The sequence below is a fragment of the Ascaphus truei genome, chromosome 16, assembly GCF_040206685.1.
Source record: "Ascaphus truei isolate aAscTru1 chromosome 16, aAscTru1.hap1, whole genome shotgun sequence".
Taxonomy (NCBI): Eukaryota; Metazoa; Chordata; class Amphibia; order Anura; family Ascaphidae; genus Ascaphus; species Ascaphus truei.
Window position 1 is genome coordinate 37,673,520 of NC_134498.1, and position 72,089 is coordinate 37,745,608.

Sequence of the window (72,089 nt, forward strand, 5' to 3'; positions counted from 1 at the left end):
CTCCCTGAAAACCTGTCGCGCACCGCTGGGGAAAGGTGCGCGACAAGGTAGGGACTGGGACCGGCCGGACTGGGGGGCGGGGCTTGATTGCACAGTTCACGCCGAGGCGTGCGCTGTAGTAGTTACTGGGACCGCAGCCTTAGGCCTCGGCCATGGTCAGCGCTTACGCGCTGAGCCGTGCTGAGGCGCGTTTGCACTTACCTGTGAGCCCCTACAGCCGCAATGAGAGCGGCTTTAGTAGGGGCTCGCCTACGCAAGCGCGCGGAAGCGTAGGTCTTAGGTCATTTTTAAATTCAAGCGCTTGCAGAAGCGCAGGGCCGGTCACGTGAGCAGTTCGCCCAATGAGGGCGAACCAGCTCCGTGACGTCACTGGCCCCCCCCTGACGGCGCGCAGGGAAAGCACCCGCAAGGCCAGGGAAAGCACCCGCTTTCCCTGAGCCTCAGCGCGCCTCAGCACGGCAGCAGGAAGCTTGGCCGAGGCCTTAGGCTACGCTTATAGTGCCAGTGACGCGACTAAGCCGTTGCACCATTGCGTCGCGCTTACTATAAGCGCATGCGACAGTGGCAATGCATTTGTTTTGATGCGACGTCGCGTCGCTGGCACTATAAGCGCAGCCTTATAGGGCTGCGTCATATGAGGGGAAAAAAAAGATATTGAAAAAACTGATTATGCAAAAAAAACCCAGTGTTACACTTCTTTCATTTCGTTGACATTTTCTGCATGTTACATGTATGTATTTGTGTGGGTGCAGGGACTGAACTTTACACGGCTGAGTCATGTTAATAGAAACCACGCCCCTTTCACCTCGAACTGCGCGCGTGCTGGTTGGCGCCTCGCAGGTCGCGCGCCGCCCTCAGGCACTGACGTTGTGGGTAGGCGGGGTGCGCGCACGGACTTCGTCACCCGCTGCGTGGAACGCGCGAGTCTCTAGAAGCGGAGCCTGCGCATGCGCCTGGTTCTGAGAGTGTCCCGGGGTAATGATGGCGGCCCCCCTGGGAGTGAGGGAGCGTTTGTTCGCTCTGGTGACGCTGCTCTGCGCGGCTCGGTGCGGCGGGTTTTATCTCCCGGGTCTGGCTCCTGTCAGTTTCTGTGAAGAGGGCAAAGAAACGGAGACCTGCAAGGTGAGAATGCGTGTGTGTCACTGTGTGTCACTGTGTGTCACTGTGTGTCACTGTGTGTCACTGTGTGTCACTGTGTGTCACTGTGTATATGTATATATGTATGTATATGTATGTATATATATATGTATGTATGTACAGTATAATATATGTCTCATACATTAGGTCGAAATTCTCAGTAGAGGGGCAAGTGGTACCTTCTGTAGATATAGATATTCATAAATGCAGAAGACAAACATTTTAGACATAACTTAACCCCTCCAGTGCCCTGTAGACGTACAGTCCTTTGACCGTGATTATACTGCCAGCTTGCGCTTGACCACGTGATGTCACGCGCCTGTTCCGCGCATGCAAAACCTGCGCTGGAGGCGTGGCCGTGATGTTACGTGAGCGGTTCGTCCTCATTGGCTGAACCGCTCACATGACGTGGCCGGCGCGCGGCAAGAACAATTTCAAATGTCTCTTCAAAAATCACGTGTTTGGTTGTGTGTACCTTGTGCTCGCTCATTGCACAACATTAATTTGTTTTGGTGGTGCACAGCGTCGCACGCGCGCCACCACTATAATCCCGGCTTTAGGGTGGACGCTGGACGTGATCGTGCTTTTGTCTGTTTTCTAAGGGGCGTTTTCAGTCTGACTGCGAACTAAGGCCCCTAATATAGTGGGTGCGCGCGTGCCTGTGCGAACGCTCGTGCACGTGATGCACACTTTTTGTGTGTATGGTCTGTGCTGCTGTGAGCGACCAGGCTTGGAAGGTTGTGTGTGTGTGTGTGTGTGTGTGTGTGTGTGTGTATTAAAAATAAAAAAAAATACATGCTGTGAGAATAAATTATTTATTAATATTGTACATGCACACACATACATTGCGGTAGCGGCGCGAATACGTTTCGGAGTCTTCCCTGTTATCGCCCGGCTCCACGCTCACTGCACGCGCACACTATATTAGGCTGCGGCCCCGCTGCATGCGCGCCTGCGGGGCTGGTGGCGCGTGCAGCCGAATTCCCCGGTCTGCAGAGAGCTGCATGGGGAAAGACGGGGGGCGTGACGGGGCGCGTCTGTGACGTCACCCGGCAGGTTTGTCCTCATTGGCTGAACTGGGGGGCGTGGCCTAGCGCTTCATCGCGAGTTCTGATCTCAATTCTCTTGAGCAGGAGTTTCTGTCGGCTCAGCGCCGTGGCCCTGGCCCCATTGAGGGGCAGCTCTTGTCCCTGCAGCATCCGCTGCTGCAGTAGCCAGTGGGGACCTGGCCTTAACTGGAGAGAGGGACCCCCCCACTTTTGGACGCAAGCAGGAAGTGATGTTGGAGCGATCACGTGATCTGAGGGGCCGTAGCCACAGGGGTGGCCGGATAGGGTACACAGTGCTGCTCCATATTTTGTTTTTTAAAGGTTACCTCGTAGGGTGGGGAAAGCTGCTCTGTGGTCCCCAGTCTCTAGGATTCTGCGGTCTGGTACTTGGCAACCCCCTATCACCCTCCATTGCGGCTGGTCACAGTGCAACACTACCTTGCTTTGATGTCGCGCCAGCAAAGTATGATGGGGAGCTCTGTTGCCGGTCGCAGTGGTGACTGACCGGTCAATCAGTACTGTAACACAACATAAACGCCAGGACTGAAATTTGAGGTGCCCAGGATTTGTATATATACAGTACTGCTGCTTTGAAGCTAAAACAAGGTCCTCTTTATGGATTCTGCAAAATATGTCTAATTTTAGCAGAATTCTGTTTATTCAAGGCTGAGGTTGTTGCTAGATTTGTGTACCCATCTGTGATCATGCTTGTCTAATTCTGTCAGTTCATTGTTCAGATTTCTATGGAAAAATTTAACTTAAATTCCAATTAACGGTTCTGAAAATAGCGGACTAAAAGTTACTGATGTTGCGGTCAATACTGTAATACGATTACCCTTTACAGTGCTCTAATGAAGTGTGTGCTATGCCATGTGTCTTGGCACGCCAGGGACCCTTATGATATACCCGGTGCAGCATGGTCACTTGTTTTCTTAGGGCAGATTAGACTAACCCCTACAAACAGAAGTGCAGCCCCCCCCCCATTGCTCCCGTTTACTGCCAGGGAGCGTCATATCCTCATTCTTGGAGCAATCACATGACACAAGTATCAAAGGCCTTTAAAATAGATTAACAATCCGGAGCATTGTGCGGCTTTAACTCTTTCAGAGCTTTTGGAGCTCTGGTGCCACTAGACCCATGGCACTGAAAAGGTTGGATGCAAAAAAAATATTATAAATCCTGATTTATGTTTGGGTAACGCATGCTATTTCGTAGAAGCTCTGTATGGTATATTATAATTTTATAGGAAGAAGGCAGTTTGCTGTTTTTGACAGTTGTCTGGGAGGGTAATGTTCATGGGGTGACAGAAAGATAGGGGGGTAACAGGCTTGTTATGAAGAGATGAATAGAGGGTATTGGTAAGTTTTATGGGGCAAAGTTTAAGGATGTATTCTTGGTGTGTGTGGGGGGGGGGGGTCGATTCATAGGGTAGCTGTGGATTAAGTTGATGCTATATTGGTGGGTAAAGTTTTTATTGGGTGCATTGGCGTATGTGGTAATGTGTAGATGGAGTTCATACTACTGATATAGAGGTTTAATTGAAGGATGAAGGTCAAGTTTACAGGGTGTCGTTAGAAAGATGGAGGCGGGCGCTGTGATTGAGAAGGGTTAGTAGAGTGTAGCTATAGAATGGGTGCTCTTGTGAAGAGGGTAGTGAATAGGAGTGGTCCAAAAGGTGCCATTTACAAGGTGTTACAAGAGAGGTGTGGTGAGCATGTAAGTGATGTATTGATGCTGATATGGATAGAGGGTGTTGACAAGGTTTATTAAGTGCTATGACCGATGCACATGGTGGACAGGTAACAGTTGTTTGCCTGCTATAATGGAGAGGGTGTTAGTACTGTTTATGGGGTAATTGGAGACATGAGATGGGCTGGGGTGGGTGCTGTTATGGTGAGGGGTGAATATACTGTGACATTAAGGTTTATAAATGGCTTTTTAAAAGAGAAGGTCTGCTCTTCTGATGGCAAAAGGGTTAGTTACCATGCAAGCACCAATGTGTTCACCCCCCACACTGCAACATACAGTACCTTATTGCTGCAATAATGTGAAAACACTAGGGGGGTTATTCATTACTCTGAAGTAAATGCCCGATTCCATGCGATAATTCCCTGATTGCTACTATCAAAGTTTGTGCGTTCATTCCCCGATCTGCACTATTGTGGTTGAATGAATAAATAACCCCTTTAATCACATCTCCCCATACCTGACATTTTAACAGTTCATAACTCAAGATGTGTTTTGTTAACTGCGTGGGACAGCATTTTTAGAGGGGGATAGTAGGTAGCTGTGTTTGGGAATATGAATATGGTGAGATTAATAGATAGACAGGATTTGACAGACGTGAGCGTTGGGACCTGGGTAATGAGACTGGATAGGGTGAAGACATGCAGGGTTTGGTGCGTTGTACCTGGTTGGGATTTTCATGCAGTTTCCTATTGCATGGCACGAAGGCTAAACTGACTGCCAGAGCTTAAACCGGAACACAATGTACCTATTAAACTTACCAATGTAATGTGTTCCCATTTGAAACTCTGTTCTTTTAAATGTCACACTTTGCCCTATTTATATGAAACATACGTTTTACTCTTCAGCGGGGGACCCTGCTGGCCTTCGGTACCTCTCTTATGATCAGGATTGTGCCCGTGCCTCTGCGTATGGGGCCACACTGGGAAATACTGTAGAAGTGTGCCACACTCCCAAGTATGTGCGCTCTGCAAACAATGCAACACCTTTTAACATTTAAACTACTGCCATTTTGTTAAAGGCATTGCTCGTTTTAGAGTTGTAAACATAAAGTGCAGTTTGTACACATTCTTGTGCTCTGGCCCCATGCACCACCAATGCCCTATGCACCAACCACAGTTCTCGCCCTATTCCCTTTTTTTCATGTTAAACTTTTTGCTTTCAGACCAAAATTGAACTGTTTGTAAACCGACTGGATTCTGTTGAATCGGTTCTGCCATACGAGTATGATACGTAAGTACAACGTCTTCAATCGGAAGGACTAGGGTTTTAAATCATTTGTTTTGTATCTCATAGCAAAATTGATTCTTTACAATAGAACAGTTAATTCAGTTTTAATTATACTGTTGCTTGCATGATCATGATAATGTCTAATTGTTATAGATTAGGGCTGGACATGACGGTGGATTGTCAAATTCATATCTGTCTCATTGTGCAATTTATCAGTACAGACATTTTGTTCCACTAACTCTGGGGGGGGGGGGGGGCAACTCCCAGCCCTCAAGGGCCACCAACAGGTCAAGTTTTCAGGATATCCCTGCCTCAGCACAGGTAGAGCGCACTGTGCTGAAGCAGAGATCCTGAAGGTAGCCCATGAGGACTGGAGTTGGCCACCCCTGCAATAACCGATCACCTTCAGTTGATGACATTTATTCATTAAAGCAGTGGTACACACCAGTAGATTTAACCTGATTCTTTTCTTGCATGTTTAAACATTTAAAAAAAATCTACTCACCACCTAGTACCAAACGTGTGCTGCTTGGGCCAATATTTACTCGCCCGGGGGTTAAATCCACTCGCCCGGGGCGAGCAAATGTATAGGTTTGTCGAACACTGTGTGTATATATATATATATATAATTATATAATTATATATTGTGTAATTATTTGATAGAGCTGCCTGTCTGTGCAAGTTATCATTTTGTGTAAAATAACTAATGTTCGAAATTATAACTGGGTGAAACACAAGTATGTAACATGTTCTAAAGTGTATTCAAGATTCTATGGCTAAATATTTCTATAGTAAAACATAACAATGTCCAAAAAATGGATTAATGGGAAGTGCTAACGCCAGATCTGGTTACTATCAATTTTTCTTCCTTTAAAATTGTATAATTGTTATCTTGGTTAAAAAACAAACACATTTTTCTTATTTCTGTGACATTTGGAAATCCAGTTGATGTACGTTGATTAAACACATGACCAGTCATAGAGAAACTGGCGCTTAAATCTCTCTTTGCACGGAGAAAATGCATAATGAATAGGGATTGTTTATTTGGCCTTTAATTCATTCAACCATTGTAAAGCTGTCACAAGCAATGTAATCAAATAAAAAATGAAAGCGAATGAATTGCTGTTTAACTAATCTTGTGATGCATGCTTTCTTCTGTAGCTTTGACTTTTGTAAGGATAAGAATGAGAAGCGACCTTCGGAAAATCTTGGACAAGTACTATTTGGAGAAAGAATCGCATCATCACCATACAAGGTTATTCAAATCTGGGCTGTAATTTTAAATATTCATACTATCTGGAAAGCAGTCATTGATGAGTAATATTAAATGATTTAAAGCTGCATTTCAGGCAATATCCTGCATGTGTGTTTTTTTTTAATAAATCAGTTCTGTAGTAAGAAAAAATACTTTTAGCATTTTCTGTTTTAAAAAAAACAACTTTGAAAGACCAATTTTCTTGTATTCTATTTTAACAACCATTTGCTAAGGCACTGCCCCTTCATGTCCTGTCACAAGCCCTGGCACACCCCTTTGTCAGCCCTGCCCTCCCTCTATCACGTCAGTGCAGGAGTGCTCATGAATATTCATGACCTTCCACTGACTGACAGAAGCAGAAGAAAAACATATGCCAGCTCTAATGATGTCACCAAATTTCGCCGATCAATACATGGAGAACGAATTGATCTGCAGCTATACAGTTCTTTAGGTAAGTAGAGATTGCCCACAAAACTATTGAAATAAAAAAATAAATTAAAAAAAAAAAAAGACTGAACTGCAGCTTTAAAAGCATGCTAGATCTAATATTTTAAATGTTACTAAAGTTATTGGTGATAATCAGTTATACATTTTAAATGACTAATTGTTGGCTATCAACGTTATGCTTTCTAATACTACCTTATCCAAAGATATCTAGGCATTGATATCTCCAAACAAGCTAAGGGGGGCGCTCAAGAGCAGGCAGAGGGGGGCGCAGCTCCAAAAGTTTGCGCTCCCCTCAGTTAGAGCAGGGCTAACCAACTCCAGCCTTCAAGGGCCACTAACAGGGCAGGTTTTCAGTATAACCCTGCTTCAGCATGGGGAGCCTCAATCAGTGTCCCTGTCTTTGACTGAGCCACCTCTGCTGAATATGGATATCCTTAAAAACCTGACCTGATGCTGACCCTTGAGGATTGGCGTTGTCCATCCCTGAGTTAGAGGGTTACACCACGCTCCAGGTGTTTGATAAAATGCCCGATTTTGAAATACAGAAATGATACAGATGGGTAAAGTGTATAGCAACAGTTTCCGATACGAATGCTAAATCAGGCTACTGATCCCAGTTTCCCAAGAAATACTTTTTGCTTGGAAATCTCGCAATATTCACAGAGAAGCCGTGCGAAAAAAGTGTTCTGCGTCTTTTTTCCATTTTCTTTCTTTTCATCACTTACAGTTTATTTTCAACAAGCCCGAGACCTGCAAGATGGTTTGTTCCAAACACTACAAGCCCAAACAGGAGGGAAATGGCCTTACATTCATAAAGAAAGGAATACAACTGGACTATCAGCATCACTGGTGAGATTATAAGCTGTCAGACTCAATAAAGAGCGTGTTGGGCTTTTTTAGTGCATTCAATGTAGACCATGAGCGGGCAACTCCAGTCCTCAAGGACCACCAACAGGTCAGATTTTCAGGAGATCCCTGCTTCAGCACAGGTGGCTCAAACTGTGCGCCCTCCCCCCTCACCCACCCCCTCTCTGCTCAAGTTTATTTATCTATTTTCACCACTCCCTTATCCTATATATTTTTTTTTTAAATATCTTTCTTTTCATATGTATCATGATTCACCGGGTCCCACTAACTGAAATGTTAACACTGTTCTGCTCCGGAGACCCCCAGCATGGATTGCTCCTATAATATAGAGTATATAAAATTGCAATATGCAAACCACAATTAAATAAAAACTTTGCATTGTCCACAGCTATTGATATTTGTAATGTATTCATACCAAGTCCAATGTTAATTAACAGGAGTTCCAGGAAAATGGGGGGGGGAGGGAGAACTGTCTGTGGCCCCACACAAAATGCACTAAGGGATAAAGTGTCTGTAATTCCCAAATAAAGTAGAGCTCTACTTAAAAAAAATATTTGTCAAAGCTTGGATATATTTATTACAGGAACAGTGAAGACCGCGGGATACATTTCGGCCTACATGGACATGTCATCACGTCAAAGGTCCATGTAGGACCTGAAATGAATCCCGCGGTCTTCACTGTTCCTGTAATATATCCAAAGTTTGACACAGGTTTTTGTAAGTAGAGCGCTACTTTATTTGGGGATCACCGCCACTTTATCCCTTTTTAATAGAGGAGGCGATTTTCTCTGTATTTTGCCACGATGCCCCTTAAAGCTGCAGACCAAGCAATATCATACATGGTGTTTTTTTTATATACATATATATTCGTTCTGTACTAAAAGCAAATACTTGTAGCATAAAAACAAAAAAAACTCTGAATTACATGTTTAATGTATTATAACAAGCATTTCTTGTTTCTCTAGCAACCATTTACAAGGTGACATCCCCTTCCTCATCTGAAACAGGCTCTGGCACACCCCTTTTTTTTAAGCCCTGCCCTCTCTAGCAGTGCATCAATTGTATCTAGTGACTGCCTGGTCACATGATCTTCCCCACAGAACTTTGCATCTTTAGTCCTCTTATGCTGCACTGACAACCATTTTTTCTGAACCCCCGAGCCGAATCTCCACCAGTCGATCACAGGAGAAAGGATCGATCTGCAACTTTAGCTAATTACTTTTTGTGTCGATTTTGTATTAATGCATATATTAAAGGGGAAAAAATAAAATATTAAAAAAAAAAAAAAACACGGCAGCTTGGACTGCTGCTTTAATGTTATTCCTCTGAACGTCTGGTGATTTTTGCAGGATTGTAGACAATATGCCAGTGACTTGGTGTTATGATGTAGAGGATGGACACAAATACTGCAGCCCTGGATTCCCTGTAGGTTGCATTGTCACTCCAGACGGGAGAGGAAAAGATGCATGCTATACCTATGTAAGTGGGGGTCATTCTTATAGGTGCACTGTGAGGTTTCACTTAAATTTTGCCTTTAACCTCTGGGTAGGGCATATTATTGCATTCAGTTACTTGATAAACTTGCATAAAGTTTACAAACTATCAGTCTGAGGGATCTATTTTATAAAACGAGAAATCCATTATTAAATGTAACTTCTATTATTGGGATCGTACTTTTTAGTGGATTGAACTCCACGGGATTTGAGTCAAAAGTTTTTATGGGCATACTAGACTCATGGATTTTTTTTTTGGTATGTCCTACTTGCTTGCCTGGAAAATGGATTCTAAGTGATTAATTTGTATATGCATACTTTAATTATATAGATGTATCAGCACATGGGCTGAATCTATAAACTTGGAGGCTTCAGAGTTTATAGAAAATGCCCCACTGTCTTAATTCAGGTCATTTTGCAACCTTTAATGATGCATTCTTTTCAAATGAAAAAAATAAATTAAACTTATTCTCCCCCCTCCCTCACTCCTTTTTTTTTTTCTTCTCTTTCTCCCCAGCCTGAATTTATCAAAAAGAATACTTTCTACCTCTTTAATCATGTTGACATAACCATCACCTACCACAGTGGAAACGGAGAAAATTGGGACGGTGCACGGTTGATTTCTGCAAAACTTGAACCAAAAAGGTAATTTTTACAGTGTTGTCTTACCATGAGATTTAGGAATACTATTAAAATAATTGAAGTTGTGACTTAAACAATCTAGTTATGGCCCCAAAGAACAGTGTTCACCTTTTAGGACTTTAATTATCAAACTAGGCTACATGACTTTAGAGAATTTTCTCTTGTGTTGGATCATGCAAACGTCCATCAATTTTTATTTACCTTTATAGAAAAGTGACAGATTATTCTAATGACATCCACCTTGTGTTTGTCCTGCATGTAGGACATGTGATTTAAATAGTAAATAGTTTACTGTTTTTAGGAATGACCCCAAATATCAACGTTGCTGGATAATGCGACCAGAAGAGATTTGGGCAACTGATCTTATTCATCTTCATTCTTTTCAGTATATAGACCAGGAGTGGCCAACTCCAGTCCTCATGAGCTGCGAACAGCTTAGATTTTCAGGATATCCCTGCTTCAGCACAGGGGGCTCAATCCTGAAAACCTGAGCTGTTGGTAGCTGTTGAGGACTGGAGTTGGTTATTCCTGATAGAGAAGTAGGGGTTGCAGTAAGAACTGGGGGGAGATGCATATGGGTTAATTTAACCCCAAAGTTACCAATTTCCTGCAAAGACTCACACACGGCCGTGTGAGTACAGATATATTTATATATTTATTTCTTATCCCTCTATACCACCATTACCTGTTGTTGGGAGTGACTGGAATTGCTTAAAGAAACCACACCATCGTGTTTACTTGCACATGGCCGTGTAAGTGTATTTAATATTTTCACCAACCCCCAGCAATATTGTTATAACCACAATAATTTTATTGTATTTTATTGTTTTAATTCTTAAATGTTTTTCTAATCCCACGCTCCCCCATTGCTTGTATGTTGCAGTAAGAATGCATGTTGTTGACGAGGTTATACAGTGTATTTCAGGTTATATTCTCAGTTCCGTATTCAATCAAAGTCACATATGGAGTATTGGAGCTTTTGCTTTCCTTCATAAGCGTGCATGTTATGTAAATGTATCTCAATTGTGGTATAAGAGGTTCCCACTCGAAAGGCTTAAAAAAACAACCCATATTATTAACTAAATCAGTTTGTAAATGTTAAAGCAGCAATCCTCCCCCTATAAAAACCTATATAAGTTTAGCTCCTTTATGGGAAGTATTTTACACATGTCCTGCTCAGAATATATTTTGTTTAAGTGTTAAATCTCTATTTTCTTAATCTCTAGCTTCTGAGGAAACCTTTAGACTGCACTGGACTCTGGGGAAAGCTTAATTTTATGCTCCCGGTCACTTTGTATGTGAAATGCTTCTATAACCTGAGCAGAGGATCATATTTTACAAATAAAAATAGTAATAAAAAAAAAAACCTTCACTACAACATGTTGCAATCCCCCTAACACAGGAGGGTAACACATGGTTTTATCAGATTTGCACAAGTTCCTGTATTTTAATCAATTTTGTTTTTCAATTATTTTGCATTAGCTACAAACATACAGATGAAGAACATTTAGTTTGTGATGGCCTTCCCATGGAAATTCCTCAGGAACTTGTTAGTAATCTGGATGTGATCTACACGTATTCTGTGAAATTTCAGGTAAGCCATTCATTTAAAAGGAGTATTACTTTTATATTGTAGTGTTCTTTATAGAGGCGGTGTGACATGTTGTGTCGGGGTTGCTATAAAAAGTCACCAAACCTTCCTTAGTTTGTTCCCACATCTATTTAAGCAGAAAGCATAATTCTGCATGTAATCGCAAATGTGAGGGTATCCACAGGAGATTGTTGGACTGATTGTTGCCATTTAAAGTTACCCAACACATATAACTTTGCTATTTATTTAGATAATAGCGGATGCAGTCTAGACAATGCTATGAGGCAGTTGTTCAAAACAGTGTTTTTGGGGGTGAGAAAGTGAGACTGCTGCTTTAATCAAACCCCCTAACATTAAATATGATATTTGACAATCCATTAGGAAGCTCATGTGAGTCATTGTACATTTAGCTTGCTGTTAGAGGCAGAAATGGCCCATCATTTATTTAAACACATTCAATACATGTTCTTACCATGATGCACTGGAGCAGAGCTGTCTTGGCATTTTGTTGGCTGCATGTGTACAAATAATTTCAAGATTACTTTTCAATAAAACACATCAAAAGGCCTAGGATAGTAGTGATCACAATTTAGATAATTTCTAACAAGAAAATGCCAGTTTGTTACGCTGCAGGTCATCAAAATGTTACTGGTTACTTTAGTATTGAAGGAGCTTGCGTAAAGTATCTTTGCATTAACTGCAGAATAGCAATGTATTCAAGAGTTTGTCTTGAGGTATAAAAATACCACGTGTGAGCACATTCACATGTCTCAGACAGGTCTGCAGCCCTGCCTTTGCCCATTATCTCTTAGCATACAGTGCTTCCACTGCAGCCAGGGATTCTGGGTAATGACATGCAAATGAGCACACTGTCAACTTGAAGGAAAAAACTATTTGTTTAGGCAGTTTGGTAATCTGATCAAGATGTAATCTATTTTGTCTTTCTCTACTTGGTTTCTTTTTTATCTCTTGGTCAAATGATTTTTTTTTTTTTTTTTAATGTTACCATTTGCTTTGCATTAGCAAACATTTAGTCTTCTAATTATTGCTATTTATCTCTAGTACCTCCATTTAGTTGTAAGAAACAGGCGGGACCAGTCACGTGTGGGCAGGGCCGGCTTGGAATTTGTCGGGGCTCGATGCCCGGACAGAGCACGGAGCCTCTTGCCTTCTCCGACTTCTCCTCCTGCTCCTCATCTCTGATACGCCGTGACGTCGCCTTGTCATGGCAACATGATGTCGCGGCGTTCACGTGGTGATGACGTGTCGCCATTTAACGTCAATGCTGCGACACGCAGGGCCGGACCGAGACTTTTCCGTGCCCCGGGCAGACACACAATTTGGCACCCCTCTTCCTGCAGCGTTGATGCCGCGATGTCACGGAGCGACGTGTTGCCATGACAACCTGACACCACATGCAGTCCCGTTGTCATGGAAATGCGTTGGGACGCTGATAGACATCACGGCAGCATAAAGGTAAGTGCAACATTAACCGCTTGACACTTGGCGCAACGGTCAGAGTGCATGGGTATCTTTTAAATGTCAGTCTTGCACACCCTCGTCAATTTCGAGGGACAGGGCCTGCACCGCTTCAGTCAGTGTCCCGTGTGGCCGAGCGTCCTCGTCAGTCCCTTGCTTTTGCTGCCGCTCCAAGTCCCGCACGCGCCTGCTGCTTTGACGTGCCATCTTTAAATGTCCCCAGACATTGACGAGGGTGCGCTGGACTCGGACATTTAAAGATGGCTGGTCAGAGCACACGCAACAAAGTCGAGCGGCAAGGTGCAGTGCCCCTTTTTCGGTTGGTGCCCCTTTTCGGTTGGCGCTCTGGGTAAGTGCCCAGTAAGCTTGTCCCTTAATCCGGCATTGGTGATGCGTCGTCACAATCAGAAGATGTCGGAGCGAAGGTCAGAGAGTTGGAGGCCTGTGCCCTCCCCCGGCAACCAGTTTTATTGTTGTGGAGAAGAGCGCAGGGCTCAGTGTGATTGCACTGATAAGAAAGCCGCCCTGTTGGGCCTCAGTGCAAGTAAAAAAAATAAAAAATAAAAAAAAACATCCCTGGCCCCTACCTGTAGAGCGGGTCCTTACACAGCGACGGAGGGAGCCTGCTCAGGTGTGATTGCAGAAGTTGGACCAAACTTCCATGTTAGGACCACTAGGGTGGACTCTCTCCGCTGCTGGGTAATGCTCCGATCCACGGGTAGGGCCCAAGGAGGCGGTGTGCAGAGAAGGGGACCTTTTTCGAAATGCCGGAAAGTCATGCCGGATCAGGGTTCTCTCACATGGAGGACGAACCCCCAAACCTGATGGTGGTTCAGCTGCACATATGGCAGTTCCACCACAGATAAATGTATTTTTTAAAAGGAGCACACTGCTCTGCTTTTTGTGCTTTTCTTTCCTTTAAACTGCTGGAAAATGAAATAGAAATTGAAATGACAGAGGAAGCCTTATTTTCCTGTTCACCATGGCAGTGGGCACCGTAAGTCTATCCCCAGCTGAGTAGGACAGGAAATTGAATTCTTGTAGCTAGGCCATAAAAGGCCCCTCCCACTACTTGCAGATAGTCTTTTTCCTGTTCATCAGCTAGGAGCAGGTTTTGTTAAAGGACTCACCGGACTGTAGCCATTTGTCACGCCAGGAGCTTCTCGGCCTCTCTCCTCCTAAAGCTCCATCGACGCACCGTTGGTGGTCCGCAAGACAGAGGCCTGTGCGCCCGGGCAGAACCGCGAATGCGTCATTGAACGCGGCGGGCAGACCGCAGAGGCGTCTTAGATTGCAGCGGAGTGGGGGAGACAGACCGGCAATGCGTCTCATGTGAGGGCATAGCACGCACACGTTCGAAACGCGTGCGCTACCATCCCACAGGCGGGCGTGTGCGCGAGAGCCAAGCGCTCCAATTGGGCAGATTGACGCTGACGACAGAGCGACGGCACACAGAGCTGTGTGAAAGTGTCCTGGATAAGCAGCCACACCATGGAACGCTCGGCAGACAGGAGAAATCGGCTGAAAGAAATCTGGAAGCCAGCATGGAAGCTGGGGGAAGTAAAGGGTTGCTTACAAAAACGAGGCAAGTCCCTAGTTTAGGGAAAAAAATGAAAGAGTTGTTAATATGGAACTGAAAGACATATTTCTTCACCGTAGAGCTATGGTTATACAACCAGAAGAAGGAGCTTCTCAGGGGCGGTAGAGTCCCTGCATCAAAAGAAGAAAGCTGCGGAAAAAAACTAAAAGGTGTGCAGCATGTGAAAAGCCAGCGTTGGAAGCCAAGAAGCTTTGTGCAGACTGCCTTAAAGCAGCCGCAGGAGAGTCAAATGAACAGATGAATACTTTCCTATCATGGATGAAAGATACAGTAAAGCAGTGTGTGGAGTCTGCGGTACAACAAGCAGCGAAGCCAGCGCAAAAGAGAACAAGATCTCAGACCAGCCTGGAGTGAGAGACTCCTCATCAGACAAATCAGAGATGATGTATCACCAAGCGTCGGAAGGGGAGTGTGATTTGTCAAAGCAAGAAATGCAGGCAGAAGAATCAGAATTTAATTTAGAAATAGTGGATCCTCTTATAAAGGCAATGAGAGAAACATTTGGAATTGGAGGACGCAGAATATTTCTAAGAAATCGGATACATTATTTGGAACAAGGCAGAAGAAAAACAGATGTTTTCCAATTCATCAAGTAATCAAAGATATGATACAAATGGAATTGTCACAACCAGATAGAAAACTGAATATTCCCAGAACATTTAACAGGATGTATCCTTTTGTACAAAAGGAGGTAAAATGCTGGGAAGTCGATCCAAAAATATATGCAGCAATCTCCAGAGTTTCAAGAAAAAAAACAAACCATACCAGTCGAAGATGCTGCATCACTCAAAGAGGTAATGAATAGGAAAATGGATAGTGTTTTGAAGAAAGCATATGTAACAGCATGCAAACCGGCGATGGCAACGACATCGGTATCAAGAGCAGTGCGGATATGGATTGCTAATATAGAAGCATTGGAAAAAAGGAGTTGAGAACTTTTATATTAAAAAGGCATTGTCAAAAATCAAATGGGCAGCTGACTACGTAGCTGAAGCATCACAGTCTGTAATAAAATAAAGTGGCATACTGTAATAAAATAAGTGGTTGAAACTGATTATTGGTATTATTTTTTTTCTCCCTAAATATACTGCCGGAGTATGTCCCTACAGTGCCCACTGCCAGGGTGAACAGGAAAAGAGAAAATGTAACCAACTTACCGTCATTTTATTTTCTTGGAACCATGGCAGTAGGCACAGTTACACTCCCTATATATTATATGTATATATGTAATTCAATTTCCTGTCCTACTAAGCTGGGGACAGACTTAACCCTACGGTGCCCACTGCCATGGTTCCAGGAAACTAAAATTACGGTAATTTGGTAAAATTTTCTCTCGTTTCTCATTTAAGAACATGAGGGAATGTCATGATTTAAAAATTCTATGTGGCAGATTTTATGCTTTACACTCGGAAAAAGAACACAAGTTTTGTGTTGGGAACAAATTTTCCCGAAGTCTATGCTCACCATCTTTTCAATAATGAACAATTGAAGAAAGATTTGCAGAGGTTAGAGACGCAATTAAAACGGATCGATATTTCCTTGTTGAACTGCAGCTTTTATTTAACTTTCACTCCTTTGTGTATAATATAGCTACTAAATATAGCTAGCTATAGCTGTATATTAACAGTGGCCAACTACAGTCCTCTAGGACTACCAACAGGTCAGGTTTTAAGGATATCCCTGCTTCAGCACAGGTGGCTAAGTCATTCTGACAGCGACTGAGCCACCTGTGCTGAAGCATAAATATCCATAAACGCTGGCCTGTTGGTGGCCCTTGAGGACTGGAGTTGGCCACTCGTGCTGTAGTATGATGCAGGGGTGCGCAAACGTTTGTTGCTGCGCTCCCCCTGCCTTGTCTTTCCCGGTGCTCGCGCGCCCCCTCTTACCTTAGTGCGGCATCAAATGACGCAGCTGGGTCGTGTGGCGTCACATGACCCTGCGGTGTCATTTGACTCTGTGTGTTCCCATGGAGACGCGTCCAGAAGCCGATTGAATCTCGGAAAGTTGAGGTTGCAGAGGCCTTGCGCGGTCCCCCGGCATTTAATTTTAATGCCTCGGAATAGCGTGGGGCCTCTGCTACCGCCGCACCCTTGATATAATGGATAAGGTTAGAAAGGTTCATTTAGTACAAGTTACCAGCAGATGGCACTGTGCTTGCATTTCATTACATGAAGTCTATTTGAAAGTCTTCATCGAAACTTCAAAGCTGCGTTTTGTTCATGGGGAGAAAAGACTGACCCACTATCAAAATACTTCTAGTATACTTCCAGCTTTAAGCAGCAAAACATGTGAAATGTTATGGTTTTGTTTTTTTTTTAATTATTTTTGACAAATTGCATCTAGTTTATCTTGCCTATTACTAAATCCTTTTCTATTTTAGAGAAATATTTATGTATGAACATCTTTCACAGGAGTCCTAAAAATAACAACCATAATGTTTTACCAAAAACTATATAATTTGGCTTGTGCAGCTGCATATCACCCTTTGTTAGGGGATAATAAGTGCACACCTAACAAGCAGGGTGTGTGTATTGTGTATATTGTGCAAATTGCATGTTTAGCAGCTAAGATATCAGTCCAAAACATATGTGAATGTAACATAACATTCATAATTTAAAATAAAATAATCTTGTCGTTTATTCCTACTGCCCATGCAAAAGACCCTGTATTGGAATATTAAAATAATTTGCCATGTCAATCATTTTATAAAACCATTTTTGTGTGTTTTAAAAAATAAAAAAATAAAATAAAAATTGTTTTATTTATTTTATCCAGGAAAATAATGCAACTAAATGGGCTTCCAGGTGGGATTATATTTTGGAATCCCTGCCCCACACAAATATTCAATGGTTCAGGTAAGATCGTGACACAAGCACAAATGGAATAATGAGAGTTTGGATCCCGGTTGCTTTGAGTTGATGGGAGAGAGGGAGAGAGGGAGAGAGGGAGAGAGGGAGAGAGGGAGAGAGGGAGAGAGGGAGAGAGGGAGAGAGGGAGAGAGGGAGAGAGGGAGAGAGGGGGCTCTTTGTGTACTCTTGACAAATCGCCTGCTTTGACCCCAGTTAATAAAACGTAACATTGCTTTTCCTTTGCAGTATAATGAATTCCCTGGTGATTGTGCTCTTCCTGTCTGGCATGGTGGCCATGATCATGTTAAGAACTCTTCATAAAGATATTGCAAGATACAACCAAATTGATTCGTCTGTGAGTACACCCAATTATGATGTTTTTTGTTCTCTTCAGTGAGGCACATTTCCATCATTCTCCCTCTGCAAATTCTTTTTTTAGAATGTAAAACGAGCAGTAATAATGTTTTAGTTAAGAAACAAGTTACACTACAAGGGTGTTGCTAATTAAACCTGGCACTATATCCTCCTCCTTTTTTTGGTTCTAGGATTGACACAGGGGGTATCCGGAGCTGAACCCCATTAATTTCAGCTCCGAGGACCACCTGCTTTCAGAGATACCAGCACCCCTTATTGGTGGTATCTGTGGAGTTTAAATATCCAGTTAACACATGACAATAGGAACGCGCAAGGGATGACTCACAACTTCCTATTGGCCCGCGGGACATTTAAACGCCACCGTTTCGTTGAGATACGGCATCCCCTACGGAGGTATTTCTGGAAGCAGGGTGTCACCGGAGCTGAATGAAATAATTTTTTTTTTTAATTGGTTCCTGGTTGCTCCACTATATATGGAATTCTATTTACTTGTATATTGTTAATCAATTATCTCACAACGAAAGCCTTCTTAGTATGGGGCTGCCATGGGATCTATCAAGTCAATGACTTTCATGATTTCTCTCTCTGAGGTTGAGACAATTGGTTTGAGTGTCTCTAGTAACGATATTTAACATCTACCTCGTTACAGTTAAGTGATCTACATTAGAACGTTCTCTAAACATGTCTTGAAATTCTATTAATAGGTTTGGCTAATAAAAATGCCACGTGAGCGCATTCACATCTCAGACAGGTCTACCACCCTGCCTTTCCCCATTATCTCTTGGCATACAGTGCTTCCCCTGCAGCCAGGGATTCTAGGTACTGACATACAAATGAGCACACAAGGTCACCTTTTGCTTCTTATCCATTTTAACATGGAGCCCTATAAGCGTATGCCTGCCGTATTACACAGCGTTTCAGCACAGCCTGGGTTAAAGAAGTGCATAGCCAGTAAACCCACTCACAGATGGCTACGTTTTTGGGCACCATCAGTGAGAGACTGGCTGTGCAATGTTGTGCTGGCAGGAAATAATTATTCACTGACAAGAGAATACTTATGCAAAATGCTTGTTCGGATTGCCACGAGTACACACATGGACACGCCCACATCAATTATTGGTAAAATATTGTTTATTGTAATACTTGGCTGCGGACGGTGTTGGCAGTCAGGGTACCACATGCAGACAGCCATGGGACACCCAACATCTCGAAATATATGCCTGGTATATTCCTGTGATCACGTTGTCCCGTGTGCAAGGCCAAACAAGCTTTCTAGTCATGTCACAGGTGATGGTCTGCCAATATTGTGCGCAGGACAAATCTATATAGTCTAAATGCAGGAAACAGGCTTCAGGAAACAAAGCTGAGAATTAAAGGGGGGCGGGGGTTGGCCACCTATGCTTTTGAAACTAACAGCATATTAGTTTATGGAAATTAACTACTTGTTCGAGACATTATTGCAGCTGCAGCAGGCATTTCAACAGTGGCTGACTTGATTTCAGCAATTGTAGACATTTTTACGGAGAAACCAAAATTAACCCATTACACACCCAAAGTTAACCCCTTACATGCCTAGGTCATCAGAAACAAAACAAACTTTCATTCTCCCTCCAAATGTGAAGCTGGGATAGGTTTCAACCACACATTAAATAAGTTATGGTGGGTAAAAAAAACAAACCTCCACCGTACAGTGTACAGCAAATAAAAATACCGCTTGTGAGCACATTCACATGTCTGCAACCCTGCCTTTCCCCATTAGCTCTTAGCATACAGTGCTTCCACTGCAGCCAGGGATTCTGGGTAATGACATAAATAAGAGCACAGCAGCACTTTTTTTTTTTAACCATTTTAATAGTTCCTAACCTAAAGTTTTGTCATTGTTATGTACAGGAAGATGCCCAGGAAGAATTTGGCTGGAAGTTGGTCCATGGGGATATTTTTAGGCCACCGAAAAAAGGGATGTTGCTGTCTGTCTTCCTGGGTCAAGGGACACAAATTTTCATTATGACATTTATTACTTTGTGTAAGTAGCTGTCTGTCTATTTGCAAAATCGTTTGTATAAATTTTATAATGTACGTTAAATAAGGTATTTCCTTTGGAACTATTTCTTGTGCATTGACCTTATTTAACCTTTTCGTATTACTGAAAGTTGATTAGAGCCAAAGCATTTTATCATGAACAACATGTTTTTTCCATATGTGAAATGTTACCATGTAAAAATAAGTTGGTAAAATGATTTTTAAGGTGTGTAAGAAGATGCGTGGCTTACTTTAGTGGTGTAAACCGCCGAATAGCGAATGTCAAATTAGCCAAAACATACGTTTTTGTGGCCTATTCTCGCAGCACCGAAATGTGACCGACCCACTTCTAAATTACCCTTTGGAAGCGGATTGCCATGTTTTGCTATTCTGTAAGCCCTTGTCGCATGTCCAAACCTCATCTAAACTTTATTTTAGAAGCAGTTTCACTCTGGCTCTGCCAATCCGATCGGTTTGTCAAAAAAGCCTTAGACTCGCATTTTTTTTTGCCCCCAACTGTTATTCTCATAGCTCAGTTATGCAAACTGCTTCTAAAAACACTTATTTTTTAAAAAAATTTAACACCACCTAAAGATTTGCGGGATTGTTAATGCGAGTTACATCCAGTGCCTGAAATATGGGTTTGACTGAGAGCATAACCCATAAATCAGACCGGGGATGGAGTTGGCACCACCTCGCTCATTCCGCTTCTAAGGCCTTGGCCATGTTTGGCGCTTGCTGGCGGAAGCGTGCTGACGCGCGCTCCCGCTCAGCACTGAGCCCCTACAGCCGCAATTAGAGCGGCTTTAGTAGGGGCTCACCGGAAGCGCAGGTCTTGGGGGAATTTAAAATTCCCCCGCTTGCCGGCGAGACAGGCCGGTCACGTGAGCGGTTCGCCCAATGAGGGCGAACCAGCTCCGTGACGTCACTGGCCCGCGCCCGCCCCCGGACCGCCACCTGACGGCTGCTGAGAGCGCTTACGGTAAGCAACCGCAAGGCCAGGGAAAGCACCCGCTTTCCCTGAGCCTCAGCGCGCCTCGGCAAGCCAGCGGTAAGTGTGTCCGAGGCCTAAAGCAAGAACAATCCGGGTGGATTGGCTGTTAAACCGCACGGCTTGTCACTTTTTTTATTTTATTTTTTTGAAGATGTGATTTGCAATAGTGTGTGTATTTTTTTCTCTCACACTTTATTCCACTTCTTGGCAATGGCTACTTCGGAGCTACAAGAATAAGCCCCTTTTTATCTTTGCTTCACGGAATTTTGATCTGGGGAACAAATGTCTTGCAACCTCTAAAATTCTCTGGAAAGCTGTAAAAAAAAAAAAATATTTATTTTTCTTCTCCTATTTAAGTTTTAGCGTGCCTTGGGTTTCTGTCACCAGCTAACCGCGGTGCTTTGATGACCTGTTCTGTCGTATTGTGGGTGTTACTGGGGACTCCTGCTGGCTATGTGTCTGCTAGACTGTACAAGAGTAAGTAACATGTTTGGTAATAACTGTCCTTTGGGTATGAGGTGGTGTGTAAACATTATATTAACTTTCAGAACTAAAGTGAGATGTGGTTTCACCGCCGGGACGGAATCACTGAGATTTGTTAATTACAGTAAAGCTAATTTCTGTAGATAAACTCTAAAACAAATATGCTGCATATGACTCAAACTCTTTTAGATACTTTTAAATCAGGGGAGGCCAATTCCAGTCCTCAAGGGCCACTACAGGCCAGGTTATAAGGATATCCCTGCTCCCTACTCGGTCTTTGCCTGAGCCACTTGTGCTGAAGCAGGGATATCCCTAATACCTGACCTGTTGGTGGCCATTGAGGACTGGAGTTGGCCACCCCTGCTCATATTAATCTGCATGACGGTCAGTACTGTGTTGGGAAAGCAGTGAGCGAGCACGTTTGTCCACCACTAACCCAAGATTTATCCTTCTGCAGCATTTGGTGGGGAGAAATGGAAGACAAATGTATTATTGACAGCACTTTTGTGTCCTGGGTAAGTGTTTAGTTTCTCCTTTTCAGCATTTTTCTTTTAGTGTCTTGCATGCAGGTCATTTATAGTGCGAATTGCTTGGTATCTGACTGGAGTGCTATAAAAAAAAAAATTTATTTGCAGAATAATTTTTGCTGACTTCTTTATCATGAATGTTATTTTGTGGGCGAAAGGATCTTCGGCTGCCATTCCATTTGGGACGCTGGTGGCCATCTTGGCAATGTGGATTGGGATTTCGGTACCCTTAACATTTGTTGGGGCATACTTTGGATTCAAGGATAGGGTAAGTACTACAAGCTAGTTAACGGGATACGCCTGAATATTTTTGCAAAAAATACCCAAGGAGGGTCCAAAAGATCCTTCAATATGCACTCGCTGTGGATTTACCAATAATGACCATATGAGTCCTAGAGATATATAATATCTCGATCACTAATAGTGATAGAATTAACTCATGCACCCCCTATGCAGTTCATGTAAGGATCGCGACGAAAAATAATCGTTTTATTAAACCATCATATTAAAAATGCATGTTTATTATATGCAGTGAATGATTAAAAAATCCTCCATGATGGATGGTGACGGCCAGCTAGAGCTAAGTATGATGGTAACCTGATAAGCATACAAATCAACACTTGTAGGTAATGGTCACAAGATGGGTATGTGGGATAAACTGCAGACTCTGCTGATGAAAGGATAGGAATATCCAGACCCTAACAGAATCCCAGACCCCATTTGTCTAACATCACAACACCTGTGACCAGTAGATGACCAAATTGTGTGTTTGCAAATCAGCGTTATTGCTGCTTCAAATGGCATGTAGCCAGTATATATACACGAGAGCGGGTGTATCCTGTTTGCACATACTGTGCACACAGGGAGTTAACAGCAATTGGTATAGAGACCCATTGTATCAGTTGGTAACAATCAGAGGGTAGATACAGTAACTCACTCCAATCCTTCTAGCTACAATAAATAGGTAGGACAACCTGGATAAATATAGTGTGTGTTAGTGTAGCCAATTGTGAGCATGTATAATAGACGTGTGTGTGTGTGTGTTACAACTCGCAATCAAATGGGTATACTACATAACACCGTCATATAAATTAAACAGTGTCTACTATGGTACCCCCGCTCCTGTGTGACACGGAGCTGCACTGAGACATAAAATGACCATGTAGCATGGGGCTCAGAATGCCGAGCAACCGCTATACTTGCCGCATGGAGGAAAGCTCAGGTCGCCACTCCCTTGGACGTCACCGTCGTGACGTCAAACGAATACCCACAGCGAGTGCATATTGTAGGATCTTTTTTGACCCTCCTGGGTCTTTTTGTAAAAAAGCTCAATGTTGTCCTACTTGCACCCTGAACTAAGTATCTTTGCAATTATATGATTGATTGTACTAGGTTGAGCGGCATAGGTTATCGCTTTGGTATGCTCCTGAATATTGACTATTTTTCCAGGAGTCGCATAATAAATACGTTTTTATAAAGGTTTAACATTTAGTATTTACATTCTGTTTCGACCCAATTTTAAAGCAGCAGTACATTGTTTCATGTATTTATTTATTACAGGATTGAAGCAAGGGGTCTTCGGAGCTTAACTGTGTTAATTTCCGCTCCGGGGGCCCCCTACTTCCCGAAATACTTGCCTCCAAAGGGGGTGCCAGTATCTCGTTAATTTTTTTTGTTAAATATCTGTCACGCAGGTCAATAGGAAGTCGCACCGGATGACATCACAGCTTCCTATTGGCCGAAGTGACGTGGGACATTTCAACGCCGCCATTATGTTAGGCACACAGTTTATCTGACTGCAGATATACCAACCCTGCCCCCCCCCCCACACACATAGAGGTAAGTGTCTCTGGAAGCCGGGGGCCCCTGAGCTGAAATGAACACAGTTCAGCTCCGGAGACCCCCTGCTTCACTCCTGTAATGAAAATTAAAAAAAAAAGTGGAACACACATTGCTGCTTTAAAGTAGCAATCCAAGACGTTCACTTCTTCTTTCTCCCCTTTTCCCCATATAGCATTGAAATAGGGGGTCTCTGGAGCTGAAGCCCATTAATTTCAGCTCTGGGAAACCCCTTCTGGAGATACTTACCTCTGTAGTAGATGCCGGCAGCTGCTCCGGCTGGGGTTTAAAGTTTAAAGCTCACCCGTCATATGGGCCAATAGAAGCTGCACCAATGACATCACGGCTTCCTATTAGCCTGCAGGGCCTGAGATCTTTAAACGGCGAACATATTGTGAACCCTGGTAGCAGAGAAGAGCTGCTACTGGCACCTAATTCGGAGCGAAGTATCTCTGTAAGCAGGCGGTCCCCGGAGCTGAAATGAATGGGGTTCAGCTCTGGAGACCCCGTTCTTCAATCCTATATAAGAAAAAATTAAACATTTAAAAAAAAATAAAAGTACAGTCTTGGATTGCCTCGTTTTATCCACATCTTTTCTAGTCACTGTAATGTAACATTAGCACTTGTCTGCCACTTACTATGTACTAACGTTGCATTATTGCTTGTTTTAGCTACGTTGATATAAGTGGTAGTGTAGTTTATGTGCTTTTGCAGCTTTCAAGTATTGTGTACTAATTGGCTTTTAGGGAGCCCCGTAGCATCTTGTACAACTTTACGAGCTTCCCTAGATGTGGCGGATTATTTTCTAATGGTCGTGTTACTTACATTTGCTGAGAGCAGCCATCATTCCACCACTTGGAGCTATCGTTTGTATTAAAAACCGCTACTCTTACGCAGAACATACATTTTAAAAGCGGCCGTTAGCGATGATCGCCGCCTTCTTTACGAGAGCTCCTCTCGCTCGTTCCAAAGCCGTTTATTTATTTTTTAAATCTGAAGTTCCATTCAGGAGATATAGGCATTTGACATATTAAGTGCTGGGAGGTTAATATGAATATGAATATTTTTTGATTATTATTATTATTATTAAAAGAGCAGGACATGTTCATGGGATAAGATACTACCACTTTATAAACTCTAATAGGATGCTGGTGGGGTGGGGGAGAGAATTGCTGCTTTTACCATTTATTTTATTTTAAGATGCTGCCCAAGCAGCATTTAAAATATTTTTTTATTTAATATATGCAGCCTTTGATTACCTTTATTGAAAACTAATTACCTAAGCTGCCACTCGATTTTGTTCTCCTGTAATCCGCAAAGATCCTGCTTGCCAGGGTTTACTAAATGGCTGCCTTTCAGTTTCACTCGTTCCTTCAGTCCGTGTAACTCACCAGCTGCAATGTAACCTTATAATACTAAGATATCTATTGTTACAGTTTGCAGCTCAAACTGCTGGGAATATTTCTAACACTTTACCGTTTGTGATGATTTGTTGCCAAGATCTTGCTCTGTTTGGGAGGTCGATTTAAAACCTGCTATGGAAATCAAGGGATGCTCAGTATATTACATCTCAGAAATGGTATTAAGAGTTGAATCATAAAAAATAAAAAACAATGCAGAAAGTATTATCTAATACTCCAGAATTGACTTATTAAAAAAATTACACACGTAGGATATTCCATTGATTGCCTATTACAATAAACTGCAATGCTTTACTTTTGAGTATTTTACTTGCTGCAGAGTATTGTATCTATATAGAAACCATTACAAACAACTCTCTGGTTCTAATAACATTGCGGTTATGTTTTCCCTTCATTTAAAGCCGGTGGAACACCCCGTTCGTACAAACCAGATTCCTCGTCAAATCCCAGAGCAATCCTTCTTCACCAAACCTTTCCCTGGCATCATCATGGGTGGGATTCTGCCTTTTGGGTGTATTTTCATTCAACTGTTTTTCATTCTCAACAGTATTTGGTAAGTTGTGTTTTTTCCCCCCGTTAATTTCTTGTTAATTTCTTGTTAATTTCTTGTTAATTTCTTGTTAATTTCTTGTTAATTTCTTGTTAATTTCTTGTTAATTTGTCAGTTGTGAGAGATTGGTGTCAGGGTATTTAAGGCATTGTGGAAATTGAGGTATTGTGTATTAGATATTGGAGGGGAAAAAATTCCATTTGCTAATTCTCTAATGTTTTAATCTAAATGGATTATTTAATGCGGAGCTCAAAGTAATGTGTTGGACATTGGCCTTTCTTTAGAAATGTGTCCATAGTGTCTTCTTATAGAATAGGTATGTTCCTGTATTCCTAAAATGAATATTATTTACATCAGGGGTGGGCAACTCAAGTCCTCAAGGGCCATCAACAAGTTAGGTTTTCTGGATATACCTGCTTCAGCACAGGTGACTGTCACAATGACTGAACCACTGGTGGAGCCACCTGTGCTGATGCAGGGATATTCTGAAAACCAGACCTGTTGGTGTCCCGTGAGGACTGGAGTTGACCACTCCTGATATAGATGGACCTTTATTCAACAATTGAACAGCACCTTCTTATCCACCCGTGCATATTGGCGTTAATTAACAGCGTAAGCAAAAGATATCGAACAGCCTTCTTGAATTTGACAGCTCAGTGCTGCTATTGACAAAGGTCAAATTTCACAGGAGAAGCAATGCTTGAACTACTCGCTGTTGAGGTGAGTGTTGGCTTGATGATACGATGACAAGAAAACACGTCATACATGCAGACCTGCCAAGTTTCCCACAGAGTTGGACAGCACGTGTTTTAATCGCAGTACAATGTTTTTTTTATTTATTTTTTTAAAAACCACCCTGGCGTAGTTTCATGAAGATATACAGCCTTTGCCATGCCTGCCAAGTATAAATGTACATGAGTATGGATTATTAATGAGCTGCTAAGTTGTGATCGTGCTAAATCGCCCAACTCCAATTACTTAAGTGGGAGAACATAATCGCATATCATTGTGGTTTGAGTTTAAATTAATAATTGATCGCCTTAAATTCATTTTCTCTGACAATGCTAATCTGTTTTATCTCTCTAGGAAATGCTTGCATGGTCTGTATATTATAACCGTACTCATAACTGGTTGCCTAGGTCTTTAAAAAAACATATATAAAAAAATGTTCAATGTTGGCTCTTTGTTTAAAATTGTACTTGCTATGTGAAAATCTGAGGCTAAATGTACATTTTCTTTTTCCCTTCAAGAACAGAAAATGCCACTTTTTAAATCTAAAGCTAGATAACGTTTTTTGACGTAACACTTTCAGGTTACACGAAGTGACATGGTTGAATAATTTCAGCTATTTACATGTAAACCTCTGGGTACCTTGCTGCTTGCACAGGGCTTTGGAGAATACACTGTATTTGCAGACTCCGCTGAACCCCGGAAGCCAACCAGCGAATAAATATTCTGCAAACTGCTATCCTCTCTCTGCTTTCATTCCTCCTTCATTCCTGAAGGTCGTCTGAATGCACGTTGGAGTATCCTTCTAGTTCCTTGTCAGAGGTTTCCTGAAAAGTTCATCCAAGTGCTTTTGGTGCTAGACAATGTTCTCTCACCCAAATATTTATCTATGTAAGTTGCTTTTATGATTCACCTGTGCTTTGATTTGTTCTGCACAGTGCCCCACAGAGCTTGCAATCTGCCATCTTTTTAATTATTAGTAATTGTTGAATGTGTCCCTGCAGTGGAGCAGAATATTTGTGACATACTGAAATGCCATACATACTTTTCACATCATATGGGAGGGGTGGGCAACTCCAGTCCTTAAGGGCTGGGTTTAAGGATAACCCGGCTTCAGCACAGGTGGTGCTGTCTTCGACTGAGCCACTGATTGAGCCACCTGTGCTGAAGCAGGGATATCCTGAAAATCTGACCTGTTGGTGGCCCTTGAGGACTGGCGTTGCCCACCCTTGCATTGCAATATAGGCTTCTGCAACATTTCTAACGTGAACATTTCTGTTTTTAAGGTCCCATCAAATGTACTATATGTTCGGTTTCCTGTTTCTAGTATTTCTAATACTTCTGATTACGTGTTCGGAGGCGACAGTCCTGCTTTGCTACTTCCATCTATGTGCCGAGGTAATTATGTATTTATTACACAGTGTGTCTTAATAAAACATTTTTGAAAGGGTGTGTGCTTTTCAGGGATAAAGAGACTCTAGGTTTCCTGAGGCTGCAGTCTAGCCTTAATGCAGGGGCAGCCAACTCCAGTACTCAAGGGCCACCTTTGCTGAAGCAGGGATATCCTAAAAACCTGGCCTGTAGGTGGCCGTTGAGTACTGGAGTTGGTCACACTTGCTTAATGTTAAAAAAGTTAAATATTTTTATTTTTTACACCTGTAAGAAGACAGGGGGTCTGCAGAGCTGATATCTGGTTAATTTCAGCTCCAGAGACCCTCCTGCTTCCCGAGCAACTTACCGGGGCATGTGCAGCCGATAGTTCATGGAGGTTTAAATCCCTAGCATCACATGGGTCCATAGGATGCCGCAACGGTTGATTTCGTGTGTTAATATTGGCCAGCGTTGTGTGGGAGACTTAAACCTCCATTTTGTTTCCCCTGAAGAGACTTGCTGGTGCACCTTGCACCGGTAAGTATCTCTAGAACCAAGTATCCCCGTAGCTGAAATGAACGCTGTTCAGCTCCAGAGCCCCCGGCTTTCCTATACGTGTACAAAAACGGGGCTGGGGGCAGAGGTAACTGCTCTTTTAAATATCATGATTTTCTTAATCTCGAATGTCTCAGGTTTACCCTGATAATCTTCAGACTACTCTGGAGAGAGCTCCATTTTAACCTCCCGGACACTTACTATTTGAAACGCTTCTATCTTGAACGCAGCCTCACATTTAAAAAAAAATAAAAGCAGCGTTGGAAAGGACACCAAGATCTCTTAACACTTTCAGTGCCCGGAGGGTCGTGCCACCTCCTTGAACACAGACCCTTCTGCATCACGTCACCGCTCTACGGTTTCTGTTTCCAGCCGAACTTCCAGCAACTTGCGTACAGACCCTAAAGAATGAGTACGGGGCAATGGCATACGGTGTACATCATTAGGGCACCCGAGGTGGCACTTTTTTCACATTCACCATACATCATTGGGGCACTGAAAGGGTTAATGCAAAAAAAAAAAAAGAAAATGGCGACCAGTGCGGGCTGCTGGTTTTTAGATGCGCTACAAGCGCATGCCAAGGCAGATAGGACACCCGCCGCATAATAAATGTAGTCGTTATTTGTATCTGGAAGATGATCATGTCGGTGATTGTTCATGTGTAAGAATAGCTATGTTTTAATGGAAGTGTTGTGAGCTGCAGTGCAAACACTTGGCAGACTTGGTGTGTGTTTGCTAAATGTCATTGGGACACTGGGTTTCCATGCCAGCCGCCTCCACTCGTATCCCTCGTTGTTTTGTTACAGGATATACTTTTATTTTTCTTACACATGGCTTTCTTAGGAATAGCAATAAACAGTTGTTATATCATTTTTATTCCTCCTGTATAAAATAATTTTCTAATAGCAGGTTGTAAAATTAGAAACGCACAATGGAAAGCGCTTGGTTTTAACAGCGGTAACTACTCATTTCCATTATACACATTTATTTGATTCAGCTTTTGAGCCCTTGCTGCTGGGAAAGTTTCCAGTGCGTTGCTTTATATCAGGGGTGGGCAATTCCAGTCCTTAAGGGCTGGTAACTGGCCAGGTTTTCAGGGTATCTCCGCTTCAGCACAGGTGGCTCAGATTGAGCCACCTGTGCTGAAGCAGGGATATCCTGAAACTTGACCAGTTGGTGACCCCTGATTTATACGACTGGCAGTAAAAAGGTTACACAAAGGGAAAAAAAAAAACTCTGCTTCTCAGCAGTGGGAATTCATTTTGCCAGTAGGTGAACTAAAAATAGATTTTGCCCTATTTAGCCTGTTAGTTTTTTTTTATTTATTTGTGATGAAGAAACAGTTTTTGATTGTGTTTGTTTTATTTTTGCTGAGCATAAGTAAAGGGTGACTTGGGATATTGCAATACTGCAGGCATATGGCTTCAGGTGCGCAATAATATATATTGTTTCATTCAGTATTGTGCTGTCCCATTAAATGCATGTGATTTTACACGTACTGCTCATTTAGGTTACATGTGTGTGCTTTATTGCAGGACTATCATTGGTGGTGGAGATCATTTCTAACGAGCAGCTTTACTGCAGTTTATCTTTTTATATACGCAGTTCATTATTTTTTCTCTAAGCTGCAAATCACAGGAACTGCGAGCACCATCTTGTATTTTGGATACACTATGATCATGGTCCTAATTTTTTTCCTGTTTACTGGTAAGTAGCAATTGGAGAGAATGTGTGTCCTCCTCTTACATGTGCCCGGTCCCTGAACGGTTCCAATTACCTTCTTTAAAAATATACTGCGCACATACGAAATCATTTGAAAACAAGCGAGATTCATTTAATTAATTAGTTTGCTTGGAAAACACAATAAAAATGGCTTGTTAAAAGAAAAATATGCCAGCGGCACTTCACCTTTTGTAGATGGAATATGAAGAGAGCGGTTTCCAAGGCTTATGTTGTTTGCATCAATGTGCAATTCCGGCTCTAAAGAGCCCTTCAGTTAAAACAATAGGAAGGATGCTCTTTTCATTTTTCCAATCGGTGTTCTGTATTCTCCAGTGTGTTTATTTAGAAGGGTGTTTATCTAAAAGTAAGCAGGGTAGTTAAATTGCTGTGACGACTGCATCTTTTTTTAGAACCACTGTAAATATTGGCATGTTCTTTCCGCAGCCCGGTAAACACAGCGCCGTCATCGGATCTGATTTTTGTCTTTGCAATGGGCTATAAAATTGCCAGAGCTCCTCCCTACTAGAGGGAAGATCACTCACTGCACGAGAAATATGTAAATGGAATGAATTTCGTTCTGCTATTTAAAATGCAGCACGGCGGTTGTTTGCAAGCGTCTGTTTTTACTTGGTAATGGATGTTTAGACAGATTCCGCTTTAGACGTTTGTAAGCTCCTCCAATTCAGTGCCGTCTGCCAACATTTCAAAATAGTTGGAGACCTTTCCAGTATTTCCTTCAATACTGGGAATGTGAAATGATTTTACTGCATTTTGCAGGTTTATTCAGCATTCAAGCGTAACAAGAATGACTTGCTCTGTTTCAGGGTACCTTCTTTCTGAGCATCATATGTTGGAGTTGCAGTACTGTAACGTAAGCTTGCCCATGTGCTGTTGCCAGTTTCCTGCCATTTCTAACATTTATATCGTGGATGGCCAACTCCAGTCCTCAAGTGCCACCAAAAGGTCAGGTTTTCAGGCTGTCCCTGCTTCAGCACAGGTGGCTCAAATAGTAGCTCAGTTGAAGACTGAGCCACCTTTGCTGAAGCAGGGATATCCTGAAAAGCTGTCCCTGCTGGTGGCACTTGAGGACTGGAGTTGGCTACCCATGATTTATATCTTAAATGAGGCGTACCTTTTCACATTTAGGTCGGGAAACCCAAGGCTTTGAAAAGTATGACCAGGTTTTTAGGGATGCAAATCTAACTCAGTGATTTGCCGTTTTATTGATTAGGATTGTTCTGTCACAGCACTTGCGTAAATTGGGGGTTTCGATTTTTCATTTTTTTTTTTTTATCGATTGACAACTGTTCCCAAACCGCAAATGACCGGATGATTTCGTATTGTGGTAGATGATAGATAGAAAAATGTCGTCATAATACATGAATAACATGTTTAAATTATTTTGTGACAAAGTTGGTGCATTTTTATATTGATATTGGGTGTCTTAATCATGAAAATATATTTTGGTTATTGTATTTATAATGCGCTATCTTTAAGTTCCTAAAATCACATCAACTTTCCATGGGGGAACCGTTGAGGTTCCTGAGACACTCTTAGAGAATATGGTGCTCTGGTTTTGATTGGTAGTAAGTTATTGCATGTTCAGCCCTGGTTCTATTATATACTGTAACATATCAGAGAGGAAAATATGGCAGTATATGACTGTATTGTGTAGGGTTGAACAACATTGCAAAGTCAGCCTTTTTGCCTTCACAAAACCTATGGAAATTTCCAAAGCAAGCTTTGCGGTAAATGTACTAAATAATTTAAATTGCACTGTAAATTTATTTCATACCATGTTGATGCACCTTAAATGTCAAACCCCAGGAGTCCTTCCACAAAGCACTATCACAAGTCAGGGTATGTATGCAGGGGAGGGAAAATAATGTATATATAATTCTATTTTATCTCCTCCCCTCCCTGCCCCAAGAAATCATGTTATATTTAATTTATATTCTTCATATTTAATGACTTTTTAACATTATTATGTCTCTTACATTTTAGGGGCCATTGGATTTTTTTCCTGCTACTGGTTTGTTAGAAAGATCTATAGTGTTGTAAAGGTGGATTAAGCTGCGTTTGGAACATACCGGTTGGATATACATATTCCTACTATTCAAGACCTGGAAACGCAGCCGATGCTTGTATGGCACAAAATATAGACTTTCTGCAAATATGAGCACTTGGGACAATTGTGTTTACAACATACTGTCATGTACTCAATCAATTTTTTGACTCCTTATTTTTAAATATTGTAAATTGGACAAACATATATGCTGTGGAGCAGATTAATACAGCAGCGGCTTGGTGCTTTTCCCCCTTTATTTGCTTATGATCTGTGATTACAATCATGGATGTCACATGATTCTGTAATGGCAATAAGGCACTGTATAAAGTTTTATCACACAGCCGAAATAGTACATGTAAGGGGGTAATCAAACTTCTACTGTGCCTTTTTAAAACTCGAAGTCAGAGGTTTTATTGTGAAAGAGTTAATTATTCTGTGCTTTCAGATCACTTTCTAATCTCTGGTTAAAAGTTGGATTTTTTTTTTAATTTAAAATGATTGTATATTTTATCCGATTTATTTTGTTTTCAACACCATATATTGCAAGTGTACAGTAGTTGTGTAGCGTTTAAAATACTAAATATGTCTTGCCGTGTTTTCATTGGAAAACATAGCGGTGTAAAGGGACCTGAGATTCATTGCTTTCCTATAGTATGTCGCTGGTTCCTTTAAGGTGTAAATGGTTTAGTTCTGGGTTTCAGGTTTTATAGAAATAAAAGGAGCAATTGCTTTCTACAGACCAAAATATGTGGCATGAATTCCCCGCCTTGCCTATGTCATGTCTTGTACAATAAAAGCTCTAAAAGCACAACCTGTAATGTGCTGATGTGATTGTAGCTAATAGCAGTGTCTTGCACTGCCGATGGCTAGAAATATATTTTAGATAGATCAAAATGAGATGACAGTAGGCGCACCTAATCAAGGCATTGGCTAATAGAGGCAAATTCACGTAGCATAGAAATCTGATGCATGTATACATTACACAAACCTAAGGCTCGTGGTAAAGCCAGAAGCAGCACATCGCAATAGGATACCACTATAATGGAGGTCCTAACTTTAGGACCGAAACATGTGATATGTTTTTTTTCTTTCTACAAATATACTGTGTGTGTGTGTGTGTGTGTGTGTGTGTGTGTGTGTTGAAAAACGTGTATTGCACAAAATAAATGTTTAATGTTTCGGTTCTGTTAAGGCGGGGGGGGGGAAGCAGGATTTTTAGAGGTAACACTGTAATAATGTCTTTAGTCTGCAAAGTATTTATAGTACACACAGACGAGAAAACGTTTGAACCCCTTATCAATTAAGATCTAATAGTATTTTCACATATTTGAAGCCTAAAATGTTAAGTCCTAATAGATAAAAATAACCTGATCAAACACACACAAACATGATACTACAACATTTATTTATCCACAAATGATTCAATAGCCATGTGTCAGAAATTGTGAACCTTTAGAGATTCAGTACCTGGTGGCGCCCCCTTGAGCAGCAATGACTTCAACTAAGCATTTCCTGTAACTGCTGGTCAGTCTCTCACATCGGTTTTGAGGAAATTTGGCCCATTCCTCCTTACAGAACTGCTTCAACTCTGTGACATTTGTGGGCTTCCTTGCATGGACAGCTATCTCTCTTCAGGCCCTGCCACAACATTTTGATGGTGTTTAGTTCTAGACTTTGACTAGGCCATTCTAAAATGCGGAATTTCTTCTGCAGCCATTCTTTTGTAGATCTGCTTGTATGTTTAGGATCATGGTCTTGCTGCATGACCGACTTTTGCTTCAGCTCACGGACGGATGGCCTGACATTCTCCTCCAGATTATTCTGTTACAGTGCAGAATTCATGGTTGTATCAATGATGGCAAGCAGCCCAGGTCCTGAGGCATCAAAGCAGCCCCACACCATAACACTCCCACCACCATGCTTGACAGTTGGGATGAGGTTCTTCTGTTCGAATGCAGTGTTTGGTTTTCGCCAAACATAATATTTCTCATTGAGACCAAAAAGTCCAACCTTTGTCTCGTCTGGCCAGAGAACATTGATCTATGTCTTGGATCTACTGCTTTTGGGTAGTGTGTGGTCTTTAACTTTCTCCATCTATCTGACAGTGGCTTGGTGGTGCCCTAACTCCTTAGAAATGGTTTGGTAACCTTTCCTAGACTGATGAGCATCAGAAACTGCTTTTCTGAGGTCCTCAGCGATTTTATTTTGATTGTTGGTTGACATATTTCCACACACCCTTTATGGATGAAGACCAAACTCACAAAGTTTCTGATCTTTACATAGGGTGAGTCCTCCCAATCTCACACCTGAAGGATCTGCCTAATTATTTAAACACCTGATTCTAATTATCCCTGTTAATGTAGCTGATAAAACCAGGATTTCACTTTTACATATACCCATACTCTTAATTATTAATTGTTTGTCTAATTTATACATCATTTTGTTTCAAAAGACATGGAATTTGTTAATATAAACATTATTGGATATTTAAGAAAAGACTGGTTTTGGTTAAAAAAAGGTGATCATGGAAAAACTATGGAATTTCTGTAATTATCATTGGGGTTCACAAACGTATGTGTGTATTTTTGAACCAGAACATGTTTTGAGATCAATAATTAATATTTTTTTTTATGATCAAATTTAGTAAACTTCAATTATCTGGAAATTGGGGGGGGGGGGGGATGGGGAGGGGGCACCGCCCTGTCAGAGTGGAAAATGAAAAACAAGATTTGATTGCAATAAATTATTTATTTGCCTTTCGTAAAATATTGCTACTTGATTGTCGTTATACTGTTTCTTTTGTCCAGGGCAGAGACAGACCAGTGAGGGCATAGAGAATCCTTCTCACATCTCCCCAAGTCCCTTTCACACCTCCCCCCCCCGCCCCCCCAAGTCCCTCCCACACCCCCCCTCACACCCCCCCCCAAGTCCCTCTCACACCCCCCCCCCTCCACACCTCCCTCACACCTCCCTCAGTCCCTCTCTCCCCCACTCCCCCTCACACCGCCCCCCACTCCCCCTCACACCGCCCCCCACTCCCCCTCACACCGCCCCCCAGTCTCCCTCACACCTCCCCCGAGTCCCTCTCAGATATCTCCCTCCCCACCTCCATGCCTCCTGGCTAGGGTAACCATATTTGTCCCGGCCAAAACTGGACAAAATATCACGCATGCAAAGTAGTTTACTGGTTACTCATGCACGATTGGAGCAGGCCGGTCGCGTATGTGCAAGAGCAGTCATCAATTGCCGATCGTCCATGCGCAGTTGGCGCTCGCCAAGGGTCCAGAAAACCAGAACAGTAGCTGAAAAAGTCAGGACAGAGTCCTAAAAACTCTGACTGCCCAGGCTAAACTGGGACATCAGGTCACCCCACCTGTCTTCAATCTCCCGGTTTTGCCGGATGCAGAGAGAAAAGCAGGGTCTGGCAATTTCTCCTCCAGCCATTAGGTGGTGCTGCGCGGCGCTGATAAATGGCTGTGTCCCTGCGGCGAGGCCGTGGTAAAACACCCGCGGAGTCAAATGTCCCAGACTACCATCAGATCGCTATTTTCCTACTGCAGAGTCTGATCAGAGAAGATCAGAAAAAAGTTCCCCAAATGCTGCACTCAAGCTATTAAAGTATTAAACCTGGTATTGGTGTCTTATTCAGAAGGTAAATATCTACCATGGGCCAATAAGAGAGACTGGCCATGAGCACTACCTCTAAGGGGGGGGGGGGGGGGGGGAGGTAATAAAAAAAAGAATCAAATTTGATTAACATATATACTTTACTCATAATGTGTACATTATTTAGTGTGTGAATATTAAAACCCTTGTGGTGAGGACCGGACAAACTCATACAGAAAAAGAATAAAGCAGCTAGCTGGGTGCGCTGTTGTACCACACAGGTAGTATGTATATGGTAACCGCAATCTTAGAGTGCTGGTTCAATGTTACCTTTTAGAAAAGTATATGTATACTCATACTTAGCAGCAGAATATTGATTAAATTGTAGATATCGCTATAGAGTAAATTGCAAACAGTCACAAAACGAAGCCTTGGTATTGGCTTAAAATATCTCATAGATACAGATACAGATACTATAAGAGAGACTTCTCCAGAAATGTAGCAGCGATATAAATAGCAACAAAATGACCAGCAAATGTTACAGGCGCACACCCCTCAATGAGTGTGAACATGGTCTGATCACTATAGCTGAAATGTAGCCACATCTCCGTAATGCATGAATCTATCTGTGAGAAAGTGTTGTCTGTGTTTGTGTGCGCTCATTGGCCGCCGGTTGGCCACATCTCTCGCTGTCATTGGCCGCCGGTCGGCCACACCTCTCGCTGTCATTGGCCGCCGGTCGGCCACAACTCTCGCTGTCATTGGCCAGTTAATGTTAAAAAAAAAAACAACCGCTGTCTGGTGTGAGTGGAAGGCACGGGAGCAGCATGGTGAGAAAGAGGCCTGCAGCGGGCCCGGCGGCAACTGGTGAGCATCGGAGCGCCTCCGCCGCCACCATGCCAGCACCCCCCCACTGCCGCCACCATCATCACCAACCCTGCCCGCATCGGAGCACCCCCCGCAGGCGCATTGCGGCCCTATTCTACTGCGCATGCGCGACTTTATATTCATACGCATAAGGGCCCTATTCTACTGTGCATGCGTGACTTTATATTCCCGCGCATGCGCATTAGGGCCCTATTCTAATGCGCATGCGCAACTTTATATTCCCGCGCATGCGTATTCGGACCCTATTCTACTGCGCATGCGCGAGTTTATATCCCCGCGCATGCGTATTAGGGCCCTATTCTACTGCGCATGAATAGGGCCCCAATGCGCATGCGCGGGGATATGAAATTGCGCATGCGCAGTAGAACAGGGCCCTAATGCGCATGCGCGGGAATATAAAGTCGCGCATGCGCATTAGAATTGGGTTCCCAATGCGCATGCGCGGATATAAAATTGCGCATGCGCAGTAGAATAGGGCCCTAATGCGCATGCGCGGTAATATAAAGTTGCGCATGCGCAGTAGAGTAGGGCCACAATGCGCATGCGGGGGGTACTCCGATGCGGGCGGGGTTGGTGATGATGGCGGCCCGGGATTGGCCGCCGGTCGGCCACACCTCTCGCTGTCATTGACCGCCGGTCGGCCACAACTCTCGCTGTCATTGGCCAGTTAATGTAAAAAAAAAAAACAACCGCTGTCTGGTGTGAGTGGAAGGCACGGGAGCAGCATGGTGAGAAAGAGGCCTGCAGCGGGCCCGGCGGCAACTGGTGAGCATCGGAGCGCCTCCGCCGCCACCATGCCAGCACCCCCCCACTGCCGCCACCATCATCACCAACCCTGCCCGCATCGGAGCACCCCCCGCAGGCGCATTGCGGCCCTATTCTACTGCGCATGCGCGACTTTATATTCATACGCATAAGGGCCCTATTCTACTGCGCATGCGTGACTTTATATTCCCGCGCATGCGCATTAGGGCCCTATTCTAATGCGCATGCGCAACTTTATATTCCCGCGCATGCGTATTCGGACCCTATTCTACTGCGCATGCGCGAGTTTATATCCCCGCGCATGCGTATTAGGGCCCTATTCTACTGCGCATGAATAGGGCCCCAATGCGCATGCGCGGGGATATGAAATTGCGCATGCGCAGTAGAACAGGGCCCTAATGCGCATGCGCGGGAATATAAAGTCGCGCATGCGCATTAGAATTGGGTTCCCAATGCGCATGCGCGGATATAAAATTGCGCATGCGCAGTAGAATAGGGCCCTAATGCGCATGCGCGGTAATATAAAGTTGCGCATGCGCAGTAGAGTAGGGCCACAATGCGCATGCGGGGGGTACTCCGATGCGGGCGGGGTTGGTGATGATGGCGGCCCGGGATTGGCCGCCGGTCGGCCACACCTCTCGCTGTCATTGACCGCCGGTCGGCCACAACTCTCGCTGTCATTGGCCAGTTAATGTAAAAAAACAAAACAACCGCTGTATGGTGTGAGTGGAAGGCACGGGAGCAGCATGGTGAGAAAGAGGCCTGCAGCGGGCCCGGCGGCAACTGGTGAGCATCGGAGCGCCTCCGCCGCCACCATGCCAGCACCCCACCACTGCCGCCACCATCATCACCAACCCCGCCCGCATCGGAGCACCCCCCGCAGGCGCATTGCGGCCCTATTCTACTGCGCATGCGCAACTTTATATTCATGCGCATAAGGGCCCTATTCTACTGCGCATGCGTGACTTTATATTCCCGCGCATGCGTATTCGGACCCTATTCTACTGCGCATGCGCGAGTTTATATCCCCACGCATGCGTATTAGGGCCCTATTCTACTGCGCATGAATAGGGCCCCAATGCACATGCGCGTGGATATGAAATAGCGCATGCGCAGTAGAACAGGGCCCTAATGCGCATGCGCGAGAATATAAAGTCACGCATGCGCAGTAGAATAGGGCCCTTAAGCGCATGCGTGGGAATATAAAGTCGCGCATGCGCATTAGAATTGGGTTCCCAGTGCGCATGCGCGGATATAAAATTGCGCATGTGCAGTAGAATAGGGCCCTAATGCGCATGCACGGGAATATAAAGTTGCGCATGCGCAGTAGAGTAGGGCCGCAATGCGCATGCGGGGGGTGCTCCGATGCGGGTGGGGTTGGTGATGATGGCGGGCCGGGATTGCTGGCATGGTGGCGGCAGTGGGGGGGTGCTGGCATGGTGGCGGCGGAGGCGCTCCGATGCTCACCAGTTGCCGCTGGCGCCGCTGCAGGCCTCTTTCTCACCATGCTGCTCCCGTGCCTTCCACTCACACCAGGCAGCGTTTTTTTTTTGTTTTTTTTACATTAACTGGCCAATGACAGCGAGAGGTGTGGCCGACCGGCGGCCAGTGAGCGCACACAGAAAAACACTTTCTCACAGATAGATTCATGCATTACGGAGAAGTCTCCCTTATAGTATCTGTATCTGTGAGATATTTTAAGCCAATACCAAGGCTTCATTTTGTGACTGTTTGCTATTCACTCTATAGCGATATCTACAATTTAATCAATATTCTGCTGCTAAGTATGAGTATACATATACTTTTCTAAAAGGTAACATTGAACCAGCACTCTAAGATTGAGGTTACCATATACATACTACCTGTGTGGTACAACAGCGCACCCAGCTAGCTGCTTTATTCTTTTTTTGTATGAGTTTGTCTGGTCCTCACATTGAATACAGACCAGGGGGGGGGGGAGCAGAGAGACCAGGGGGGGAGCAGAGAGATCAGGGGGGGGGGAGCAGAGAGACCAGGGGGGGGAGCAGAGAGACCAGGGGGGGGAGCAGAGAGATCAGGGGGGGGAGCAGAGAGATCAGGGGGGGAGCAGAGAGACCAGGGGGGGAGCAGAGAGACCAGGGGGGGGGGAGCAAAGAGACCAGGGGGGGAGCAAAGAGACCAAGGGGGGAGAAGGGAGACCAGGGGGGGAGCAAAGAGACCAAGGGGGGGGAGAAGAGAGACCAAGGGGGGGGGGGGAGCAGAGAGACCAAGGGGGGAGCAGAGAGACCAGGGGGGGAGTAGAGAGACCAGGGGGGATCAGAGAGACCAGGGGGGGGAGCAGAGAGACCAGGGGGGGAGTAGAGAGACCAGGGGGGAGCAGAGAGACCAGGGGGGGAGCAGAGAGACCTGGGGGGGGAAAGCAGAGAGACCAGGGGGGGAGCAGAGAGACCAGGGGGGGAGCAGAGAGACCAGGGGTTGGGGGGGGAGCAGAGAGACGGGGGGGAGCAGAGAGACCAGGGGTTGGGGGGGGGGAGCAGAGAGACCAGGGGGGGGAGCAGAGAGACCAGGGGGGATCAGAGAGACCAGGGGGGGGGAGAAGAGAGACCAGGGGTGGGGGGGAGCAGAGAGACCAGGGGTGGGGGGAGCAGAGAGACCTGGGGGGGCAGAGAAACCAGGGGGGGGGGGAGAGCTCTGGAGTTTGTTGAGCAGGATAGCATGATCAACTGTATCAAAAGCCTTTGCAAAATCTAGGAATACTACACCAGTGAGTTGTCCCCGTTCCATTCCACAATGGATTTCATTGCAAACTTTTAGCAGGGTAGTTACGGTGGAGTGTTTGGGACAAAAGCCAGATTGGAATTGGCTAGGGAAATTTGTCTTGGTATAGTAATTGCTTAAATGGGAGTGGACACAATTTTCCATGACTTTGGATAGAATTGGGAGAAGTGAGATTGGTCTGTAGTTTGAGACAGTGTTTTTGTCCCCACTTTTGAAGATTGGGACAACTCTGGCAGTTTTCCAGGTCTTAGGGATATGGCCTGCAGACAGGATAGAGTTGACTATGGAAGCAATTGGTTTGGCAATGGCTGGGGCACCAAGTCGTAGGAACCTTGATTGTAGTAAGTCAGGTCCGCATTGGCTGCTTAGTTTTAGTTTGAGGAGCGCTTGTGTAATTTCCTCTTCAGATACTGGGCCAAATTGAAAATTATGGGCAGTGTTGGGAGGGGGTGGGGCTATGTGGGCACACCCAGGATGAGATTCAGGTTTGTTGTTTGGGCTGCGTTTCGCTAATAAGTTAGTGGCACACCCCACAAAGTAATCATTTAATTCATTTGCAATGTCAGAGGGGTTTGTCAGAGTAATATCCCCCTTAGTGATATTACTTGGTTGTTGATGGTTAGGAGACCAGGGAGGGGGAGCAGTTATTGTTGATAATCTTCCAGAAGTTAGCTGGGTTTGATGTATTTTGGTGGATATTGTCAGAGTAATATTGTGCTTTGCATGCCTTGTTTGCCTTGTGCACATGTTATGCAGGCATCTGTAGTGATTGAGTTCCTTGGTAGTGCCAGTTACTTTGTAGCTTTTCCACAAGGCATCCCTGAGCTGGTAGAGTGCAATAAGGTCAGTTGTAACCCATGGAAGACGGGCCCCCCGTACCTTTATTTTGCGTAGTGGAGCATGGGTATCGCAGAGTTTTAAGAACTCGGATTGGAATCAGGGTCGGGAATTAAATCGATTCTGTGCCATGGGCAGTTGGTAAGGTCATCCAGAAACTGTTGTGGGTTAAAGTTTTTAAATGTTCTAGTGAGGAGAACTTTAGGGCTTGAATGGGGCGTTTTAATTTTCCTTACACAGTACACTATTGCATGGTCACTGAAAATGTCAGGAAGGATGCCAGAGGATTGGATTCTGCTGGGGTTTGAGGAGAGAATCCAGTCTAGCAAGGAATGGTTGTGCGACTTCAGGTTTATTCGTGTGGGTTGGGAAATGAGTTGTGATAGGTTAAGTGACTTGAGTTGTATCTGGATTTTGTGGTTTTTAGGGTCAAGCCAATTAGGAAAGATTAGTTTTGTTATCCCAGTTTTCCAAAGTAAGTGTGTCTTTTTACTTTATTTTTGTGTAACATAGTTGTGTGCGTTCATTAGGTGAATAAACGCAATTTATTTTTATCTCTCTGCTTGCTCAATCAATGATCCCGGTAATTAAAAGTGGTAATAAGCGGGTCTTACCGTGACAAGCTTTATTTAATGCTCCTTAGTTGTTATAGGTCACAACAAGCACGACAAAACGACAGCAACAAGCACGACAAAACGACAGCAACAAGCAACCAGTGGACGGAGCAGCAGGTAAGTTCTTTCCTTCTTCAACCTCTTGCTGGAGTGATGCCAAGGTCCACTCCACAGCTTGTGAAACTGGGCATACTCTGACCCCTATCCCCTGCCCCCGACCCCCACCCCCTACTCCCTACCCCCTACCCCCGCCCCCTACCCCCTGAGTCAGCGCCATGAAGGTGTTACAGGCAGAGCGGAGGCTGAGTGCTTCTCCGCATGGGGTCTAAGCAGCAGCGGGAAGGGGGGGGAGGGGGGGGGGAAGGGGGCCGGTTCTAAGAACTGAGAAAATTTTAGGCACCGGTACTCACGAACCGGTGCGAACAGGCTGAATCCCACCACTGACTGTCGCAACCCCCATACACACATCCAAACTCTCACAATGATGCTGCTGTAACACGTGCCGTTAAAACAATTTACTGAAGGTAAACGCCATTTTGAGTAACGCATTGTGTCGGATAACCGAGGACTGCCTGTATATAGCAATGTGTAGAAAATCACAATTTTTTAAAGATCTGCAAAAAAAACAAAAAAAACCTCACATTAAAACTGCTGTAGGGGATTTTACAACGAAGCATGTGATCAGGATCAAAAAGCCAAGTGGCACAACATAAAAGCTATTTTGTGTATGTGGGGTGGCCACACAGCACCACAAGCAGTTGTCATGGATACATTGAACCTATACTCGTATGCAATGCCAACAAAGCTCTTTAGAATGTGGCGTTCACCCGCAATTAATGGGGCAGTCCAGCTGAAACGTTAATGCCGAATGCGTTTTTTTTTAAATTATTATTAATAGAGAATGATTAAACAAACTAGTTGGAATTGCTGGAAATTCGGAGAGCTCGGCCTCACTTAGCTCTCCTCGCTTCCAGCAACGCTGTTTTATGAGCTAATCTGCAGGTGCACCTGAGTGAGGTAGGTAATTGAGCTGCATTAAGTTATGTCAAGATATACATACAAAAGGTAACATTTCTGCAAAACAAATCTGAGGGCTGAAATAAAACCATAGCTATCCAAGGACAAGCTTATTTTTAAAGCAAGTCATCAGAAACAGGTGAGTCACGAGAAGTGATTTCCCAAATATTAAACCCACGCACATGGCACAAGCATTTGTTTTGTTTTACAGTCTGCATTCTGGCGTAAATTGTCTGGGGTGGGACTCGCTAAAATATAGTTCAATCCAGAGCTGTTTTAAGATTGTTTTGGGGGGGGGGGGCTCTGGGCTAAGTGTAAATTGGGGGACCCACCCACAAAGGTCACATTTTAAATACATGTTTCTTATTGAACAATATTAAAAATGTATTGAAATTCTGCAAAATGTTTTTTATTTGTCTACAGCAGGCCTGCACAACATGCGGTCCGCATGGGGGGGGTGAGGTGAGGTGTATGGGGGGGGGGGGTGAGGTGAGGTGCAGGGGGATGTGAGAGGCAGGGGGGTGGAATGTGTGTGGTGTGGAGGGTGAGTATTGTGTGTGATGTGGAGGGTGAGTATTGTGTGTGATGTGGAGGGTGAGTATTGTGTATGGGTGAGGGGGAGAGATGGGGGTGTGAGAGATGGGGAGTCACAAACGTTGATGAGGGGTGCAGGGGGAGATATATGAAGATGATGAGGAGTGCTGGGGGAGATATGATGAAGATGAAGGGTGCTGGGGGGATACGAGGATGAGGGGTGCTGGGGGAGATATGAGGATGTTTATGAGGGGTGCTGGGGAGATATATAAATAAATAAAAGCTCTTTTGTAAATACAAAGTCTTCAGATTGTAACTACTAGGGTTGCTGGGGCAGATATGAGGATGATGAGGGGTGCTGGGAGAGATTGAGGGGTGCTAGAGATATGATGATGAGGTGCTGGGGGAGAGATGATGATGATTTTACCCGTGCTGCCCGAATCTGTATTCCTTGGAGCAGTTCGGCCCTTCTCCCTTGACAAGTTGTGCAGGCCTGGTCTACAGGTTTATTTTTTTTATTTGCAGTCACAAATATACGTCATAACCTCATCAAATTCAATTTGATCTGATTTGATTGATTGTCTTCAATATTAGCCCGTGCCTTGAGATGGCATTGGTTTAACCTCTTACCTGGGGTAGAATGTCAGATGGTTTAATCATGTTCTTGGAACCAGTACAGACACCACATGCATACTCATTGTGCAGATGTTAGTTTAACATTATTGCATCTTCTCACACTTTATTACTGGGAGTATTCGAGAGAAGTACTAGCAAAAATATTTAGCTCAATGAGCCATTAAATAGAATGTGTTCTTAATAGACTTAGAATTGTAATTCGTGCACATCATACAGCAATCGCTCTTGTCTTGTGTATTCTGCATGCAGGTGTGAAGTCTATATATAGAGAGGCAGAGGTAGGCATATGGTTTGGCAGAATTATCAGTATTAAACCTTATCTCTATCAAGTCTCTCGTTGGAAGGCAACTACCGTTATTCTCAGCACGCGCAGTCTCCTAGATCATAAACTGCCAGATCTCAATTATTTGGGCTCCTAGGGTATTGGCAATGAGTCAAAATGCGCTGTTCATGCCATTGTGAGGTGGGGTCTCAGGCATGGATATAACATTGCAGTTCTGTAAAGACGAGCTATAACATTTAATGAAAGCTTTCCAGTGTAGAAGCTTATTCACATAGCTGTAGATTTAACTGGCACAGCTCATGTGGGTTTGAGTTTACCATATCCTTTCCTGATGTCAATAACTTGTGTGTGAGGTAGACTGATTTGTGTAAGTAAAGGGGGAAGGATAGATGTGGTATGTTCTCAGTCTTGGCTGTATATTAATGTTCTCCCCTTCGCTGCTAGGAAGAACCAGCAAAGCAGAGCCATAAATAATTAACCCCACCTCCAATTTGTATTGTACTCAACAAAAATAGCCATGTTAATAGAACACACACCCACCACACATATACAGGTCGAAAAGGGGGCTACTGGGATTGTGACCTCATGTCTACAACAAAAGACAAAAAGCCCCAATGCCACACCCAATACGACAAATTGTATAGTTCAATACTTCTTATAAATAAGGGTCATTTAGTCAAATTCTTGGGCCAAAGTAATTGTAAGTCGGTAACCAAGCCAAAGTATCTCCTTTTCTACAGGTCCTCCTAACACTACCTGCAAACGCTCTCAGAACCTCGCTGAAGGAGGGGAAAATGTCTTAGTAGACTGGTGATTCACAGGTTTATAACAAGACCTGAAATGTAAAACTGGTATGAGGGAGCTTAAACCCAGTGAGGAGGGGGTCACAGACCCCCAAACAATTGTTTACCAATTGAAATTTACAAGTGCGCACAGCCCCTGCAAACTCAGAACCCGAACCCACCACACCATATAGATTTGTGTCAAAAGCAGTATTCCTGGGTGTGTGTGACCTCTTATATTTCATGTCTGGTTATTCACAGGGGCATCACAAGTCTATGAACATTTCTTCCCGAGAGGTTATGAGAGCGTTTGCAGTTAGGACCTGTAGAAAAGGGTATGCCTTGGCATGGTTACAGGCTTAAAAATATGTTGGCCAAATAATTTGATTAAATGACCCTTATTTCTGAGAAGAGACAGAAGTATTTAACTATATACTTTGTCATATTGAATGTAGCAGTGGGGCTTTTTGTCTTTTGTTTGTACTGTATATGTTAGTAGAACACCACAAATAAGCGTAGTGACCTAGCAATGCCAGTTTGATCTCTATTTAGGACTTTGTACTTTAGTGCAGTTTTTTCTCCATAACACTGATCAGGGCGCTCCCGCACGAAACTACCCATTAACCGCCCGATCAACACTCACAGTTTAATGAGTGGAACCCCCTTTGTTTAGAAAACGGACATCTTTTTCAACATCAAAAGGCCGCGTTTAAAGTGCCGGCGACGGCGACCAATGCCGTCGCCACTGGCGACAGTTAAACTTTAGTTTTAAGCGACATCACTGGCAACAAGGCCAGTAATGTCACCAAGGAGGAGGGCAGTGCTCTGTGATTGGTTTAGAGACAGTCACTTGTGGCGACTGTCTCTAAAAAAATCAAATTTCACTGGCTTCAAAATTTTGGGTTGCTCCGTCATGCTGTCGCGCTTACTATAAGCCCATGCGACGGATTCAATTGATTTGTTTTGGAGAAAGGCACTGTAAGCGCAGTGAGCACACTGAGACTGGGATTCACTAAAGTTGGGAAGTATTTTTTTATGGCACTTATTTTTTTCAAATTTTTCAAATTGATTTTTAATTTATTGTATTGTATTGTATGTCTTTATTTATATGGCGCCATTAATGTACATAGCACTTCACAGCAGTAATACACGTGGTAATCAAATAAATAACAGATAATATAAATAACAGATCATGGGAATAATTGCTTTAGACATTAAGGAAGAGGAGTCCCTGCCCCGAGGAGCTTACAGTCTAATTGGTAGGTAGGGAGAACGTACAGAGACAGTAGGAGGGAATTTATGTTTCATACTTTGTAACTGCACTATAACGCATAGTGCTTCTAAATTTTAACCCCTTAGGCACTGCATACGCATCACGTATCTCGTGCTATTGACTATATCAATGTTTTGTTTCTGTTTTTTTCCAAAAGATTGAACGAAATAAGCCATAAATAAGAAGAAAACACACACACACAAATGAAATAATTTGTCACATTGGATATACATTGAGGTGTTTGCTGTTCACTAAAGTTCGTTATATCGGTAATTACAGTATTGTTTCCAATTTAACGACCAATTCACTCAAATGTATACTCGCCATAACTGCGCTCCCGAACTCGTTTGCAAGGGAGTGTCCGGCGATAACAGGAGATCTGTAGTAGCCAGTATTACAATGACCTCCATACATGCCAACAGCAAACCTCACTCCTGTACGGTAGTGTAGGAACCGTTCTACTACACTTTAGCAGCAATTTGATGTAACCGCTTTGCTGCTTTGGAGCAGACGAGGCCAACTCCAGTCCTCAAGGGACAGGTTTTCAGGATATCCCTGCTTCAGCACAGGTAGTTCAGTCTTTGAAGCAGCGATATCTTGCAAACACCTGTTGGGGACCCTTGTGGACTGGAGTTGACCACCTTCTGCTGTAGAGACTATCAATGCATTCCTTGTAGGCCCCTGCAATAAAAGGGGGGTTAACATTAACAGATGCTCCCCCCCCCTACTAACAATAAAAATAACGAAACATTGACAATATTTTAAAACATATTTGACCATACTAAGCTATGTAGCACACAGTGGTCAGCTTGCCATGGTAAACCTGTCTAGCTGGCCCCAAATGTCTACAAGGAGTTAATAAAGCCCCCTATTCTATCTTCCCTAACACTACCCCTCTCACCACCCCCCTCCCCTCTCATGTGGACATGTAAGCCATAGCAACATGAGACAAAAAGGGCATAAGCACCCTCACCGTTTCTTCAAGGTAAATGCAGTATTGGCAAAGCAGAACAATACAGGTATATGGCATACTTTGTCACAAACTTTTATTGATATTAAAACGTCCTTAAACATACAAAACATTTTTGCACTATAAATTAACATAAGTATCCACATTCATGGTTGAGTTTAATATATATATCTATATATCTATAGATATAGATATATAGATATAGATATATACTGAGTTAAGTTATGGTGAGCAAAAAAAGTGACAAAAACCCTCCACAGCAAAGCAAATATGCAAATGTAAATGCAACTGTATGCTCATCTGCATGTCTTAGGCAGGTCTGCAACCCCGCCTTTCCCCATTATCACCCAGCACACAGCACTTCCACTGCAGCAAGGGATTCTGGGAAATGACATGCAAATGAGCACACAGTGCCACTTTTTGCTTCAAAAAACATTTTAAACATGGTTCCCTATAGGCTTAAGCTTGCTGCATGGTCACAGCTTTGAGCACAACCAGGGTTAAGGTGCATACCCAGAAAACCCACCCACAGACAGCTGTTTCGACCTTAATGGGTCTCATCAGTGTGGGGTATATATATATATATAATCTTTCCCTATACAATCCTTCCCCTATAATGTCTGATGCATTTCAAGATTTAGAAACTATAAATTGTTTCTCGGAAGGCTCTAGATGGGTATTACACACATTCATCTTATATTAAAATATAAATATATTTCTGTTCACATCTATTGGACAGAATACTTGAGCCGCCAACTTTAAACCGCAAACAAAAAAACCCTGACGGATTTTGGCCATAAATCCATACAAACCAAAGATCTATTAAGATAACTGAGAATGTTGCTGCTAACCCAATGGTTCCTTGTCTGCTTGGCACCGAAGGGGTCAATTTGATTCTCTTTATTATTGGATGGTAATATTGGTAATCCATAATGTGTATTGGCGCTCTCCAGGGCCACCCACTCAATGCTCTTTTTAGTACTTATAATCTGACTTGTCCTCTCCCTTTCAGAGGTTAAGGATACAGCTCTCCCAGTTAAGATATATTAAGACATAACCCATATATATGTAGACGGCACCCTCAATGCTTCATCAAAGAGCTTGACATCAATAATGTATGTATGTCTTTGTCTCCGCTTGTAGAATAATTATCATACAGTGACTATCTACTGCCCTTAAAAAGAGAAACTGGTAGCGTTTCCTTTATTGCAGTGTTTGTCGGCACAGAAGCCAGTAATTGGTTAAGGCATTTTACAGAAATAAGACTCTCTAGCACGCTATATTCGTTTACCCTCTACATAAAAGTCGTATGACGTTAATATTGTAAAATGCTGTATTTTCCTGGCATCAACCCTTTTTATAGGTGCAGTCCTCCGAGCGAGCTAGGCCGCTTTTGATGTTCTTATTTCTTTTTTTTTTTACAAAGCTATGATGCAGGGGGTCTTGAGCTGAACCCCATTAATGCCAGCTCTGAGGACCCCCCCTGTTTCCGGAGATACAGACCTCCAGAGGGGCTGCCGGTATCTCAGCAAAGTTTTAAGCTCCTGCATCACGCTGGCCAACAGGAAGTCCCGCCTGATGACATCACAGCTTCCTATTGGTCCACAGGGTGCGGGGGGGCTTTGATATGTCGCAATTACGTGATCCCCGCTAGCCGAGCGGAGCAGCTACCGGCACCCCCTACAGAGGTATCTCTGGAACCAGGGGGGTCCCCAGAGCCGAAATGAACGGGGTGCAGCTTCGGAGACCCACTGCTTCCAACCTGTGTTAAAAATTTAAAAAATTAATTGCCCCCCAAAATCGCATGCTTGGATTGCCTGTAAGATCGGTTTTACTAAACAAAGCTGGATGCACCCCATAAATCCTAGTACCATATTGTGAATGATATTCAGGGCTAGTACCATACAGAGCAGCTACCATTGTTTTGTGAAAGAGACTCTCTAGAATTGAACTTTTAAAGCTCTTGATAAAAGTAAATCTTTTTGAAAGGTATGAGCTCCCCTAATGGAAACAGAGTTTATTTTGCTGTTATTTCTTCTGCTGGAATGTGCAAAGCCTGTTATACTTCTCTTCAATTAGGAAACAGATATTCACATGTCGGCGTGCTTTCAGTATTTCAATGTAATGTTAAAACTAGGTGATTGATAACTTAAAAAAAAAAAAGAAAAGTCAGACCAGTATTTTTTAACCATTTATCCTAGAAACGGTTGTTTACTGTCCTTCTATCTCTCTTACTCTTCCCTAATGTACACAGGCTGTATATAAATCTCTTTGGTAACAAAGGGATATGTTCAAACTACAAAAATCATTTCAAAATACTCCCACTTCACTTCATTGCTTTTAAAGGCATTTATCATCCAGTTTAAAGACACTAAGCATATGTCTGTCATTTGATAATGTCATCCTAAATGGCATTGCATCTTTAAACAATGTACAGCCATTGGAGAGACCCAGAAGAATATAAATGTACTGTAAATAAATAAATGCAATATATATATATATTATTTATGTCAGACAAGAATAACACTTACATTTTTTTGTATTCTTTTCTCAGTGTGTTTTTGGGGTCGGTAAGGTGAATTAACCTGAGGAGCACAGTTTATTACAGTACTAACATATCTGAACAAGATGAATCCGGTGCATCCAAAATATAACTTATCCATATAATATCATGAGAAAATTCGTAAAAAATTACCTCCTTAAATGTTGATTGTAGTATCAGTTCAATGTATGCAGAGGAGACTAGTGCCTAGTGTAGCCTGTGGCAATCACACAAATAGCAAGATTGGCACAAACAGCATCTCCCCAGAATCAGAGATAACCATCCAATAAGTAGTCTATAAAGGATATGACAAAAACGTGAGAAACTCACTTTGTAGGTCTCAGTTGCAGCTTGTCTGTCCTTGGTCTCCTTTTGATGAGGTCAGTTAGCGTGCAAATTCTGCCTGGTAGGGTAGCAGCAGGAACAATTGAAGAGGTTGGCAGAGCAGTGCAGGGTATTTACATGAAGAGATCCAGAGTGGGCTCACATGTAAAAAAGCAATTCTTTATTGGATCATGACAGACCTCACCATAGTAAAAAAATAAAAAATAAAACGCACCAACGCGTTTCGGGCAAAAAGCCCTTCGGCGGTGCTCTGCCAACCTCTTCTATTGTTCCTACTAAAATATCTGAATGTATATTGTTGAACAAATATTGCAACATGAAGGGAAATGCCAATATTTTCATGCAATTTTATTACTCCAAGGTAAGAAACATTTAGGGTTATTGAAAGATCACCGTGGCCGTTCTAACACAGCTAGCTAATCTATTGTAGTTTTTAATAATTCCCCAGTTGACGCTGCTTTCTTAAAGACTGGAAATATCTTTAGTGCTACATCCACCATTAACACAGATACACGATACATTGCCTATATATATATATATATATATAAAGATATCTTTTGAATAAAATGGTCTTTTAGTTTAACCCTTTGGCCAAAGTGTTGTAAGCCCTTCAACCCCTCCAAGGCAGACCACATCTCAAGGGTCCTAACACTAAAATAAATTCTTAATAACCTGTACATTACAAGGAAGAATGATTTATAATAAATCTGTCAAAATTAGTTGCATAGTTCTATGTCTGATTGAAGCTTTTATTAACCTGTACATTACCAGGAAAAGCATTCTTTATTAGATTTGTCACAATCAAACTGTATGCAGGTTCCCATGAGTGTGGAGGTGAAGTGGAGTGAGCTTTTAACCATTTAAAAGGGGGAAGGAGTGAGCTTCAAAACTCAGACTTAGAACTATGCAACTAATTTTGACAGATTTATTATAAATCATTCTTCCTGGTAATGTATGGGTTATTAAGAATTTATTTTAGTGTTAGGGACCGTTGAGATGTGGTCTGCTCAAAGGCTTACAACACATTGGCCAAAGGGTTAAACTAAAAGACCATTTTATTCAAAAGATATATATATATATATATATATATATATATATATATATATATAAGATACACGGTACAGTGTATATATATCTATATATATCTATATCTATATATAGATATAGATATATATAGATATATATATCTATATATCTATATCTATATCTATAGATATATATATATCTATATATATATATATATATATATATATATATATATATATATATATATACACACACTGTACCGTGTATCTGTGTTAATGGATGTAGCACTGAGCTCTGTGTTTCATGTTCTGTCTCTGGTTTTAAATATATATTGCCATGCTCAGTAGCACTCCTCTTTGACACCTATACGTATATATATTGTGGTTATTTTGGGGTTTCAATATCGGCTTATTGGGGTTCTGTATGTTTTGCAGGACTGGAAATATCCTCAGTATAATCTGAGGTCTAATGTTCCAATGTAAGCGTGAGATGAAGGGGAGAAGATGTGCTGTTCTGCAATCCAGGGCTACCACATGCAATAAAAAAAATAAAATGAAGAATGCAGTGATTTTCCAGCCATATTTACCAACACAATCGCTAAACTCTAAATTTACATTTAAATTGAGTTCATCACAAGACCAGCCTTTCACATCCTCTCGTGTGTATGCAAATTGTTCACATAACCAGGCTTATTCTCTGACAATTCGATACATACATAGAAGGATGACAGCCACAGTGTAACACCTCCTGTTCCTCATCCCCGAGGCCCCAAAGCAATGCACTGCAGGTCTTTCCTGCAGCCAAGAGGCTGGGCTCTTTTTGAAGAAGATTTTGATAAACTGATCTCTGATCATTGTTTTTCCTTTTTCCATTTGACCTCAGTTGTTCTGACTCCTTTCTATGCTTTTTGCTCCACTAGCAGAGCCTTATTTGGCCACTTTCTGCTTCTCCCTGATAATCCATGTTCTCTCTCTGGCTTTCATGTTGCTGATCTGCCCTCGGTATGTCATTTCTCCAGCACCACAGGCTTATTCCTAGAACTACGGTTTCTTTATTTTTTGGTTTCATCGACCAGCTTTTTAAAAAATTTTTTTTTTAAAGATGACCATTCACAAAAATCCCTTCCAAAAAAAGTCCCGCTTTTCTGATGTTGTAAGGAAACCATAATTCTTCCTTTGCCATATCTTTTAATTAGAAATTCAAAAACAGGTGTGTGTGTGTGTGTGTGTGTGTGTGTGTGTGTGTGTGTGTGTGTGTGTGTGTGTCTGTGTGTGTGTGTGTGTGTGTGTGTGTGTGTGTGTGTGTGTGTGTGCGCTGAAAAACGTGTATTGCACAAAATAAATGTTTAATGTTTCGGTTCTGTTAAGGCGGGGGGGGGGGAGCAGGATTTTTAGAGGTAACACTGTAATAATGTCTTTAGTCTGCAAAGTATTTATAGTAACTTGCATATTTGTATGAAATCTGTGACTTGGGAGGGGTGGGGGTGGGAAGGGGCGTCAAATCGGTAAAGCACGCCCTTTTACATTAACTGCATTAACTCCTACCACCGGCCTAAGATTAGTACATCTCTCAATTTGACTTAGATTCTTCTAAAAGAAAGTCGATATTATTTCAAAAGGGCAATCCAAGCAATATCCTACATGTGTTTTTTTTAAATTTTATATAAATAAATCAGTTCTGTAGTATTAGAAAATAGTTACTACCTTTTAAAATTCAACTCAATGTCACTTGGAATGAGTTTTAATATACCGAGCACCCTTTGATTTGTATAGCAGGCTTTAGCCCACCTCCCCAGCAGTGCAAGATCTTTGTAATACTTTCCTGTTTGTGATAATTTGTTGCCAATATTCCCAGCAGTTTGCACTGCAAACTGTAACAATACATAATGTTACCTTGGTAACATAAGAATACATTGTAGCTGCTGAGTTACACTGACTGAAAGATTCATTTGAAACTGAAAGGCAGCCATTTAGTGAACCCTGGGAAACTGGATTTTGCTGATCGATCACGGGAGAACAAAGCTTAGGTAATTAGTTTACCTTTATGGAAATGAAATGCTGCATATATTAAAAGAAGAAAAAAAAATCTTTTTTAAGATGCTTGTATTGCCTTTTTTAAATTCCAGTTTACAATTGGCACCACAAAATACAATCTATGTCCAAAGTGCATTTAATAAAAAAATAAATAAATAAAACCAGTAGCTAGAAAAACATTCAAAATAAACAGATACATTTTATTTGGCATGATCTGTTATTTTGTATGACATTCAATGTCATTGTAGCATGGGGTTATTTCCAGATCACCCCAATGCTACATGTTAATAATAATAATAATAATAATAATAAATAATAATATTGTGTGGTTACCTAGTAATGGGTGACATTCCCATGTTGAAGAAATCAGGGATATATTCTTATTTTCTACATTTGTTCTATGACCCATAGGCTGCCAGGTGGACCTTCTTACCATTGTTGGTCTTTCAGAAAGCTCAGGGCTATAGATGTCCACTGTTTAATGTCCTCTTTGTCAAGATTCACACTGACACATACACTACCCTTACAGCCCTTGGTTTCCCAAAGTAAATTATTTATTGAATGCTTTAGTACAAATTGACTGCCCTGTAGATTTCCCCAATAGCTTCCAGTTTGTACTGTATAAAGTGCATACTGTATAAAAAGGACCCTTCACATGAGGATAACTCCCCATTTGCAGCACTCCAAGTGCAATGGTACTAACACAGGGGTAGGCAATAAGTCAGGTTTCAGGATATCCCTGCTTCAGCACAGGTGGCTCAATCAGTGTCTCAGTCTTTGACTGAGCCACTGATTGAGCCACCTGTGCTGAAGCTGGGATATCATGAAAACCTGGACTAGAGTTGGCTACCCCTGTACTAAAATTACCACTATTTTTGTTTATTTGTTGACCCAATGTAGTATTACTTTCTACCATCAGATTTAAAGTCCCACTTTTCTTTTAAGAAAATTGATCTATTTTAGAAAGACTCTGTTTCTATAGCAAAATGAACATATAAATCTACAATAATTTAAAATGAGGTACAAATAACGTTGCCCCAATATTTATCAGGTTTAGATTATTATTATTTTTTAAAATCAAACACATTACCACTCCTTTTCTAAACACACTGCGACCACTGTGAGTGCAGACTACAATCCCAGCATGTCTGACCCAGAATATATAAATACAAGACACCCCACAGGGATCCCCAATAAATTGTTTAACAGCTAAGATATTGTGGTATATCAGGGTCCTGCTTATGCAATTTTGCTTCCTTCTCCGGAGTCATACACGTGGAAGTGCTTTCCTTATTGTCTTTTAACTTTAGATTATTCAGACTTTTCCCAGTGATTACAGAAATAGTGGTTTCTTCTTCCAGGAATTTCACTGTAGGGCCAGTGGAAAAATGAGACTGGAAGATCCTCCCATCTGTGAGTATGATGTAGCTGTCTACTGTGGCGCTCTGGGGGTGGACCTGTTTGCAGAAGAATCCATGCAGGAGCAAGAGGAACTCCTTTTTTAAGCTTTTGTGCATATAGCCATATATGTAAGGGTGGATGCAACACTGCAGGAAGAATAAAATCAATACTAGGGATGTTACCCATTTAGGAATGACTGAGTTGCCACTAGAGGAAACAATGCTGAGAACACTATAGGGGCCCATACTTAATATGTAGGATGACAAAATAGCAAATATAACTTTGGCTGCTTTGCAGTGGTAGAGAGGTCGGTGGTGACTTGATTTGTCAAGTGAGTTTAGTGCAGTGGATCTTGTCCCATCAGACCTGTCACATCCATTTGCTTGGACTGGGTGCACTAATGCATTTTGCCTTCTGGCTGCTCTGAAAACCATTCCATAGCACGCCAACATAATGCTCACTGGCAAGATGAAAGAAAACAAAGCACTGAGCACTGTGTAAGAGTAACTTGAAGCCCACAATACTTTGCAGTAGTGACTCTGTAAATCAAATTCGACTTTTCCCCATCCAAAAAGAGGAGGGGTGCTCTGAAGGACACTGAAAATCCAGGTGGAGAAGATGAGTAGACTCCCTCTTTTTGGGGTCATCTTGGTGGGATACGACAATGGATGAATAATGGCCAAGTATTTGTCAACAGAGACCACTGTGATGGTGTTCACCCCTGCAAAAGCAAACAGATGCATGAGTACCACCACAGCACCGCAGAGCTCGTGATCCACGGGCCAGATATCAGGTAGGGAGGTCACAATGACGCAAGGCATAACCAAGACCGTCTGCAGGAGGTCAGCTACCAGCAGGTTGAAGATAAACCGGTTTGCTACCTGGAGCAGCTGTGGCTTGCGGTGGAAAACCACCAGAAGCATGATGTTTCCGAAGAGAGAGAGGCAGAGGAGGGAAATGATGAGGGTTATCCTGAGAATGGTGTCCGGCATAGAGGATGAGCCTGGCTCTGCTGGAAAGTGACTCTGATTGCCGGGGACTCTGCGGTCACTTAGCCCCTGCATGGTGACTTGAAGACCAGTTCACACCTCCATCCAATGTGGTGGGGGGAGAGAGCTTCAGCTCTGCTGTGAAGACCAGTATGGGAGCTACGTTGTCCCTACATGATCCATGATACTCCTAGAAAGAGTTCTGGGCTTGGTGTGCCCATCCAGCACCCAGTCATTATATCCAAGAGGACTCTGAGCACCTGGACTTCACATGGTGACAATGATCATGGCATCACTTCTTGCACACACAGGCCTATGTAATGAATACAAACATTAAGACAGCATCTTCTCAACAGCAAATGATTAATTTAGCATATAAACAAATGCATAGCATTATAAATGACACAGCTATACAAGTTATTCTACACAACAGTATGTATATATACAGTATATATATATCCACTGTTAATGGTTCTGTCCTGTACTTAGAAATAATTATCTTGTATGCTCTGTATAGATATAAATATGAGGACATCTGTCCCTGTATGGATCAATTTACCTGTTGAAGATCATTGTCTTGCAGTCCTCAGGAAGCTGATACAATGATGGATCTGTCTCCTTGCCCCCTCCCGTTGTTTCTATTTCTGTGATTTGGACAGCTCAGTGCTGCTGGAGAGAAATCAGCCCTCTCCTCTCCCTCTTCCTCTCTCTGTATTCCCCTCCCTCCCCCATGCTCTTTTTTTTCCTCAAGCTATGGAGATGCTTGTGTTGGGCAAGCAGAGGGAGCTGTATCAATACAGCACAGCACATTGCAAGCATTAGCAATAGTCATTCTTCTAAAACCAGCAGACTGCTGCATTAAAGCATTTTACATATTTCCTTCACTAATGACTTTCAATTTTAAATTATGAAATTGGCAGGACATCATCACCCCTCGTGGTGACTATTGTACACTGCAGAACTGCTTACCAAGGCAATGCCTAAATCCCCAGACCTTCTGAAATGTGACACAGATTTACAAAATGTTGGCATACAGACACTGACTAACCATTTGTAACGTTTAAAAAGCAGACGGTTGAAGGCTAATAGCTTATCACAGAATGCCATCATGTATACCAATAATAACTGCTGTGTACACAGCACACACTGCATTCACTCCATCTTCTTGCAGGTATTAACAAACACATTATTATAACACATGCCAGTCTTCACAACTGCTTAGAAATGCCCATTTTCACCATGTATTCCTTGCACCTGTGGCTTTGTGCCCCCCCCCCCTCCTCTGCACATGAACTGTAACTGCTCTCTGAAGTGGGTGCACATCAATGTGCGATGTTGGGTAAATTGCTTTATTTAATGAGGTTGACATGCTTGTGTTATTTTTTTGTGTGCTGACAGCAGTGACATATTAACCTCTTTGCTGCTAGTAAAACGGTTACAGTATATGAGTAATTGTGCCCTTTGTTCCTGTGTATTACTCATTGTGGCTTCTTGTCTGTTTTGTTGCATTTCTCTCCTCCCTGCTCTTCCTCCCACTCTTCCTTACTCACTCACCTGACCTCAATAAAAAGCAGCATACAGAATGGAGATATCCAGTGACAGGCAGAACCCCTGCTCTGTGCGCATCCCTGTCCTAAACAGAGGTGTTCAACCTATTAAAAACGCTGGCACCCTTTAAAAATGTATTTGTGACTCCATAGAACACCTTCCATATGCGACCTACAGTATGTACATAAATACTATTGCTGAGGTAGAACTTTCTCTATTATAGATTTATATCAATAAATAAACTAGTTGAAAATATATAACATTTAATAACCTTTTGAATGGAAAACAAGATAGAAAAAATAGGCTAAAGCGCTCTGATGCAGGTATAACAAAATAAAGTAAGCCAAACCACTGACCAAGGTATGAAAACTGAGCAATAATATTAGTACTCAATATTCAATAGTATGGGTACTATCCTCCTGAATACAGGTGGTAGATGGTACAAGCCCATCCACCATCAGTCTCATTGGCAGGTTCCCCCTGAACATAAACAATACTCACAATCCCAGGAGTGGTAGGCAGGCTGTGCAGCTTCCAATATGTGGTATAACAGGAGTGAATGGAGGACAAAAGCGTACTAGCAAAAACGGAGCAGGAAGGACCCAGAATCAAAATAGAATTAAAAGGGCACTTTAATGTGACAAAAGACCCATCCAACGCGTTTCGAACGTCACAGCGTTCTTTTTCAAAAAGAACGCTGTGACGTTCGAAACGCGTTGGATGGGTCTTTTGTCACATTAAAGTGCCCTTTTAATTCTATTTTGATTCTGGGTCCTTCCTGCTCCGTTTTTGCTAGTGCGCTTTTGTCCTCCATTCACTCCTGAATGGAAAACAAATCCAAAAAAAGGGTCAAAATTGTGAGCGCCAAATTTATCTCAGGGATTACATGGTAACCTTCATTTAATCCCAGAGTTCCGGTTGAAACCCCCCTGATGTCAAATATGGATGACATCAGGTAATAGTATACAGTACTTATAAGACCCAAAAATTACCACAATATATATATATATATATATATATGCAGCTGATTATGACAGATAAATTATGACCATTCTTCCTTGTATTGTACAGGTTAAGAATTTTAATTAGTGTTAGGACCTGTGATTTTGTGGTCATGCCTTGAAGGGGCTCACAGGTTTACAATGCTTTGGCTAAGGTGTTAAACTAAATGACCCTTTTATTCAAGAGATATATATAGGTATTTCACTGTGTATTTTTGCCATTGGATGTAGCACTGGGCTCTGTTTGTGTTTGTTTGTAGTATGAATGGAACGGCAGTTAGCATGGAATAAAGATGCAGCATATGGGAGATAAGTGACCATCCTCCTCAGTTCTTTGCAGTGTTACTATTATTTATATTCGGATGGATGGGGTGAAAGGGTTCCTCTAACATGGATGGATGGAGTGAAAGAGTTCCTCTAACATGGATGGATGGGAGATTACTAGTGAGCTCATACAGAATGAGGTAGGGTTTTGTTAGCAGCCATTGCATGGTTTTCACCAGAGAGTTCTAAGGGGGTCTACATTTGATTTATAAGAGTCCACCTGAGGCTGGTGAAACTCCAGGGCTTTGGGGCCAACTCAGAGGTGGGCAACTGCAGTCCTCAAGACCTCCAACAAGTCAGGTTTTCAAGATATCAGGTGGCTCTGTGCTGAAGCAGGGACTGATTGAGCCAGCTGCGCTGAAGTTGTGATATCCTGAAACCCTAACCTGTTGGGGGGAGGGTGCGTGAGGATGAGCACCCCATGGCTAACCCATGTGAGACTCTGGTACTGATGGCCCATTATAATGGAAAAAATGGTGGATCTCACATGACACTCTTTCCACTTTCCACATGAGTGGAAAGGTCAAAACAGTTGGCTGTTTGCTGGCAATACACTTCTTTGACCCAAACTTAGCTGTTAAAGCTGTGTTAAAACGCAGACATAACCTTAAAAGGGCATACATGTTATTATTATTAATAATAATAATAACTTAATTTCATATTGCACTTTTCTCCCAATGGGATTCAAAGCGCTGCACAATTACAGTACAGTGCGCTGTACTCAGCACATAGGAATTTTACACTCATTGTCCCTGCTCAGAGCAGCAGCCTAGAAAAACAGTGGTCGTGGGTTCCAGCCCTATTAGGCCTGACACCGTTCCAGCCATTAGGTTGGTGCCTTAGTCTTATTATGAATTCTGTGTAGTTGGTATGGAAAGTGTGGGATGGGACTCATTTAAATATACTTTGCATAGCTGTTAGCATATCTCTCAGGAGTGCTTCTTTCTCAGCACAGGCATGTCTCCCTCATTACTTCGAGGGGATATACAGAATATGGGACTGCTAATAAAATCAGAAATGTCTCATCTTCCAGGATTTTCAAGTGTGAACTCTGCATGTGGATTTTGGTGTGCGGAGCGGAATTCTGGTTAATGAATTTTGATAGTTTTGCCCATCTCTAGTACCCACATTGAACTGTGCTATAGAATATGCTGGAACATTACAAATATTAATAATTTTAGCCAAGCATTGGTTAAGGAAGTACAGAGTCAGCATATCACTTAAGGACATATGTTATATCCTTTTCAGCTCATCAAGGACTGCATGGTTGCTGGATCTCTTTTGTAACCTGCACCCAGTTTCGCTACACAATCTGTGACATCATTTATTGTGTTAACCCTTCAGTGATCGATTGCTGACTGCTACAGGTTCATAGGGAGAAGGAGTGGCACTGAGTTTGAAGCAGGGGAACCTGGTTCAATTCCCGGTGGAAGCTCCTTGTGACCTTGGTCAAGTCAACTTATTTCCTTGTGCACCAGGCAACAAAAATTAGATTGTAAGCTCCACGGGGCAGGGACCTGTGCCTGCAAAATGTCTCTGTAAAGCGCTACGTAAAACTAGCAGCGCTATACAAGAACATGCTATTATTATTATTACCCATTCTGTTTGTATTTGAATTCGGTGAAATGTATATAGATGTTATTCTAGTGTTGCCTTTGGGGGAGAAATTATTCCAGTTGCAATAGATCTCACTGACATAATTGTGTGTCACCATTCTGGAATTATTTACAGGGTCTAGATTGAATAATTAGCTAGCAGTGCTTCATCCTCCTTTTCAATTACTGTTCATGGCATAGGAAGGTTTTGAGCTGTAATTATCTACGAACTGTACTTCTCTTGTGTTCAGAAGCTGCTTGAGCTCCAGGAATTCTGTACACACCAGAATATCAGATACAAATATCTCAGTGCGCTAAGTGAATATCACAAGAAATAAATGCAGAAAAGAATGTGTTTAAAAACTCGTGATGTGCAGTGCCACTATGCTCCACATTTTCGAAAATGGTGTGAGGTGTGTTGAATTCACATAGAACAAGATATAAAATCCATAAACATATATAGAGACACTATGAGTTTCAAATACAAGCTAAAATGTAAAAAAAAGTCATTTTTTCTCTCTAACTATGTATATATGTATATATATATATATATATATATATATATATATATATATATATATATATATATATATATATATATATGCCTAAGACATGCAGATGAGCATACAGTTGTATTTACATTTACATATTTGCTTTGCTGTGGAGGGTTTTTGGCACTTTTTTTACTCACCATAACTTAACTCAGTATTATGGTTGGCCTATCCTTTAGCTTCTTTGCATACCCAGTTAATCAACCCCACACTGATGAGACCCATTAAGGTCGAAACAGCTGTCTGTGGGTGGTTTTCTGGGTATGCACCTTAACCCTGGCTGTGCTCAAAGCTGTGACCATGCAGCAAGCTTAAGCCTATAGGGAACCATGTTAAAAATGGTTTTTGAAGCAAAAAGTGGCACTGTGTGCTCATTTGCATGTCATTTCCCAGAATCCCTTGCTGCAGTGGAAGTGCTGTGTGCTGGGTGATAATGGGGAAAGGTGGGGTTGCAGACCTGCCTAAGACATGCAGATGAGCATACAGTTGTATTTACATTTATATATATATATATAAACACATGTTGCAGCCGGCACTCCAAAGGAAAGCATCAGCATGTAGGTGCATATCCCATAGATAAATGAATAACAAAATACGATACCATTTGCATGAGATCAGGAGACAGCACTCAGGTTGTAAAGGTATAAAGATTGTATATAAGGCAAAACAAGGCAAAATAAACCGACGTTTCGGTGCCCAAACGGGACCTTTCTCAGGGTGGTACACAAACAGACAGAATCTGCATACACACCTAATAATAATATAAACGATATACGTTACACATGCCTGCTGGCTCATAAAGGTTTCATCCATAGGTAAACGTCCCCCAGCTGATCTCAGGTAGCTAGATTCCGGTACATAGACAATGAAAAAAAAAGAGACACACGCAGGGACACGCAATTGTGTGATACATTTTAATAGAAAAGCATAAAAAATATAAAACAGTAATGCCCTTACAGGAATAAAAATGTTTAGTGCAATATTACCAGTATCACAAGGTTCCGACAATGATTCAGGACTCTCTGCTAGATCACTCAGGTGAGCACGTCTTTCTGCGATGATACAATGTAGCGGGGAGGCTTGTCCCAAAAAGTTGGACGCCACTGTTTGAACACACTCCATGTCTCCCTTGCACGGAGGACAGTTCTGTGATTGTCTTTTACGGATAGACGGCTCTCGGTCTTGTACCAGTGGGAACGAATGATCAGTCTCTACGGATCTAGTCACCAAGTCAGGACCACGCTGACCGGTATAGAGACTACATCCTCTCCGTCACTGCTCATTGAAAAATGCTTAGTCTGATCAACCGGTGTAGTCTGAGCTAACAAAACTGAAAAGTCGCACAATGCCCTACGCGTTTTGTGGAAACCTTCCACTTCATCAGGGTAATGTCCTTCTACCAGGTAACATGTCTAAATAACACTAAGGGTAATCCCATTGGCAAGACTCTGAATACATTCATGTGTCCACATAGAGGAGTGTATAGTGAGATATTAAGGTGAGATGTAAGGAGGGGCAGAGGAGTGTATAGTGATATATTCGGGCTGAGATGTAAGAAGGGGCAGAGGGGTATATAGTGAGATATTTGGAGTGAGATGTAAGGAGAGGCAGAGGAGTGTATAGTGAGATATTAAAGGTGAGATGTAAGGAGGGGCAGAGGAGTGTATAGTGAGATATTAAGGTGAGATGTAAGGAGGGGCAGAGGAGTGTATAGTGATATATTCGGGCTGAGATGTAAGGAGGGGCAGAGGGGTATATAGTGAGAAATTAGAGGTGAGATGTAAGGAGGGGCAGAGGAGGGTATAGTGAGATATTAAAGGTGAGATGTAAGGATGGGCAGAGGAGTGTATAGTGAGATATTAAGGTGAGATGTAAGGAGGGGCAGAGGAGTGTACCTTCGGTGTGCATTTGAAACACGGTCACCATTTAAGTCCCTTGTATTCATTTCCAAATGTTGGTCCTGATGAAGGTGTGAATGTAACACCAAAACATTGACACAGCATTCAATAAAACATAGTTGGCAGGAGTGTCACAGTATTCTTTTCACTATGGATCTTTCACTGGTGCCGTTTCTGCGCCTGTAAGTACCCAGCAGCACCAATCGCAGGCAAGATACATCGCTCCAACTCACATACAGTGACTATATAAGCATGTCACCAAATCTACATCATCAGCCTGTTTGTCCAGGCCGACTATTTTCTGTACACAGTATATTACTAAGGATTCTTTGAGGATTTTATCCTGTAGACCGGCGTTGCGCAAACTGGGGGGGGGGCGGGCCCCCCAGGGGGGATGGGAGATTTGTCTGGGGGGGGGGTCGGACGGTTGCAAGGGTCCCGCGCTCCTCCCCAAGGCATTTAAATTAATGTCGGGGGATCGCGTGAGGCCTCTGCAACATAAAACATACCGGGATTCAGACGCATCTCCATGGCAATGGGGTCATGTGACGTCACCGGCGTCAAATGACGCCGCGGGTCACATCGAGCTATTTATCTCAATAGTCCATCTATGTGTTTTATGTTTTAGCATTGATGTATGACGAGGCGGTTATTTGCCATGCCCTCTGTTAATACCTGGCCAGGTTACACTCTTTAATTTCATGGTGGCATCTTGTGCAATCCTTAATCATTGCCAGTCACACTGTGCCTTAATCACAACCCTATGGGTTTTCTGCTGGGGCCCCTGTAGACATGATTCATGCAATTGGAAAAAGAATATACATGGCATTTAGGTTGTATAACTTTAAGTAGTAATTAACCTTTAATTGATTAGGGTAGATAAGAGTGTCATGTGTATTCAGTTTGTAGCCCCTGAGGAAGTAGAATCATTTCTACGAAACGCGTAGGGTGGGTGTCAGTTGTCACCCTGAGGACTGCATTGAGCATTTCTATGAGCAGCTTGTCAAGCACTTTCAGTTTTTACTGTTAGTCACCGGCATCCAGACAACAGCCCTTATCCCTTCAAGAGCACGGGTACACTCGCGCGTGGGCACGCGTCAGTTGCCACGAGGATAGGAGAAGGAAGGGGAACCAGCCGCACGTGCTGTTGGGGTGAGAACCCCGGAGAGACTGCTCCACCACTGGCACGGTCCTGTGCACATCAGAAGGGATTTCGGGCGAGAGTACCGGCGGAGCAGAGTGTATACTCTGCCAGGACATTTCCCTGCGCCGAGAGGACACTGTTAATTCATCACCTTGCTTTTCATAAGTAGGGTTTTGATTTTTACCATCACCGGATGACCAGCTGCTCTTCACTGCTTCATTGCTGTCTTTTATGACAGAGTTCATTTTATAATATATTTTATTTTTAGTTTGTTCACTAGGAGTCTTATTGTTTATTTATCTACTATATATTTCTGAAAGCACTGTATGTCTGCGTCCCTAGCGGCAATCTCATTGGTCCCTTGGCCTGCCCGCCCCCGCACCTCTCATTGGCCTGAGGCAGAGTGACGGGCAAACACACACACACACACACACACACACACACACACACACACACACACACACACACACACACACACACACACACACACACACACACACACACACACACACAGACACACACCCCTCCCCCCTCACACACACACACACACACCCCCCTCACAGACACACACCCCCCCCCTCACACACACACACACCCCCCCTCACACACACACACACACACCCTCACTCTCCCCCGTCAGTTGGACCGCAGCTCACCTTCCACACACACCCCCCCCCTCCTCTCCCGGTGCCCCTCACTCTCTCCCCCCTCCCCACCTCACCCAAATCCCCACGCTCCGCAACATCCCCAGCCGCACCATCACCCTCACCGTGCGCCGCGGCCCTCCTGCTCAGCAGCAAACTCCAGGCTCCTCCCCCCTCGCAGCGCGGGCCGGGCCTCCTGCTCTCCCCCTCACGTGCTCCGCTACCGTAGAGGGGAAGCGCGGCCCGGGCCTTTTGCTCTCCCCCTCACGTGCACCGCTACCGGAGAGGGGAAGCGCGGCGCGGGACTCCCCCTCACGTGCGCCGCTACCGGAGAGGGGAAGCGCGGCGCGGGACTCCCCCTCACGTGCGCCGGCTCCCGGACGGAGGGGAAGCGCGGCGCAGGACTCCCCCTCACGTGCGCCGCTACCGGAGAGGGGAAGCGCGGCGCAGGACTCCCCCTCACGTGCGTCGGCTCCCGGACGGAGGGGAAGCGCGGCGCGGGTCTCCTGCCACTCTTGGCCCCCCCCAGCTTCCCGAACTCACCTCCTGCCCCAGCCACATGCCACGGGGTCAAGGTAAGTCTCCCACCCACGCACTGTCACCCAGTCACCCACCCACTCACCCACCCACTCACCCACTCAGTCACCCACCCACCCAGTCACCCACCCACCCAGTCACCCACCCAGTCACCCACCCACCCACCCAGTCACCCACCCACCCACCCACCCAGTCACCCACCCACCCAGTCACCCACCCAGTCAGTCACCCACCCAGTCAGTCACCCACCCAGTCAGTCACCCACCCACTCACTTTCACCCAGTCACCCACCCAGTCAAGTCACCCACCCACTCACCCAGTCACCCACCCAGTCACCCACCCACCCACTCACCCACCCACTCAGTCACCCAACCCAGTCACCCACCCACCCACTCCGACACCCACCCACCCACTCAGTCAACCCAGTCACTTTCACCCAGTCACCCACCCATTCACTCAGTCACCCACCCACCCACTCAGTCACCCACCCACCCACTCAGTCACCCACCCACTCAGTAACCCACCCACTCAGTAACCCACCCACCCACTCACTTAGTCACCCAAAAACTCACTTAGTCACCCACCCACTCAGTCAGTCAGTCACCCACCCACTCACTCAGTCAAGTCACCCACCCACCCACCCACCCAGTCACCCACCCACCCACCCACCCAGTCACCCACCCAGTCACCCACCCAGTCACCCACCCACCCACCCAGTCACCCACCCAGTCACCCACCCACCCAGTCACCCAAGTCACCCACCCACCCAGTCACCCACCCACCCAGTCACCCACCCACCCAGTCACCCACCCAGTCACCCACCCACCCAGTCAGTCACCCACCCACCCACCCAGTCAGTCACCCACCCACCCACCCAGTCAGTCACCCACCCACCCACCCACCCACACACCCACCCAGTCACTTTCACCCAGTCACCCACCCACCCACCCAGTCATCCACCCACCCACCCAGTCACCCACCCACCCAGTCACCCACCCACTCACCCAGTCACCCACCCACTCAGTCACCCACCCCCTCAGTCACCCAACCCAGTCACCCACCCACCCAGTCACCCACCCACTCAGTCACCCAACCCAGTCACCCACCCACCCAGTAACCCACCCACTCACCCACCCACTCAGTCACCCACCCACCAAGTCGCCCACCCACCCACCCACCCACCCACCCAATCACCCACCCACCCAGTCACCCACCCACCCAGTCACCCACCCACCCACTCCGTCACCCACCCACTCAGTCACCCAATCCAGTCACCCACCCACCCACTCCGTCACCAACCCACTCAGTCACCCAACCCAGTCACCCACCCACCCACTCCGTCACCCACCCACCCACTCAGTCACCCAACCCAGTCACCCACCCACTCCGTCACCCACCCACCCACTCAGTCACCCAACCCAGTCACCCACCCACTCAGTCACCCACCCACCCACCCACTCAGTCACCCAACCCAGTCACCCACCCACCCACTCCGTCACCCACCCACCCACTCTTTCACCCACCCACCCACTCAGTCACCCACTCAGTCACCCACCCAGTCACACACCCACTCAGTCACCCAGTCACCCACCCACTCACCCACCCACCCACTCAGTCACCCAACCCAGTCACCCACCCACCCACTCTGTCACCCACCCACCCACCCACTCTGTCACCCACCCACCCACTCAGTCACCCACTCAGTCACCCACCCAGTCACCCAACCCAGTCACCCACCCACCCACTCAGTCACCCACCCACCCAGTCACCCAACCCAGTCACCCACCCACCCAGTCACCCACTCACCCACCCACCCAGTCAGTCAAGTGTCAGTCACCGACTCACCCACCCACCCACCCAGTCAGTCTCCCACCCACCCACTCACCCACCCACCCAGTCAGTCTCCCACCCACCCACCCAGTCAGTCTCCCACCCAGTCAGTCTCCCACCCAGTCAGTCTCCCACCCAGTCAGTTTCCCACCCAGTCAGTCTCCCACCCAGTCAGTCTCCCACCCAGTCAGTCTCTCACCCAGTCAGTCTCTCACCCAGTCAGTCTCTCACCCAGTCAGTCTCCCACCCAGTCAGTCTCCCACCCAGTCAGTCTCCCACCCAGTCAGTCTCCCACCCATTCAGTCTCCCACCCAGTCTCCCACTCACCCACCCATTCAGTTTCCCACTCACCCACCCATTCAGTTTCCCACTCATCCACCCATTCAGTCTCCCACTCACCCACCCATTCAGTCTCCCACTCACCCACCCATTCAGTCTCACACTCACCCACCCATTCAGTCTCACACTCACCCACCCATTCAGTCTCCCACTCACCCACCCATTCAGTCTCACACTCACCCACCCATTCAGTCTCACACTCACCCACCCAGTCTCACCCAAAACCACCCACCCAGTCACTGACCCCACCCACCCACTCACTGACCCCACCCACTCACGACCCCACCTACCCACTCACTGACCCCACCTACCAACTCACTGACCCACCCAGTCACCGACCCTCAAAAAGTCAACCACCCACCCACCCAAAGTCACCCACCCACCCAAAGTCACCCACCCACCCACCAACCCAGAGTCATCCACCCCCCGACCCAACTCACCCACCCACCGACCCAACTCACCCACCCAACCACCGACCCAAAGTCACCCACCGACCCAAAGTCACCCACCCACCGACACAAAGTCAAACCGACCCACCCACCAACCCAAAGTCACCCACCCACCCACCGACCCAAAGTCACGCACCCACCGACCCAAAGTCAAACCGACCCAAAGTCACCCACTCAGTCACCAACCCACCCACCCACTCAGTCAAGTGTCACCCACCCACCCACACAGTCACCCACACACTCAGTCACCCACCTAGCTGTCAAGGGGGGGGAAGCCTAACCCTGTCGTACGCCCCACCCAAAATTACATCCCGGGCAACGCCGGGTCTCTCAGCTAGTCTACTATATATTTCTGAAAGCACTGTATGTCTGCGTCCCTAGCGGAAATCTCATTGGTCCCTTGGCCTGCCCGCCCCCGCACCTCTCATTGGCCTGAGGCAGAGTGACGGGCAAAAAAAAAACACACACACACACACACACACACACACACACACACACACACACACACACACACACACACACACACACACACACACACACACACACACACACACACACACACACACACACACACACACCCCTCACACACACACACTCCCCCCCCCTCACACACACACACACACACCCACCCTCACTCTCCCCGTCAGTTGGACCGCAGCTCCCCTTCCACACACACCCCCCCCCCTCCTCTCCCGGTGCCCCTCACTCTCTCCCCCCACCTCACCTCACTCTCTCCCCCCACCTCCGCAACATCCCCAGCCGCACCATCACCCTCACCGTGTGCCGCGGCCCTCCTGCTCAGCAGCAAACTCCAGGCTCCTCCCCCCTCGCGGCGCGTCCCAGGCCTCCTGCTCTCCCCCTCACGTGCGCCGCTACCGGATAGGGGAAGCGCGGCCCGGGCCTCCTGCTCTCCCCCTCACGTGCGCCGCTACCGGATAGGGGAAGCGCGGCCCGGGCCTCCTGCTCTCCCCCTCACGTGCGTGCCGCTACCGGAGAGGGGAAGCGCGGCGCGGGACTCCCCCTCACGTGCGCCGGCTCCCGGAGAGGGGAAGCGCGGCGCGGGACTCCCCCTCACGTGCGCCGCTACCGGAGAGGGGAAGCGCGGCGCGGGACTCCCCCTCACGTGCGCCGCTACCGGAGAGGGGAAGCGCGGCGTGAGACTCCCCATCACGTGCGCCGGCTCCCGGACGGAGGGGAAGCGCGGCGCGGGTCTCCTGCCACTCTTGCCCCCCCCCCAGCTTCCCGAACTCACCTCCTGCCCCAGTCACCCACCTCACCCAGTCACCCACCCAGTCACCCACACACCCACCCAGTCATTTTCACCCAGTCACCCACCCACTCACTCAGTCACCCACTCAGTCACCCACCCACCCACTCAGTCACCCACCCAGTCACCCACCCAGTCACTTTCACCCAGTCACCCACCCACTCACTCAGTCACCCACCCACCCACTCAGTCACCCACCCACCCACTCACTTAGTCACCCAAAAACTCACGTAGTCACCCAAAAACTCACTTAGTCACCCACCCACTCACTCAGTCACCCACCCACTCACTCAGTCAAGTCACCCACCCACTCACTCAGTCAAGTCACCCACTCAACCACCCACTCACCCACCCAGTCAGTCACCCACTCACCCACCCAGTCAGTCACCCACTCACCCACCCAGTCAGTCACCCACTCACCCACCCAGCCAGTCACCCACTCACCCACCCAGTCAGTCACCCACTCACCCACCCAGTCAGTCTCCCACTCACCCACCCAGTCAGTCTCCCACTCACCCACCCAGTCAGTCTCTCACTCACCCACCCACCCAGTCTGTCTCCCACTCACCCACCAAGTCAGTCTCCCACTCACCCACCCAGTCAGTCTCCCATTCACCCACCCAGTCAGTCTCCCACTCACCCACCCAGTCAGTCTCCCACTCACCCACCCAGTCAGTCTCCCACTCACCCACCCAGTCAGTCTCCCACCCAGTCAGTCTCCCACCCACTCAGTCTCCCACCCACTCAGTCTCCCACCCAGTCAGTCTCCCACCCACTCAGTCTCCCACTCAGTCTCCCACTCACCCACCCATTCAGTTTCCCACTCACCCACCCATTTAGTTTCCCACTCACCCACCCATTCAGTTTCCCACTCACCCACCCATTCAGTTTCCCACTCACCCACCCATTCAGTTTCCCACTCACCCACCCATTCAGTTTCCCACTCACCCACCCATTCAGTTTCCCACTCACCCACCCATTCAGTTTCCCACTCACCCACCCATTCAGTTTCCCACTCACCCACCCATTCAGTTTCCCACTCATCCACCCATTCCGTTTCACACTCATCCACCCATTCAGTTTCCCACTCACCCACCCATTCAGTCTCCCACTCACCCACCCATTCAGTCTCCCACTCACCCACCCATTCAGTCTCCCACTCACCCACCCATTCAGTCTCCCACTCACCCACCCAGTCAGTCTCCCACTCACCCACCCAGTCAGTCTCTCACTCACCCACCCACCCACCCAGTCAGTCTCCCACTCACCCACCCAGTCAGTCTCCCACTCACCCACCCAGTCAGTCTCCCACTCACCCACCCAGTCAGTCTCCCACTCACCCACCCAGTCAGTCTCCCACTCACCCACCCAGTCAGTCTCCCACTCACCCACCCAGTCAGTCTCCCACCCAGTCAGTCTCCCACCCACGCAGTCTCCCACCCAGTCAGTCTCCCACCCACTCACTCTCCCACTCAGTCTCCCACTCACCCACCCATTCAGTTTCCCACTCACCCACCCATTCAGTTTCCCACTCACCCACCCATTCAGTTTCCCACTCACTCACCCATTCAGTTTCCCACTCACCCACACATTCAGTTTCCCACTCACCCACCCATTCAGTTTCCCACTCACCCACCCATTCAGTTTCCCACTCATCCACCCATTCAGTTTCCCACTCACCCACCCATTCAGTCTCCCACTCACCCACCCATTCAGTCTCCCACTCACCCACCCATTCAGTCTCCCACTCACCCACCCATTCAGTCTCACACTCACCCACCCATTCAGTCTCACACTCACCCACCCAGTCTCACACTCACCCACCCAGTCTCACACTCACCCACCCACCCAGTCACTGACCGCACCCATCCACTCACCGACCCCACCCACCCACTCACCGACCCACTCACTGACCCACCCAGTCACCGACTCCAGTCACTGACCCACCCAGTCACCGAACCTGAAAAAGTCACCCAGTCACCGACCCACCCACCGACCCAAAGTCACCCACCCAAAGTCACCCACCCACCCAAAGTCACCCACCCACCCACCCAAAGTCACCCACCCACCAACCCAGAGTCACCCACCCACCCACGGACCCAAAGTCACTCACCCACCGACCCAAAGTCACCCACCCACCGACCCAAAGTCATCCACCCCCCGACCCAACTCACCCACCCACCGACCCAACTCACCCACCCAACCACCGACCCAAAGTCACCCACCGACCCAAAGTCACCCACCCACCGACCCAAAGTCAAACCGACCCAAAGTCACCCACCCACCCACCGACCCAAAGTCACCCACCCACCGACCCAAAGTCACCCACCCACCGACCCAAAGTCACCCACCCACCCACCGACCTAAAGTCACCCACCCACCGACCCAAAGTCACACACCCACCGACCCAAAGTCACCCACCCACCGACCCAAAGTCACCCACCCACCGACCCAAAGTCACCCACCCACCGATCCAAAGTCACCCACCTACCGACCCAAAGTCAAACCGACCCAAAGTCACCCACCCAGTCACCGACCCAAAGTCACCCACTCAGTCACCAACCCACCCACCCACTCAGTCAAGTGTCACCCACCCACACAGTCACCCACACAGTCACCCACACACTCAGTCAACTCAGTCACCCACCTAGCTGTCATGGGGGGGGAAGCCTAACCCTGTCGTACGCCCCCCCCCCCCCAAAATTACATCCCAGGCAACGCCGGGTCTCTCAGCTAGTATGTTATATAGTGTTAGACTGAGTTACCCAGCAGTTGTACGCTATGATTTGTGTTTGTTTTCTTTTCTCTCGTTTCATGGCCTGTCAAGCACTCGTGCAGATTCTTTGAGGATCGCAGGACTTACAATTTTGAACATTTGGCGCCAGGTTTTTCTTTTTTCCATGATTCATGCAATTGCCACAATCAAAGAATGGTCAATCAAGCTCAATACGAGCAGTAGCTCCACCCCTCTGCCTCCTCCTCCACTAAGCTGGTGCCTATAAAGAGACACATGCAGTGGAGGAGGTCTTTACCCTCTCTGGAAGAAGCCTATGCGAAACGTGTGTGAGAGGGTAGCGCCATGATGTCACACATCACGCGCCCCCAAGCAGTTTAGCCTCAATGACGGGACCGCCTCCGGAGACCTGCGAGAGCTGGGGACTGCGGTGCAGCAACCCAACTGAGAGCTGCAATCAGGTTTACTCTAACCCCCGCTGGGACAGTTTAGCCCAGTCTTCAGGGTTTTCCATCCTACTCTGTCCCCCACCCTTTCCCCTCCCCCTGTGTGTAGGGGTATGTTATTGAGGGAGAGAGTATAGCGGGAGGAGCTTCTTATGTGTTCCATCCCCCTCCGGTCCCCTCCGTCACACAATGTTGTCACTATGGCACATAGACACTATTGCTAAACATCAGGCAACACAATCTAGGTACTGACTATACTATATACCTGGTACAGCATCTCAAAGTGCACTCAGGGGATACACTGCTGTGTGTGCTGTCACCCCCGCAGGGACAGCATAGACTAGTCCAGGGGTGCGCAAACCTCGAGCTGAGCCCCCCTGACCGGGAACTGGAGCGTTCGCACCCCCCCCCCCCTCTCCTAAGGACTCGGCATCAAATAACGTGAC

The 72,089-nt window shown here is 44.9% G+C and overlaps 2 protein-coding genes across 2 annotated transcripts; one reads left to right on the plus strand and one right to left on the minus strand.

Moving 5' to 3' along the window:
- The first annotated feature begins 932 nt into the window (after positions 1–932).
- Positions 933–34,804, plus strand: LOC142467483 (transmembrane 9 superfamily member 2-like). Its single transcript, XM_075573237.1, has 17 exons — positions 933–1,122; positions 5,098–5,165; positions 6,324–6,417; positions 7,592–7,713; positions 9,081–9,210; positions 9,742–9,869; positions 11,349–11,460; positions 17,312–17,391; positions 17,632–17,740; positions 19,651–19,783; positions 21,131–21,250; positions 21,714–21,771; positions 21,892–22,051; positions 25,445–25,596; positions 27,609–27,720; positions 29,784–29,955; positions 31,975–34,804. Exons 1-17 carry the CDS (start codon positions 979–981, stop codon positions 32,040–32,042), a joined length of 1,962 nt encoding a protein of 653 aa, XP_075429352.1. The 5' UTR covers positions 933–978; the 3' UTR covers positions 32,043–34,804.
- Positions 34,805–52,450: 17,646 nt separating this feature from the next.
- On the minus strand, positions 52,451–56,257 carry GPR101 (G protein-coupled receptor 101). Its single transcript, XM_075573238.1, has 2 exons — positions 55,896–56,257; positions 52,451–55,649 (listed from the first exon to the last, which is right to left on the minus strand). Exon 2 carries the CDS (start codon positions 55,409–55,411, stop codon positions 54,149–54,151), a length of 1,263 nt encoding a protein of 420 aa, XP_075429353.1. The 5' UTR covers positions 55,412–55,649; positions 55,896–56,257; the 3' UTR covers positions 52,451–54,148.
- Positions 56,258–72,089: the final 15,832 nt, after the last annotated feature.

Bases quoted from the DNA above. Each gene is read 5' to 3' on its own strand.
- LOC142467483 (XM_075573237.1), top strand. From the start codon at position 979: ATGATGGCGGCCCCCCTGGGAGTGAGGGAGCGTTTGTTCGCTCTGGTG. The intron at 17,392-17,631 runs GTAAGATCGTGA...TTTCCTTTGCAG, and splicing joins ACAAATATTCAATGGTTCAG to TATAATGAATTCCCTGGTGA. The intron at 27,721-29,783 runs GTAATTATGTAT...GCTTTATTGCAG, and splicing joins ACTTCCATCTATGTGCCGAG to GACTATCATTGGTGGTGGAG.
- GPR101 (XM_075573238.1), bottom strand. From the start codon at position 55,411: ATGCAGGGGCTAAGTGACCGCAGAGTCCCCGGCAATCAGAGTCACTTT.